The sequence below is a fragment of the Pecten maximus genome, chromosome 18, assembly GCF_902652985.1.
Source record: "Pecten maximus chromosome 18, xPecMax1.1, whole genome shotgun sequence".
In the NCBI taxonomy this organism is placed as follows: domain Eukaryota; kingdom Metazoa; phylum Mollusca; class Bivalvia; order Pectinida; family Pectinidae; genus Pecten; species Pecten maximus.
The window spans coordinates 31,683,267-31,755,339 of record NC_047032.1 but is presented as its reverse complement, the minus strand read 5'-3'; the positions used below and the strand labels follow the sequence as shown (position 1 = coordinate 31,755,339).

The following is a 72,073-nucleotide window of genomic DNA, read 5'->3' as shown; positions in this document are numbered from 1 at the left end:
GCTGTTTCAGAGAAGTTGTTCATATCCGTTTAGCCAAATTGACTCCTTTTGCCCCCCCCCCCCCCCCTTCAGCTCCCTGGTGGGGTCAACCCAAATCCCCTTTCCATGACCATGCTGCCATACAAATGTGAGTGATATCCATTTCTTAGTTTCAGAGAAGAAGTTGTTTATATCAATTTAACCAAAATGACCCCTTTTGGCCCCGCCTCTCAGCCCCAGGGGAAGTCGGCCCCACTATTTTTACAATTTTGAATCCCGACCCCAAAAGGATGCTCACAGTAAAATATGAGCAATATCTATTGCTTGGTTTCTGAGGAAAAGTTGTTCATATCAATTTAGCCAAATTGACCCCTCTTGGCCCCGCCACTCAGGCCCCCGTGGGAAAAGCCTCAGCATTTCTACAATTTTGAATCTCCACCCAATAGTGATGCTACCACGAAAATATGAGCAATACCCATTGCTCGGTTTCAGAGAAGTCGTTTATATCAATAAAGCCTAATTGACCCCTCTTGGCCCCGCCCCTCAGGCCCTTTGGGGGTCAGCCCCATTATTTGTACAATTTTGAATCCCCACCCAATAGTGATGCTACCAGGCAAATATGAGCAATATCCATTGTTAAGTTTTAGAGAAGAAGTCGTTTATATCAATATAACCCAACTGACCACATTTGGCCTCGCCCCTCAGGCCCCAGGGGGGTCAGCCCCTTTATTTGTACAATTTTGAATCCCCACCCTATAGTGATGCTACCAGGCAAATGTGAGCAATATCCATTGTTTTGTTTCAGAGAAGAAGTCGTTTAGATCAATATAGCCCAATCGACCACATGTGGCCCCGCCCCTGAGGCCCCTGGGGGGTCAGCCCCTTCATTTGTACAATTTTGAATCCCCATACCATATTGAAGCTACCAGGCAAATATAAGCAATATCCTTCGCTCAAGAAGGGGTGTGTTCTTTCAGTGGTTACCTCAGGTTATCCATGAATTAGTTTCCAACCTTTTTGGTGAAAGAAATACCAGCAAGTATACCATTAACATATGCTTGAAATGGAACGTTTGGATCTTAGAAGTATTTTGAAAGGAAGAACTGGATGGATACCAATGTTCCCTTAGAGAATTTGATAAAGCTTAGAGAATTTAACAACGCTTTCTATTTATGTATTTGCAAATTACTGAAAATGATTAAATAAACAAGAGATCCCAGAGGGATCTTGGCGCCCACCATGAATGATCTTTATACATGTAGGTTCCATGTCAGATTGATCTTTTCTCTATTTTTCTCTTTCTCTTACTAATCTGTGTAAATTGAGAAACATTCCTCCAGTACTTTTCAAACAAGGGGATCTTATATATGAAATTTGAGATTTAGCGATAATGGCTGTCTGTCGACAATGTTTTCAGATTGGTCCAAAAATGCAATACGACGGACCAAGGGGAACCTACATATGAAATTTCAGAAAGATCCCTTCAGTACCTTCTGTAAAATAGCGATAATAAACTTCAGTTGTCAAAATCTAAGATGGCTGTCTGTTGGCCATGTTGTTATCCGACTGGTCCCAAAATGAAATATGCACAACTAGGGACCAAGGGCAACCTACATATGAAATTTGAGAAAGATCCCTTAAGTACTTTCTCAGAAATAGTGATAACAAGAATTGTTTACGGACGGACGGACGGAGGAACGACGGACCACGGACGCAAGGCGATTTGAAAAGCCCACCATCTGATGATGGTGGGCTAAAAACAGCAAATACAGTACCCTACGCATGTGAAATTAAATGCATAGATAATTAAATTAAATTTGTGTTATAAACAAGTTCTTAATGAGTTAGTGTGACGTTTACAAATTGGTTCGTCACTACCTTTAATAGATCCTGGTTAGTGACTAGTCTACAGATGCAAATATATACAAATATTACTACTATTTGGTAGCTTTTAACATTTAACGAGATCATACAACACATAAAATATAAGTTATATATACAGTGGTCTGTCTGACCGCTGACACCTAATCTTAATACTATATTAACACTGTTTGCTTACATCTAAAACTAGTACCCGACTATGACTCGGCTCGTACCACTCACAACGGCTAGTTACTTGTCGCCGGTCTGTGTGACCGCTGACTATACGGGGAGTCAGTAACTAGCAATATGTATAATCGAACATGATATGACGCTCTGATTGTTCCTATTTATTATCATCGGCCACCTAACCCCTGGTGTTTGCTGCTGACCACCAACACTACTTATAGTATTGTCGCTGACATGCCCGCCGACTACCTTGTAATTCTAGTCGCTGACTTGACCGTCGACTACCTGCTTGTAGTCGCCAACTACTCTGTAGTCGCTAACCTATCAGCCTCTGCCAAACACTGTTAAAATGACTAGTTGATGGATCAAGGAGAGGACCGTGGTCACATCTATCTTTCCACAACTAACTGCCTTTCTTAGGGTCTCTCCGCTTCTGTCTGCACAGTTTGGATGCCGAAATCAGAGTGTTGTCGTCTGTCAGAGCCGGCTTTTATACCCTCCGATATAGACCATCTGAGTCATTCAAGTGTTTTACATGTAAGGGCAGAATTACATAATCAAGCGTGCGGGAGAATGCACGAGAATAACTAATGACCCGGACGAACACATGTAAACAATACACAACGATACCCGATCGGTATGTGTTATCCATTTTCATTACATTAGCTCCAATGTCGAGCTATGTAGGAGATATAAGCCCAGACAAGATAATGTGCGGACGGACACAACACAAAACTAAGCCTCATCCTAACCCTAACACAAAACTAAGCCTCATCCTAACCCTAACACAAAACTAAGCCTCATCCTAACCCTAACACAAAACTAAGCCTCCCTCCCTCGATGCAATGTTCACCTCGATGACAATAGGCGATATGTTCATACTAGATGCTGATAATAAAGTACGCGTAATATTTTTTTTATAGAATTAATACATCTCAACTAGATCTTGACAGGTGTTAGTTAACTCACCTGGGCTAAGTAAGTCACGGTGAAGATCATCTCTATCTGTGGAAAGTGAATAATTTTCGTGCTACTTGACAAGTTTCTCAACGTCCAGGAGCAGTCGTCCGCGTAAAACCACTGCACGACAAGACACGGCAGTTTGATTATTGCACATGCGCAACAGATTCAAGACAACTGCAGCGGCACTCACAGTAGACCAATCAGTGCTTAAACTACCACATGGCCCAAATAGGTTTGAGAATACATCTGTGTAGGTGTGTTGTGTTCACCAACGAATCTAGATTCTCGCGAACATTCCTCAAAAACTTTCGAACGACAAACAATGTCAAGTCTCTAGAATGGCATGCATTTAGCGCTGACATATCGTCCATTGAGCATCTTTGGGATGTAGTCGAATAGGCATATCACAAACGTCAGAACCCCTCAACAAATCACACCCAGTTGGTTGCATAAGAGAATATGTTCTGGACTTTTGTAAGAGGTACCCACACGACTGTCCAGGTTATGAATGTAGGTTACTTTTCGGGGGTTTCCCACTCTGAGTGACTACAGACGATATAAGTGACGTCACAACCACTTTCCTTTCAGTTTCATAAATAGTTTGGTTTAGTAATGTTTACTTACTATCAACAACAGCTAATTGAGATCATTTAAGGACGGCCTTCCATGTTTGCAAGATACATGGTTGTGGAACCTGAATGTGTGTGTATTTTGAAGACTACGGTACAAATAAGTATACAAGACCCAATCCGGTCGCATTACACCACAGGGGCATGTCTAGTCTTATATTAAACAACGGCCCAATGGGCCCGAATCGCTCACCATGGATCCTGCAGTTATTTGAAAGCATGCTACAGGGACAATATAATGTCTCTCGGCACTTTGGCTATTCAGAAGTCATTTAAAGATTTTAGCATACTTGACCGACATGACCTTGAATGCGAGTCAGGGTCATTCATTTGAACAAACTTGGTAGCCCTTCACCCAGCATGCTACAGACCCAATATCAACTCCCTGGGATTCTTGGTTATTGAGAAGAAGTCGTTTAAAGATTTTAGCCTTTTTGACTCCTGTGACCTTGAATGAAGATCAAGGTCATTCATTTGAACTAACTTGGTAGCCCTTCACCCCAGCATGCTAAAGACCCAATATCAACTCCCTGGGACTCTTGGTTATTGAGGAGAAGTCGTTTAAAGATTTTAGTCTTTTTGACCTCTTTGACCTTGAATGAAGGTCAAGGTCATTCATTTGAACAAACTTGGTAGAACTTCACCCCAGCATGCAACAGACCCAATATCAACTCCCTGAGACTCTTGGTTATTGGGAAGAAGTAATTTAAAGATTTCAGCCTATTTGGTCCCTGTGACCTTGAATGAAGATCACGGTCATTGATTTGAACGAACTTGGTAGTCCTTTGCCCCAGCATGCTACAGGCCCAATATTAGGTCTCTAGGTCTTTTGATTATTGAGAAGAAGTTGTTTAAATTGAAAAGTTGACGCCGGACGGACGGACGGACGCTGCGCCTTCGGGCAGGTGAGCTAAAAATAGCCAGAAATACACAGGGGCATGCCCCTGTGATTACACTGACAACAGGTGAACCAGTGGTCCTACTTCCAACATGGTGAGAGGTTATAGACTCTTGTATGTCTCAACCTGATACCTCATATAGAGAATGGATATCTCTTCATTACAAATGGTCATACATGTAAGTTATTAACTGTACATGTATTACGCGTTTCTTTTTTCTTGAGAATATGTTGGTTCTGTGGCCTTTCTCTTGTGATATTATCCCGATAGCCCTGACATAAGTTGTAATACCATATTTGTAACAACGGCAACAGACAAGACAATCCACACTCCTTCAACGCCTTTCTATTGAACATGTGTCTAAGCTCTTCGGACCAGTTTAGCTAAAAATGACTGCCTCCATCTACCTTTGCCCTTCACATTTCTAGTTAATAAACTGTCAAAATGTATGTTTTCTCGTCACAGAGTTTTAATATTTGCTCCCCAAGACTTGAAACATTAGGGCCCAATGGGCCCGAATCGCTCACCTGCAATGCAGTGATCTTTTCATATATGGATCCTGCAGTTATTTGAAAGCATGCTACGGGGCCAATATAATGTCTCTGGGCACTTTGGCTATTCAGAAGTCATTTACAAATTTAAGCATATTTAACCGACGTGACCTTGAATGTGAGTCAGGATAATTCATTTGAAGAAACTTGGTAGCCCTTCACCCAGCATGCTACAGACCCAATATCAACTCCCTGGGATTCTTGGTTATTGAGAAGAAGTCGTTTAAAGATTTTAGCCTTTTTGACTCCTGTGACCTTGAATGAAGATCAAGGTCATTCATTTGAACAAACTTGGTAGCCCTTCACCCCAGCATGCTAAAGACCCAATATCAACTCCCTAGACTCTATTCATTTGAACAAACTTGGTAGAACTTCACCCCAGCATGCTACAGACCCAATATCAACTCCCTGGGACTCTTGGTTATTGGGGAGAAGTAATTTAAAGATTTCAGCCTATTTGGTCCCTGTGACCTTGAATGAAGGTCAAGGTCATTGATTTGAACAAACTTGGTAGAACTTCACCCCAGCATGCAACAGACCTAATATCAACTCCCTGGGACTCTTGGTTATTGGGAAGAAGTAATTTAAAGATTTCAGCCTATTTGGTCCCTGTGACCTTGAATGAAGGTCAAGGTCATTGATTTGAACGAACTTGGTAGCACTTTGCCCCAGCATGCTACAGGCCCAATATTAGGTCTCTAGGCCTTTTGATTATTGAGAAGAAGTTGTTTAAATTGAAAAGTTGACGCCGGACGGACGGACGGACGCTGCGCCACGACACAAGCTCACTTGCCCTTCGGGCAGGTGAGCTAAAAATAGCCAGAAATACACAGGGGCATGCCCCTGTGATTACACTGACAACAGGTGAACCAGTGGTCCTACTTCCAACATGGTGAGAGGTTATAGACTCTTGTATGTCTCAACCTGATACCTCATATAGAGAATGGATATCTCTTCATTACAAATGGTCATACATGTAAGTTATTAACTGTACATGTATTACGCGTTTCTTTTTTCTTGAGAATATGTTGGTTCTGTGGCCTTTCTCTTGTGATATTATCCTGATAGCCCTGACATAAGTTGTAATACCATATTTGTAACAACGGCAACAGACAAGACAATCCACACTCCTTCAACGCCTTTCTATTGAACATGTGTCTAAGCTCTTCGGACCAGTTCAGCTAAAAATGACTGCCTCCATCTACCTTTGCCCTTCACATTTCTAGTTAATAAACTGTCAAAATGTATGTTTTCTCGTCACAGAGTTTTAATATTTGCTCCCCAAGACTTGAAACATTAGGGCCCAATGGGCCCGAATCGCTCACCTGCAATGCAGTGATCTTTTCATATATGGATCCTGCAGTTATTTGAAAGCATGCTACGGGGCCAATATAATGTCTCTGGGCACTTTGGCTATTCAGAAGTCATTTACAAATGTAAGCATACTTAACCGACGTGACCTTGAATGTGAGTCAGGATAATTCATTTGAACAAACTTGGTAGCCCTTCACCCAGCATGCTACAGACCCAATATCAACTCCCTGGGATTCTTGGTTATTGAGAAGAAGTTGTTTAAAGATTTTAGCCTTTTTGACTCCTGTGACCTTGAATGAAGATCAAGGTCATTCATTTGAACAAACTTGGTAGCCCTTCACCCCAGCATGCTAAAGACCCAATATCAACTCCCTCGGACTCTTGGTTATTGAGGAGAAGTCGTTTAAAGATTTTAGTCTTTTTGACCTTGAATGAAGGTCAAGGTCATTCATTTGAACAAACTTGGTAGAACTTCACCCCAGCATGCAACAGACCCAATATCAACTCCCTGGGACTCTTGGTTATTGGGAAGAAGTAATTTAAATATTTCAGCCTATTTGGTCCCTGTGACCTTGAATGAAGGTCAAGGTCATTGATTTGAACAAACTTGGTAGAACTTCACCCCAGCATGCAACAGACCCAATATCAACTCCCTGGAACTCTTGGTTATTGGGAAAAAGTAATTTAAAGATTTCAGCCTATTTGGTCCCTGTGACCTTGAATGAAGGTCAAGGTCATTGATTTGAACGAACTTGGTAGCCTTTGCCCCAGCATGCTACAGGCCCAATATTAGGTCTCTAGGCCTTTTGATTATTGAGAAGAAGTTGTTTAAATTGAAAAGTTGACGCCGGACGGACGGACGGACGGACGCTGCGCCACGACACAAGCTCACTTGCCCTTCGGGCAGGTGAGCTAAAAATAGCCAGAAATACACAGGGGCATGCCCCTGTGATTACACTGACAACAGGTGAACCAGTGGTCCTACTTCCAACATGGTGAGAGGTTATAGACTCTTGTATGTCTCAACCTGATACCTCATATAGAGAATGGATATCTCTTCATTACAAATGGTCATACATGCAAGTTATTAACTGTACATGTATTACGCGTTTCTTTTTTCTTGAGAATATGTTGGTTCTGTGGCCTTTCTCTTGTGATATTATCCTGATAGCCCTGACATAAGTTGTAATACCATATTTGTAACAACGGCAACAGACAAGACAATCCACACTCCTTCAACGCCTTTCTATTGAACATGTGTCTAAGCTCTTCGGACCAGTTTAGCTAAAAATGACTGCCTCCATTTACCTTTGCCCTTCACATTTCTAGTTAATAAACTGTCAAAATGTATGTTTTCTCGTCACAGAGTTTTAATATTTGCTCCCCAAGACTTGAAACATAGGGCCCAATGGGCCCGAATCGCTCACTTGCAATGCAGTGAGCTTTTCATATATGGATCCTGCAGTTATTTGAAAGCATGCTACGGGGCCAATATAATGTCTCTCGGCACTTTGGCTATTCAGAAGTCATTTACAGATTTAAGCATACTTAACCGACGTGACCTTGAATGTGAGTCAGGATAATTCATTTGAACAAACTTGGTAGCCCTTCACCCAGCATGCTACAGACCCAATATCAACTCCCTGGGATTCTTGGTTATTGAGAAGTCGTTTAAAGATTTTAGCCTTTTTGACTCCTGTGACCTTGAATGAAGATCAAGGTCATTCATTTGAACAAACTTGGTAGCCCTTCACCCCAGCATGCTAAAGACCCAATATCAACTCCCTGGGACTCTTGGTTATTGAGAAGTCGTTTAAAGATTTTAGTCTTTTTGACCTCTTTGACCTTGAATGAAGGTCAAGGTCATTCATTTGAACAAACTTGGTAGAACTTCACCCCAGCATGCTACAGACCCAATATCAACTCCCTGGGACTCTTGGTTATTGGGGAGAAGTAATTTAAAGATTTCAGCCTATTTGGTCCCTGTGACCTTGAATGAAGGTCAAGGTCATTGATTTGAACAAACTTGGTAGAACTTCACCCCAGCATGCAACAGACCCAATATCAACTCCCTGGGACTCTTGGTTATTGGGAAGAAGTAATTTAAAGATTTCAGCCTATTTGGTCCCTGTGACCTTGAATGAAGGTCAAGGTCATTGATTTGAACGAACTTGGTAGCACTTTGCCCCAGCATGCTACAGGCCCAATATTAGGTCTCTAGGCCTTTTGATTATTGAAAAGAAGTTGTTTAAATTGAAAAGTTGACGCCGGACGGACGGACGGACGCTGCGCCACGACACAAGCTCACTTGCCCTTCGGGCAGGTGAGCTAAAAATAGCCAGAAATACACAGGGGCATGCCCCTGTGATTACACTGACAACAGGTGAACCAGTGGTCCTACTTCCAACATGGTGAGAGGTTATAGACTCTTGTATGTCTCAACCTGATACCTCATATAGAGAATGGATATCTCTTCATTACAAATGGTCATACATGTAAGTTATTAACTGTACATGTATTACGCGTTTCTTTTTTCTTGAGAATATGTTGGTTCTGTGGCCTTTCTCTTGTGATATTATCCTGATAGCCCTGACATAAGTTGTAATACCATATTTGTAACAACGGCAACAGACAAGACAATCCACACTCCTTCAACGCCTTTCTATTGAACATGTGTCTAAGCTCTTCGGACCAGTTTAGCTAAAAATGACTGCCTCCATTTACCTTTGCCCTTCACATTTTTAGTTAATAAACTGTCAAAATGTATGTTTTCTCGTCTCAGAGTTTTAATATTTGCTCCCCAAGACTTGAAACAGGGGCCCAATGGGCCCGAATCGCTCACCTGCAATGCAGTGATCTTTTCATATATGGATCCTGCAGTTATTTGAAAGCATGCTACGGGGCCAATATAATGTCTCTCGGCACTTTGGCTATTCAGAAGTCATTTACAGATTTAAGCATACTTAACCGACGTGACCTTGAATGTGAGTCAGGATAATTCATTTGAACAAACTTGGTAGCCCTTCACCCAGCATGCTACAGACCCAATATCAACTCCCTGGGATTCTTGGTTATTGAGAAGTCGTTTAAAGATTTTAGCCTTTTTGACTCCTGTGACCTTGAATGAAGATCAAGGTCATTCATTTGAACAAACTTGGTAGCCCTTCACCCCAGCATGCTAAAGACCCAATATCAACTCCCTGGGACTCTTGGTTATTGAGAAGTCGTTTAAAGATTTTAGTCTTTTTGACCTCTTTGACCTTGAATGAAGGTCAAGGTCATTCATTTGAACAAACTTGGTAGAACTTCACCCCAGCATGCTAAAGACCCAATATCAACTCCCTGGGACTCTTGGTTATTGGGAAGAAGTAATTTAAAGATTTCAGCCTATTTGGTCCCTGTGACCTTGAATGAAGGTCAAGGTCATTGATTTGAACAAACTTGGTAGAACTTCACCCCAGCATGCAACAGACCCAATATCAACTCCCTGGGACTCTTGGTTATTGGGAAGAAGTAATTTAAAGATTTCAGCCTATTTGGTCCCTGTGACCTTGAATGAAGGTCAAGGTCATTGATTTGAACGAACTTGGTAGCCCTTTGCCCCAGCATGCTACAGGCCCAATATTAGGTCTCTAGGCCTTTTGATTATTGAGAAGAAGTTGTTTAAATTGAAAAGTTGACGCCGGACGGACGGACGGACGCTGCGCCACGACACAAGCTCACTTGCCCTTCGGGCAGGTGAGCTAAAAATAGCCTAGAAATACACAGGGGCATGCCCCTGTGATTACACTGACAACAGGTGAACCAGTGGTCCTACTTCCAACATGGTGAGAGGTTATAGACTCTTGTATGTCTCAACCTGATACCTCATATAGAGAATGGATATCTCTTCATTACAAATGGTCATACATGTAAGTTATTAACTGTACATGTATTACGCGTTTCTTTTTTCTTGAGAATATGTTGGTTCTGTGGCCTTTCTCTTGTGATATTATCCTGATAGCCCTGACATAAGTTGTAATACCATATTTGTAACAACGGCAACAGACAAGACAATCCACACTCCTTCAACGCCTTTCTATTGAACATGTGTCTAAGCTCTTCGGACCAGTTTAGCTAAAAATGACTGCCTCCATTTACCTTTGCCCTTCACATTTCTAGTTAATAAACTGTCAAAATGTATGTTTTCTCGTCACAGAGTTTTAATATTTGCTCCCCAAGACTTGAAACATTAGGGCCCAATGGGCCCGAATCGCTCACCTGCAATGCAGAGATCTTTTCATATATGGATCCTGCAGTTATTTGAAAGCATGCTACGGGGCCAATATAATGTCTCTGGGCACTTTGGCTATTCAGAAGTCATTTACAAATGTAAGCATACTTAACCGACGTGACCTTGAATGTGAGTCAGGATAATTCATTTGAACAAACTTGGTAGCCCTTCACCCAGCATGCTACAGACCCAATATCAACTCCCTGGGATTCTTGGTTATTGAGAAGTCGTTTAAAGATTTTAGCCTTTTTGACTCCTGTGACCTTGAATGAAGATCAAGGTCATTCATTTGAACAAACTTGGTAGCCCTTCACCCCAGCATGCTAAAGACCCAATATCAACTCCCTGGGACTCTTGGTTATTGAGAAGTCGTTTAAAGATTTTAGTCTTTTTGACCTCTTTGACCTTGAATGAAGATCAAGGTCATTCATTTGAACAAACTTGGTAGCCCTTCACCCCAGCATGCTAAAGACCCAATATCAACTCCGTGAGACTCTTGGTTATTGGGAAGAAGTAATTTAAAGATTTCAGCCTATTTGGTCCCTGTGACCTTGAATGAAGGTCAAGGTCATTGATTTGAACAAACTTGGTAGAACTTCACCCCAGCATGCAACAGACCCAATATCAACTCCCTGGAACTCTTGGTTATTGGGAAGAAGTAATTTAAAGATTTCAGCCTATTTGGTCCCTGTGACCTTGAATGAAGGTCAAGGTCATTGATTTGAACGAACTTGGTAGCCCTTTGCCCCAGCATGCTACAGGCCCAATATTAGGTATCTAGGCCTTTTGATTATTGAGAAGAAGTTGTTTAAATTGAAAAGTTGACGCCGGACGGACGGACGGACGCTGCGCCACGACACAAGCTCACTTGCTCTTCGGGCAGGTGAGCTAAAAATAGCTAGAAATACACAGGGGCATGCCCCTGTGATTACACTGACAACAGGTGAACCAGTGGTCCTACTTCCAACATGGTGAGAGGTTATAGACTCTTGTATGTCTCAACCTGATACCTCATATAGAGAATGGATATCTCTTCATTACAAATGGTCATACATGTAAGTTTTTAACTGTACATGTATTACGCGTTTCTTTTTTCTTGAGAATATGTTGGTTCTGTGGCCTTTCTCTTGTGATATTATCCTGATAGCCCTGACATAAGTTGTAATACCATATTTGTAACAACGGCAACAGACAAGACAATCCACACTCCTTCAACGCCTTTCTATTGAACATGTGTCTAAGCTCTTCGGACCAGTTTAGCTAAAAATGACTGCCTCCATTTACCTTTGCCCTTCACATTTTAGTTAATAAACTGTCAAAATGTATGTTTTCTCGTCTCAGAGTTTTAATATTTGCTCCCCAAGACTTGAAACAGGGGCCCAATGGGCCCGAATCGCTCACCTGCAATGCAGTGATCTTTTCATATATGGATCCTGCAGTTATTTGAAAGCATGCTACGGGGCCAATATAATGTCTCTCGGCACTTTGGCTATTCAGAAATCATTTAAAGATTTTAGCATACTTGACCGACGTGACCTTGAATGCGAGTCAGGGTCATTCATTTGAAAAAACTTGGTAGCCCTTCACCCAGCATGCTACAGACCCAATATCAACTCCCTGGGATTCTTGGTTATTGAGAAGTCGTTTAAAGATTTTAGCCTTTTTGACTCCTGTGACCTTGAATGAAGATCAAGGTCATTCATTTGAAAAACTTGGTAGCCCTTCACCCCAGCATGCTAAAGACCCAATATCAACTCCCTCGGACTCTTGGTTATTGAGGAGAAGTCGTTTAAAGATTTCAGCCTATTTGGTCCCTGTGACCTTGAATGAAGGTCAAGGTCATTCATTTGAAAAAACTTGGTAGCCCTTCACCCAGCATGCAACAGACCCAATATCAACTCCCTGGGACTCTTGGTTATTGGGGAGAAGTAATTTAAAGATTTCAGCCTATTTGGTCCCTGTGACCTTGAATGAAGGTCAAGGTCATTGATTTGAACAAACTTGGTAGAACTTCACCCCAGCATGCAACAGACCCAATATCAACTCCCTGGGACTCTTGGTTATTGGGAAGAAGTAATTTAAAGATTTCAGCCTATTTGGTCCCTGTGACCTTGAATGAAGGTCAAGGTCATTGATTTGAACAAACTTGGTAGAACTTCACCCCAGCATGCAACAGACCCAATATCAACTCCCTGGGACTCTTGGTTATTGGGAAGAAGTAATTTAAAGATTTCAGCCTATTTGGTCCCTGTGACCTTGAATGAAGGTCAAGGTCATTGATTTGAACGAACTTGGTAGCCCTTTGCCCCAGCATGCTACAGGCCCAATATTAGGTCTCTAGGCCTTTTGATTATTGAGAAGAAGTTGTTTAAATTGAAAAGTTGACGCCGGACGGACGGACGGACGCTGCGCCACGACACAAGCTCACTTGCCCTTCGGGCAGGTGAGCTAAAAATAGCCAGAAATACACAGGGGCATGCCCCTGTGATTACACTGACAACAGGTGAACCAGTGGTCCTACTTCCAACATGGTGAGAGGTTATAGACTCTTGTATGTCTCAACCTGATACCTCATATAGAGAATGGATATCTCTTCATTACAAATGGTCATACATGTAAGTTATTAACTGTACATGTATTACGCGTTTCTTTTTTCTTGAGAATATGTTGGTTCTGTGGCCTTTCTCTTGTGATATTATCCTGATAGCCCTGACATAAGTTGTAATACCATATTTGTAACAACGGCAACAGACAAGACAATCCACACTCCTTCAACGCCTTTCTATTGAACATGTGTCTAAGCTCTTCGGACCAGTTTAGCTAAAAATGACTGCCTCCATTTACCTTTGCCCTTCACATTTCTAGTTAATAAACTGTCAAAATGTATGTTTTCTCGTCACAGAGTTTTAATATTTGCTCCCCAAGACTTGAAACATTAGGGCCCAATGGGCCCGAATCGCTCACCTGCAATGCAGAGATCTTTTCATATATGGATCCTGCAGTTATTTGAAAGCATGCTACGGGGCCAATATAATGTCTCTGGGCACTTTGGCTATTCAGAAGTCATTTACAAATGTAAGCATACTTAACCGACGTGACCTTGAATGTGAGTCAGGATAATTCATTTGAACAAACTTGGTAGCCCTTCACCCAGCATGCTACAGACCCAATATCAACTCCCTGGGATTCTTGGTTATTGAGAAGTCGTTTAAAGATTTTAGCCTTTTTGACTCCTGTGACCTTGAATGAAGATCAAGGTCATTCATTTGAACAAACTTGGTAGCCCTTCACCCCAGCATGCTAAAGACCCAATATCAACTCCCTGGGACTCTTGGTTATTGAGAAGTCGTTTAAAGATTTTAGTCTTTTTGACCTCTTTGACCTTGAATGAAGATCAAGGTCATTCATTTGAACAAACTTGGTAGCCCTTCACCCCAGCATGCTAAAGACCCAATATCAACTCCGTGAGACTCTTGGTTATTGGGAAGAAGTAATTTAAAGATTTCAGCCTATTTGGTCCCTGTGACCTTGAATGAAGGTCAAGGTCATTGATTTGAACAAACTTGGTAGAACTTCACCCCAGCATGCAACAGACCCAATATCAACTCCCTGGAACTCTTGGTTATTGGGAAGAAGTAATTTAAAGATTTCAGCCTATTTGGTCCCTGTGACCTTGAATGAAGGTCAAGGTCATTGATTTGAACGAACTTGGTAGCCCTTTGCCCCAGCATGCTACAGGCCCAATATTAGGTATCTAGGCCTTTTGATTATTGAGAAGAAGTTGTTTAAATTGAAAAGTTGACGCCGGACGGACGGACGGACGCTGCGCCACGACACAAGCTCACTTGCTCTTCGGGCAGGTGAGCTAAAAATAGCTAGAAATACACAGGGGCATGCCCCTGTGATTACACTGACAACAGGTGAACCAGTGGTCCTACTTCCAACATGGTGAGAGGTTATAGACTCTTGTATGTCTCAACCTGATACCTCATATAGAGAATGGATATCTCTTCATTACAAATGGTCATACATGTAAGTTTTTAACTGTACATGTATTACGCGTTTCTTTTTTCTTGAGAATATGTTGGTTCTGTGGCCTTTCTCTTGTGATATTATCCTGATAGCCCTGACATAAGTTGTAATACCATATTTGTAACAACGGCAACAGACAAGACAATCCACACTCCTTCAACGCCTTTCTATTGAACATGTGTCTAAGCTCTTCGGACCAGTTTAGCTAAAAATGACTGCCTCCATTTACCTTTGCCCTTCACATTTTTAGTTAATAAACTGTCAAAATGTATGTTTTCTCGTCTCAGAGTTTTAATATTTGCTCCCCAAGACTTGAAACAGGGGCCCAATGGGCCCGAATCGCTCACCTGCAATGCAGTGATCTTTTCATATATGGATCCTGCAGTTATTTGAAAGCATGCTACGGGGCCAATATAATGTCTCTCGGCACTTTGGCTATTCAGAAATCATTTAAAGATTTTAGCATACTTGACCGACGTGACCTTGAATGCGAGTCAGGGTCATTCATTTGAAAAAACTTGGTAGCCCTTCACCCAGCATGCTACAGACCCAATATCAACTCCCTGGGATTCTTGGTTATTGAGAAGTCGTTTAAAGATTTTAGCCTTTTTGACTCCTGTGACCTTGAATGAAGATCAAGGTCATTCATTTGAAAAACTTGGTAGCCCTTCACCCCAGCATGCTAAAGACCCAATATCAACTCCCTCGGACTCTTGGTTATTGAGGAGAAGTCGTTTAAAGATTTCAGCCTATTTGGTCCCTGTGACCTTGAATGAAGGTCAAGGTCATTCATTTGAAAAAACTTGGTAGCCCTTCACCCAGCATGCAACAGACCCAATATCAACTCCCTGGGACTCTTGGTTATTGGGGAGAAGTAATTTAAAGATTTCAGCCTATTTGGTCCCTGTGACCTTGAATGAAGGTCAAGGTCATTGATTTGAACAAACTTGGTAGAACTTCACCCCAGCATGCAACAGACCCAATATCAACTCCCTGGGACTCTTGGTTATTGGGAAGAAGTAATTTAAAGATTTCAGCCTATTTGGTCCCTGTGACCTTGAATGAAGGTCAAGGTCATTGATTTGAACAAACTTGGTAGAACTTCATCCCAGCATGCAACAGACCCAATATCAACTCCCTGGGACTCTTGGTTATTGGGAAGAAGTAATTTAAAGATTTCAGCCTATTTGGTCCCTGTGACCTTGAATGAAGGTCAAGGTCATTGATTTGAACGAACTTGGTAGCCCTTTGCCCCAGCATGCTACAGGCCCAATATTAGGTCTCTAGGCCTTTTGATTATTGAGAAGAAGTTGTTTAAATTGAAAAGTTGACGCCGGACGGACGGACGGACGCTGCGCCACGACACAAGCTCACTTGCCCTTCGGGCAGGTGAGCTAAAAATAGCCAGAAATACACAGGGGCATGCCCCTGTGATTACACTGACAACAGGTGAACCAGTGGTCCTACTTCCAACATGGTGAGAGGTTATAGACTCTTGTATGTCTCAACCTGATACCTCATATAGAGAATGGATATCTCTTCATTACAAATGGTCATACATGTAAGTTATTAACTGTACATGTATTACGCGTTTCTTTTTTCTTGAGAATATGTTTGTTCTGTGGCCTTTCTCTTGTGATATTATCCTGATAGCCCTGACATAAGTTGTAATACCATATTTGTAACAACGGCAACAGACAAGACAATCCACACTCCTTCAACGCCTTTCTATTGAACATGTGTCTAAGCTCTTCGGACCAGTTTAGCTAATCAAAGTACTGGAAGTACTGTAAACGAACATTATTGTTTAATGCAAAATCAGTAATCTTCTAAGTTTAAAGTCGATAAATTTACTGATATTGGTTTAGGAATTAATTGCAAATTATTTGAAATGTTTGCAGCTGTTCTGATATGATTGAACACATGCATATTTCTGTAAGGTCCTGATTGAAATTGGAAGTTTATTGATCTATCTTGGATGGATGAAAATAAAATATGTCTTCTTTCTTTCGGGAAGCCATCATCAGTTATAATACAGCCAGGACTCTGTGACCTTATTGATGCCAACATCTAATATGCACTAAATTTAGGCTAGTTCCATCGTTAGTTTAGCATATTTCAACTTAATATGATGAAACACACATAAAGAATTACTGAAAACCAAAACCAGAGCTGCTAATCAAGGCCCGAATTAAGAATGTATCCTATTGAAACTGTACTCAAGCATGTATGGTACTTCAAAACAAAAACACCTGACTCCTTTTGTTCAGGAATCATTTGATGTTAATAAATCTGTATATGAGAAGATAAACTTCTGGTATAATTACAGTATTGTACACAATGTGATAAAGAATAACAACCATATAAAGACTATCTTCATCAAATAATTCAGCAAACAGGAAAAGAAAACTTCAAGCTTCATTTTCAACTTCAAACTGATAAAGGTTACAGTCCATTCGATGGGATGACACATTCCCTATTTATTGTCCCTTTCCAATGTTGACCATCCAATCATAGTGAACCACACACAGTTCAGCAATGTAATTGCACAAATCACATCCTTTATGTGGAGAGAACAGTTTTCGGGGTGTTATAAGATTCCATAACTGTATGCAAATTTGTGAATCATTCCATATCTATATCTATATATATACCGTTCGTGTATATATTTACACATATCAAAATTGGAATGACACAGGAGATTTGCAAGTTTAAGTTCACCATCAGTCATGGGAGGTTTACGTAAAATGTTATATTTACCGGGGTAATTAGTAATTTTGATTATATATTTATCAAGCTCTATTCTGTACTTTCTACCAGTGCTTATATTAGAGAATGGACACAATTATATGTTCTCCAATGTCAAAATTAATCATATGTAAAATATTAGGGGTTTATTTGACCAAGACGTAATTAAAATGTTTGTAATCATTCGCCATTCGAGGCCTGATTGCCGTCATATTTGAATTACCAAAATGGACCTGAAATCAGTATTTAAAAAAAAAGAATGATCCATAACTTGAATATTTCATAAAAATAATTTAATACATCGTTTATTCACTTCATTCAGATCTTCAGACACCGCATAATTTGTAAAGTCATATATAGAAATATATGAACCATTTTTGTTATTGATTTATAGTTCACACAAGTAAGCACTAGATGTAAGCAGTATGTATATGTACCGCTATCTACCGGCATGACTGAGTACAGTATACTACACTCGCTTTGTGGATATTGACAGTATAACATATATTTACATACTAATTCAATTTTAGAATTGTAACTGAAATCTTGTAACAGCATGGCACAAATAGTCATCTGAACATTTGTTGTATATTGAAAAAATATTGAAGGTAAATATTAACTCCTTTGCTTGACTTAAATTTTCAGTTTATCAATTCATCGATTACTCTGTGTTTGAAGTATGGTGTAGTGAGAATTTCAAGTCTTGATTATGACTTGATGAAAATTCTAAATTAACAAATTATTAACATGAATTTGTTTGAAAAATAACACAAGTTCCACAGCAATATTATATAGAGTATCAATCACAATATATCAGAAGTTATCAAACTACAGATAACATATATATCAAATTAAGTGAATATCACAAGTATTTTTGAATTTGTTTTTAGATAATCCGGATTTCCGTCTTTAAAAAAAATACCTAGTAGACGTAGTGCATAGTAAACGTAGCCATGTAACAGCTGATTTTAATCAGATATAACTTAACACCGTCACAGAAGTTCGTCGCAATCGAAAATTTGGTCGTGAATTCGGTATTTTGCAAATTATTTCAAAATACTTTCAGGCAAAAGAAAACAAATATTCTCGTAAAAATATCGATTTTGGGTCGACTATCGGCCATTTCGGTAATTCAACTCCAACGACAATCGGGCCGCGATTCGCAAATGAATAATTAATTTAAAATTCGGTCAAATAAACCTCTAATATTTTTTATATATGATACAATCAGGCATTGCAGAACATATATTTTGGTCAATCCTCTGAAAATAATGCCAATTTATATTATAATTAAGCCCGATTTTTCTTCGTTTCGGTATTTCCAAGTCTGCTTCACGTGAGGTCCGTTTCAGTAAATATTCTCGTCTTTGCCGAAATAAAAACAAGCTATATAATTGTTCATTTTAAACATGACAACAACTGCCAACCACACGTATCTAAAAATGTTATTGTTGATATCATCTGAATATTGCCGTAGTTATCTGTCACTTCGATTGTAAACCCCATGCCAAAGTCATGGAAGAATCGACCAATCAAATTGGTTTAACGTTTGATTTCCGTAATCTTGCAGTTACCTCCCTTACAACAGTAAATACGTTCCAAGTATCGCCTACAACAAGCAATCCCGTGCACATAGCAAGATATTATCATTTGCATTTGATTTATTGGGTCATTTTCGTCAAAGGAAAATGGTTTATGGAAATCGATGACAATTTTAACGCTATGACCAGTCACCCTGACCACAAATGCCACCTAATTGTAAGCCTATACATATGTACAGTTCTTTCTCGCAAACACGTACAGTAACTACAGTATAGTATGATACAATGTATCGTCTCGTATGTCGTCATTGATATATTTCTTTCTCTAAATTATAGAAATACACACCTAGTTGATAATGATGTAACATTCTAGAATATATATATTACACATTTAAGTAAATCGCGGACAAATTTGCAGACCTATGCTATAATGTCAGCCGTTTTGGAAAGAACACAGAAGAGCAAAACTTTCTAAACATCCGGAGACGAATGCGCCTGCGCAATAGTTGTTTACATAAATATATTGACCTGGACCGGGGTTATTCGCAAAGTTCAGGTTCATTTAGTCTTCTCATTTCGCTAGCGTTATGCATTTCTCAAATCGTATGCATCTTGAAAACACCTACTGAATACATTTCAACCTTTTCGGTAAAACTACTATATAAAACATAGATGTTTTTGCAAGTAAATTATTTGAAGCGTAAGGCAATGGGGGCAGCCATATTTCATTGAAACAGACAGTAGATGGCGTATTGGTGAATGTGGCTACCATATATGGTTATATTTCTCAGTCCAGTTCTTGATCACAATAACCGAACATTAATGTTCGTTTAAAAATGACTGCCTCCATTTACCTTTGCCCTTCACATTTTTAGTTAATAAACAGTCAAAATGTATGTTTTCTCGTCTCAGAGTTTTAATATTTGCTCCCCAAGACTTGAAACAGGGGCCCAATGGGCCCGAATCGCTCACCTGCAATGCAGTGATCTTTTCATATATGGATCCTGCAGTTATTTGAAAGCATGCTACGGGGCCAATATAATGTCTCTCGGCACTTTGGCTATTCAGAAGTCATTTACAGATTTAAGCATACTTAACCGACGTGACCTTGAATGTGAGTCAGGATAATTCATTTAACAAACTTGGTAGCACCCAAGCATGCTACAGACCCAATATCAACTCCCTGGGATTCTTGGTTATTGAGAAGAAGTCGTTTAAAGATTTTAGCCTTTTTGACTCCTGTGACCTTGAATGAAGATCAATGTCATTCATTTGAACAAACTTGGTAGCCCTTCACCCCAGCATGCTAAAGACCCAATATCAACTCCCTGGGACTCTTGGTTATTGAGGAGAAGTCGTTTAAAGATTTTAGTCTTTTTGACCTCTTTGACCTTGAATGAAGGTCAAGGTCATTCATTTGAACAAACTTGGTAGAACTTCACCCCAGCATGCAACAGACCCAATATCAACTCCCTGGGATTCTTGGTTATTGAGAAGAAGTCGTTTAAAGATTTTAGCCTTTTTGACTCCTGTGACCTTGAATGAAGATCAAGGTCATTCATTTGAACAAACTTGGTAGCCCTTCACCCCAGCATGCTAAAGACCCAATATCAACTCCCTGGGACTCTTGGTTATTGAGGAGAAGTCGTTTAAAGATTTTAGTCTTTTTGACCTCTTTGACCTTGAATGAAGGTCAAGGTCATTCATTTGAACAAACTTGGTAGAACTTCACCCCAGCATGCAACAGACCCAATATCAACTCCCTGGGACTCTTGGTTATTGGGAAGAAGTAATTTAAAGATTTCAGCCTATTTGGTCCCTGTGACCTTGAATGAAGGTCAAGGTCATTGATTTGAACGAACTTGGTAGCCCTTTGCCCCAGCATGATACAGGCCCAATATTAGGTCTCTAGGCCTTTTGAGTATTGAGAAGAAGTTGTTTAAATTGAAAAGTTGACGCCAGACGGACGGACGGACGCTGCGCCACGGCACAAGCTCACTTGCCCTTCGGGCAGGTGAGCTAAAAATAGCCAGAAATACACAGGGGCATGCCCCTGTGATTACACTGACAACAGGTGAACCAGTGGTCCTACTTCCAACATGGTGAGAGGTTATAGACTCTTGTATGTCTCAACCTGATACCTCATATAGAGAATGGATATCTCTTCATTACAAATGATCATACATGTAAGTTATTAAGTGTACATGTATTACGCGTTTCTTTTTTCTTGAGAATATGTTGGTTCTGTGGCCTTTCTCTTGTGATATTATCCTGATAGCCCTGACATAAGTTGTAATACCATATTTGTAACAACGGCAACAGACAAGACAATCCACACTCCTTCAACGCCTTTCTATTGAACATGTGTCTAAGCTCTTCGGACCAGTTTAGCTAAAAATGACTGCCTCCATTTACCTTTGCCCTTCACATTTCTAGTTAATAAACTGTCAAAATGTATGTTTTCTCGTCACAGAGTTTTAATATTTGCTCCCCAAGACTTGAAACAAGGGCCCAATGGGCCCGAATCGCTCACCTGCAATGCAGTGATCTTTGCATATATGGATCCTGCAGTTATTTGAAAGCATGCTACGGGGCCAATATTATGTCTCTGGGCACATTGGCTATTCAGAAGTCATTTACAAATTCAAGCATACTTAACCGACGTGACCTTGAATGTGAGTCAGGATAATTCATTTGAACAAACTTGGTAGCCCTTCACCCAAGCATGCTACAGACCCAATATCAACTGCCTGCAGGGACTCTTGGTTATAGAGAAGAAGTCGTTTAAAGATTTTAGCATTTTTTAACTATGTGACCTTGAATGAAGGTCAAAGTAATTCATTTGAACAAACTTGGTAGCCCTTCACATCAGCATGCTACAGACCCAATATCAACTCCCTGGGACTCTTGGTTATTAAGAAGAAGTCGTTTAAAGATTTCAGCCTATTTGATCCCTGTGACCTTGAATGAAGGTCAAGGTCGTTCATTTGAAGAAACTTTGTAGCCCTTCACCCCAGCATGTTACAGACTTAATATCAGTCCCTGGGTCTTTTGGTTATTGAGAAGACGTTTAAAAATTTGGTTTAGCATATTTGACCCCGTGACCTTGAATGAAGGTCAAGGTCATTCATTTGAACAAACTTGGTAGCACTTCACTCCAGCATGCTACAGGCCCAATATCAACTGCCTGTGACTCTTGGTTATTGAGAAGAAGTCGTTTAAAGATTTTAGCCTTTTTGACCCCTGTTACCTTGAATGATGGTCAAATTTATTCATTTGAACAAACATGGTAGCCCTTCAACTCAGCATGCTACAGGCCCAATATTAGGTCTCTGGGCCTTTTTGTTATTGAGAAGAAGTTGTTTAAATGGAAAAGTTGACGCCGGACGGCCAGACGACGGGCGACGGACGCCGCGCCACGGCATAAGCTCTTTGGGCAGGTGAGCTAAAAAGTCCAAGAGTTGTTTCATGAAATCTGATGTGAAATGAAAAATCACCCAAGGGTGATTTATATACTATATAGATATATAGCAGAATAATGTTGAATTTCAAACACGAATAAATATCTAAAGATTTGCAAAAAAATAGTCATGTAATATACCAAAATGTTTGTCTGGACATGTAATTTCTTACAATCACAAAATTTTTTGATAATTTAGACACTTATGAGTAAAACGACAAGGCTAGTCAGTGCAATATATGCAATACAAATGAGCTAATTATGTCCACTTAAAACATGCATTTTTCATATGTTTTGTTGATTTACAAACAGCTTAACAAATATCATGTCAACAGCAAGTCCCACATTTGCAAGCTTAATGACTTCAAATGTATGAATGTAAAAAAATATTGTTTGGAAATACACAAGATTGTACGTGTATATATCACAGGATAAAATAATGTACAAAATTAAATTAACACTTAAATAAAACACAACACACATACCTAATTACCATTTGAAAACAATAAAGCTAGTTCTGAATCAAAATATGAAAAATGTTTATAAATGAAGTATTGTTTTGAAATAAGACACATCCAAATGTATCTGAATTTTGTTTAGCAATTTATAGTCAAACCTCAATTAACTTACATCCTATAAATCTATAGGAAACTCACAATTATCAAACTTTCATTCTCCATATTGTAAAGTAAGTATTTAAAATTTGTCAATTTGAATTTTACAGCTGTTCACAGCATTTCTGGTAACAATAAATTTGTGCACAAAATAAAAATGGACGGCATAGTACCCAAGCCAGAGGCGAGGTCTGATAGTGTTGTCGAGGGATGGCATAGTACCCAAGCCAGAGGCGAGGTCTGATAGTGTTGTCGAGGGATGGCATAGTACCCAAGCCAGAGGCGAGGTCTGATAGTGTTGTCGCGGGATGGCATAGTACCCGAGCTAGAGGTGAGGTCTGATATTGTTGTCGAGGGATGGCATAGTACCCGAGCCAGAGGCGAGGTCTGATAGTGTTGTTAGGAGATGGCATAGTACCCGAGTTCCAGGCGAGGTCTGATAGTGTTGTCCAGGGATGGCATAGTACCCAAGCCAGAGGCGAGGTCTGATAGTGTTGTCCAGGGATGGCATAGTACCCAAGCCAGAGGCGAGGTCTGATAGTGTTGTCCAGGGATGGCATAGTACCAAAGCCAGAGGCGAGGTCTGATAGTGTTGTCGAGGGATGGCATAGTACCCGAGCCAGAGGTGAGGTCTGATAGTGTTGTCGAGGGATGGCATAGTACCCAAGCCAGAGGCGAGGTCTGATAGTGTTGTCGAGGGATGGCATAGTACCCGAGCCAGAGGCGAGGTCTGATAGTGTTGTCGAGGGATGGCATAGTACCCGAGCCAGAGGCGAGGTCTGATAGTGTTGTTAGGAGATGGCATAATACCCGAGTTGCAGGCGAGGTCTGATAGTGTTGTCGCGGGATGGCATAGTACCCAAGCCAGAGGGGAGGTCTGATAGTGATGTCGAGGGATGGCATAGTATCAGAGGTGGAGGCGCGGTCTGATAGTGTTGTCGCGGGATGGCATTGCACTCGAGTCAGACGCAAGGTTTGTAATTTGGATTGACTCTCTTGCTTAGTAACGCGAAAATGAATATCACATGGAATACATGTGATTTACAGATACAATAGAATCTTATCATTGTGCTATGTAAGCTCACTAGTATGTTCATGTTTTGAAGAATGGAACTCAAAAGAGACTTGGTTTTTTTCAGGAAGTGTGACTTCAATCTATACAGTTAACCATAATTAATCTGAAAAGGATAACCCGTTATAAGTTACCCAGCACAAAAAACGGGGAAAACATTACATATGTACATGTACATGTACAGTGTATATGAAAGAAATGGGGAGAAAAAACTGCTTATAGCCTATTGTTATATGACATGTTATATGCAATTGACTAATTTTACATCAGTATGGATGTAAGGTTTAAGGATACAGAATGGAAATGTAACAAATTGGATTAGAAATGAAGGTTATTCTTCATGTGTCGACATGTTACCGCAAGATAATAACAATTAATTAAAAAATATAATCATAATCTATTTTGTCTCATTAACTAAAGTGTCCCAACACAAATTCTCATCTGATACTAGAGGAACATACTTACGAAATTCAATAAAACTTTCTGAGAAATAAAGTGATAAAAATTCATCCATCAAAATTCAAAATGCCCATTAGTCAGCATTATTGTTTTCCAAATTCTAATCAGTCTCAAAATTAAACATGCACAACAAGGCACAACAGGGAAACCTACATCGATATAAGAAATATGAAAAAGATCCATTAAGAACTTCCTGAGAAATAGCAATAAATCTTCAACTGTAGAAATTCAAAATGGCCACCTGTTGGCCATCTACCTTGTTTTCTTATCAGTCTTGAAATAAAGCATGCATAATAAGGGACAAAAGGAGGCTACATATCAAATTTGAGAAAGATACAATAAATTAAATGTCCCAGAAATTTTCAAATATATAGTGACAACAAACTTCAAATTTCAAATTTCAAAAAAGAAAAAAAGCAGACTCTTGGCCAGCTTGATTATCAATCAGAATGGAAATGAAATATGCCCAACTAGAGACCAAGTGGAGCCTGAAATATACAAATGAAACTGGAGAAAGGTCCATCAACAAGAACTTTCTGAGAAGTAATGTTAAGAAGGATTCATTACAGATGGATGAATTAAGCGATGACGAACGAAGGCCGTCTGAAGATTTGTACCACCATCTGATGATGGTAGTCTAAAAACTCATGAATACGGTAATTATGGTTGGGTACAATATTGGAAGCACTCTTTCATAACATCACTTTATTTATATATATGGCACATATCGCATATCAAATGTTGTTGAAATGCATGGAATTCAGAGATTCACAAAAAATAATACAGGCAACTAATTTCAGACATGCTTTCAAAAACATTCAATATATTACAAGTACATTAATTGTAGTAATAGGACAAAGGTTACAGTTAGTCGATCTTGAAATACATGTAGAATGACTGTTTTAACTTCTATAAAATGATAATTCTCAATTGCTCCCATATTCATTTTGCTTTGTGAATTTAACTGTAAAATATTGTCCAACTTACCTAGAATTTGTGTATTTATATAAATGAATTTTGTCAACAACTGACATCTTCATTATGTTTAATATGTAGACTTCAAACAATTTTTATCTAAAAAAGAAAAATGATAATATATCGATAATGAAATATTACTGTATTAATTGATGATCAGATCAGTTGACATTAAACCATTAGTTGATTATCTGATCACTGTCCTATCACTATTAGATCAGTAGTTATAGCTAGCTACCTATGTATTTACTGGCAGTAAGTTCTTCATCTAACACGAAGCAATTGCGTATCACCACGAACTAACCTACGATCCCCAAGTCCGCCATGTAGAAGAATTTTATTCCCACACACACACATCACATGGCCTGCCCTTCCTTCACGGCTCCTACCAAGCAGGTAAAAATTTATACCAGAAAGTTTACTGTCTGTCATAACGTACATTTCTCCAGCAGGATGTCGATTCGGAGGTCCGTCAAATTTTTCTCCTCCATGGATAAATACTCCTTTGGAGCCTTCAAGGGCTACATGATGTCGCCTTCCAGGAGGTATTTTTGTCACAGGTTTAAGAGTCTTTGCGACTCTGACTAGAGTATCAATGGCTTCTTTATCCGTATCACATTGGCCACTTTTATAGCCGCTGTGAATTTCTAAAAAGTTGTCATTGCGGCCGCCCATTATGTACAGTTTTGGTCCAATAAAACTGGTTGTATGACCAGATCGAGATTCTGTGTTATGGCTATACTCAGTAAAAGTGTATTCCCCGTTAGCTAGACTCCCTGACAACATATACACATTACCACTAAGACGATCCTTCTGTTGGCTTCGAAGAGTTCCTTCCCTTCCAAGTACCAAAATTTTTCCATCACTCAGAAGAGAAGCAGTATGTGAGCTGAGCCCAGCATCTTCTGGAAATCCGGATACTTTTGGATACAACCAAACTTTTTGTTCGGTGTCATACGCAATTACAGACGAAGTCCTACCTTTACCATTCCATCCGCCAATGAGAAGTAGGAACCTGTTGTCCAATGAGATGCAGGCGTGATGACTGAGAGCAGGACTGCCTTCTACTCGGACCTCATTCCATATCATGGAGTTGATATCGAGGCTGTAGAGTTTGTTAGAAGGGGTCAGAGCACCCCAGGTACTAACTCCTCCATGCAAGTAAAGTGTGTCCCCTATAATATATCAAAATATATTGGTATAATATCATCAAAATAAAATATATAACATTCCTATAATATCATCAAATATGTTGGTATAACATCATAAATATAAAATATATAACATTCCTATATCATAAAATATGTTGGTATAATATCATCAAATATAAAATATATAACATTCCTATATCATAAAATATGTTGGTATAACATCATAAATATAAAATATATAATTACATTCCTATATCATAAAATATGTTGGTATAAAGTCATAAATATAGAATATATAACATTTCTAAAATATCACAAAATAAAAGCCTGGATGGGAAAAGTGATCAGTATACACTAAGCATTATGGGCAGTAGTTTATATAATGTATACATTTATGTTTATTATATGATTGGTACAGTATGTTACACTATCACTCATTGGTCCTAATGAGATCACATGACATCAATTATATTTCCTTAGAAACACCTCATTACATTACCGAGGATTCAATATAATGTTTTGTCAGGTCCGGGGAATCTTATATTGACCCTGTTAAAAATAGAAATTATGCCATCTGTGCTGAAATGTGTTTTTAGCGGAGGTCAATATAACATTCCAAGGACCTGGCAAATCATTATATTGACCAACTCCCAATGATGTGATGAGGTATTTCAAAGGAAACTCTGTTTTTTTTGTTTTTTGTTTTGTTTTTAGATTATTACAAGAGATCCCAGAGGAACTTGGCGCCCACCATTGAATGATCTTTATAGGTTCTATGTCAGATTGATCTTCTCTCTATTTTTCACTTCCTTTTGCTAATCTGTGCAAATTGAGAAACATCCCTCCAGTACTTTTCAAACAAGGGAATCCTAGCTATATATGAAATTTGAGATTTAGCGATAATGGGTATTTGTTGGCCAGGTTGTTTTCAGGACAGATTGGTCCCAAAATGCAATACGAGGGACCAAGGGGAACCAGTGTCCTATAAAATTCCGATCCCCATGAAATACCGACCCGAGTCAGTATTGTATGCATAAAATACTGACCCGGGTCATTATTTCATGCATAAAATATTGATCCACCTGTGCTGAAACAGTTTACATCAATACAAGATTTAAAGTATTATTAAATCATCTAATCTGTAATTCATTGTTTCCACATGTTAGCCCAGGTAATACACAGGGGTCATATATGTGTACCTGTGTTGTGGGACCCCTTCAGTACTTTTTGAGATTGTCAAAATCCAAGATGGCTGCCTGTCGGCCATGTTGTTTTCCGACTGCTCCCAAAATGCAATATGCATAACTAGGCACCAAGGGAAACCTACATATGAAATTTGAGAAAGATCCCTTCTGTACTTTTTGGGAAATAGCGATAATTGTTTACGGATGGACGGACCACGGACGCAGGGCGATTTGAATGGCGCAGATGGTGGGCTAATAAATCATATAATAAAGTAAATGCAGACTTTAGTTTTGGGCAATCTGTGGTTTTATGAACCGCCCTGAACTATATCCGAAAGAACATGGACTCGGGGGGGGGGGGGGGGGATATTGTCCAGGGCAGGTTCGTAAAACCATTGATTGACCTCAACCAAAGTCTGTACTTGTATAATACATGTATATATATATTATTGTATTTTTATTCGGTAATGTAAGCATGGGTAGATATTTATTTATTTATGACTTATATATAGCTACTATGTCTGGATGTGTACATTTGTTATCTACTAAATACACTAAATCCCAGTAGGTCCTGTCCCCACACGGCCTATAAAATTACACATCATTAGACTCTAAAACATTTTAATTTTATGATATCATATCTTGAGCCTTTTACTTATAATGTTTATGCAGACATAGTTGATTCAATTGCCTATAATTTTATTCTATGCACTGAAGAGAAATACAGCAACACATGCACATTATGGCATCACAGCAGAAATACAGAGATGTACATGTCATAATGAAGCTGCCAAACACTTGACATGTTTATCAGTTTCTTAAAAAGCCTGCTCCCCTTGGGTTGAGATTCCGATGTCTCACCTTTAAGGGGTGCCAATAAGAAATCTCTTGGAACAAGATTACATTGTAATTAAACTGGTGTCATATCAAAATTGTTTATAGACAGAAAACCAAAAAGGGACAATATTCGGGCAATTTAACATGGAAATATATAATACTGTTCTTCCTATGCAATTTTGATATGATTATGTGTGAGAACAAATTAACTGATCTGCATGTATGCAGAAGTCAAATAATTAATTCTAATAAATCTGAAGGGTCAAAACATGTTTTTATTAGACACATCTTAGTATCAATCCCAAGATTCAAATCTTATTTTAGGGAGTCAATATATACTACCAAGGTTTTAACTGTTCCTGTCCTGCATAGAGGTAGAGATTTTATTAATGTACCCTACATTTAAATTCCTTACCTATAGCACAGCCAACATGAAATGCCAGTTCAGGGCCAATAGGACAGAAAATCTCCCAATCTACACAATACGACGGCTTTGGATGTGTTTCTGTTTTAGGCCTACAGGTGGCACCACCTCTGTTAGGTTTGTCCACTGTCCAGTAACCAGCGTCTTGTAGCGATGCGGCCGATTTCACAGTTGGTCTGCGGTAAGTTCTAGGGTCGTAAAGAGGATGAGTCATGTTAAATTATTTATGTACACATGGCTGTGTTTTCTATATGATATGTGGGAACTCTAAACGCACGGATCGTCTCATTTTGGCAGCATCATATGGATAAAGACCTCCTTTTGTACATCTTGTATGTCAATTTCTCTTCCAAGACAGAGACTGTGAACCGCTGCAAAATGAAAAGAAAATAAATGAAACCAGAATATGATGAACCACTTTAGTACTAAGTTCTAAAAAATACTACACATGTTTCCGCTTACATGCTGCGACAAAATACGTAGGGTAGGTTATGGTGGCAGGGAAATCTTTTTATTTTTTAAAATAGTTTTTACTATGGTAATAGATCAGCAATATTGTTTTCAATAATCCTACTCCTTCCTTGAAAGTGGCAAAAATATAGAACCAGCAGGGTTACTGGAAACATACATGTAGGTAGGGTTAGTGGAAACACTGTTAGGGTTGATATTGGTTAGTGAACCTTAATAAGGCCTTTCCCTACTGTTGGTCAACAACACTCACAATGTAAATCATTTGATCTGGTATCTCTGATCATTGTATCTAGTGTCATATATTTACCTCACCAATATTTTGTTTAGCTTTTGATTCAGATTAAATAATTGTATGATTTCATTATACGAAATACCTTATCCTTTATTCATCAATAATATAAAACGTCTCTGATTCTAGATTTTGATGAGTAGAGCATTGTAGGCTATTTTAGTTTTTGCGAAAATTATCTCCCCTTACCAAAACTTCATAGCTGGCTACTTCTACAAGAGATGCCAGTACCGATAAAGAGAGACGTAAACTTTGATCTACGTTTTAATTAACTGTGCTACTGCAATATATTTATGGCATGGGAAACACACATTTATAATATGGGAATTTGTTCTAACTCGATCAACGCCTTAATTATTTTTGTCACCTCACGAAGTTTCCCCAAATCCGTCGTCTGCCTGTTGTTGAGATTTGACAGCTCGCGCACGGGCCGGGTGACCCCCTGATTTCTTGTAATTTAGCAAAAAAGAAGTGATATTTATATGGTTTTGGGACTTACTATGATTTGTACTTATTCCTTGTATTAATAAAACCGATTTAAAATAATTTGATTTTAAAACCTGGCGAAATCGCAACACATGAGAATCTGTTTACCTTCTTCGTTGAGATCGCCACGGTTTCTCGCCGGATGTGAAACTTCCCACAATCCTTTGTAATCCGTCACAGGATCAAGTTCTCACTGATTGGGAGAGCACGCCTTGGAAAAACAACAAAAAGTCAAATATTGAGTATTTGATGCTTCAACACACACATTTTTTAATGGTAATTCTTGCTTTATGCATTTGTACGCCCATTTATTATCATATACACAGTGCTATATTTGTTAAAATGTGTTAAATGCTAATATTGCCTCGCCTGAATTGTGCTGGCACATCCACCACTGCTCGCCGAATAAACGGTGGCAATATTTAGATTACCGGCCGTGTATCGGTACATAACAGCTGCAGTACTGACGTTTATTGAACTCCTCTTCATTACTTCAGTACAAGTCTTGGATCTGACTGGGATAAACAAGCGAGATTGAAGTCGGCGATTGGAATTCATAAAATCGATGCCCTTCGGGTGTGTTTATTTGTGTCGAAGTTCTGCACGCGCAGATATAATTATGAACGTGCACCTGTCTGCACGAGGAACATATTGGCACCATCTTGTGGCAAATCATTGATTTGTTAAAAAATTAAAGTAGACAATTATTATCACGATTTTCTTTCTAAATATTTTTCCTTGTCCACCAATTTAATGCCATTCAGTTTGTTTTGCCTACTTCCTTGTAATATTAAACCCAGAAATAAAAACAAGACCAAGCTCTATCATATGATATACTGTCTGAAACTCCAGAGTCCTTACAGAAAATAAATCCTGATATTCATCACACTCCATCACAGAAACGACTCATCCGGGTATATTCTCGCTCCCCATCACCTAAACTACATTGTACTTATAAATCCTGATATTTCTCACTCCCCATCACCCAAACTACTATAAATCCTGATATTTCTCACACCCCATCACACAAACTACTAATCCTGATATTTCTCGCACCCATCACACAAAATACTCATCCTGATATTTCTAAATCCCCATCAATGATCACACAAACTACTAATCCTCATATTTCTCACACCCCATCACACAAACTACTTAAAAATCCTGATATTTCTCACACCCCATCACACAAACTACTTATCCAAATATTTCTCACACCCCATCACACAAACTACTTATCCTGATATTTCTCACACCCCATCACACAAACTACTAATCCTAATATTTCTCACACCCCATCACACAAACTACTTATCCTGATATTTCTCACACCCCATCACACAAACTACTTATCCTGATATTTCTCACACCCCATCACACAAACTACTAATCCTGATATTTCTCACACCCCACCACACAAACTACTTACCTGGTATTTCTCACACCCCACCACACAAACTACTTATATATAATTACCTGGTATCCTGATATTTCTCACATCCCATCACACAAACTACTTATCCTGATATTTCTTGCACACTGTGATACAATTAAAACTCATTTTTATTTTCCTGCCATTTTGTCAAGAGGCTTTTGATCTTTTGATAGAAATTTGATGTAATACCTGATGACGTTACTGACAATGATCTAACTTTGGTAGATGATAAGTAGAAAAGACTTTGTGTCATGTACACACAAGATAAAAAATCATATTGATCATGTGATATCCCCAGGGAGCTAACATCACCCAGACCTTGACACATAGGAGTAAGCTTATTGGAAGGCAATGAATTAACATTTGATAATAGTCAGGTTTCAATAGACATGGGAAAGCTTAATACTAGGCTTAGATGATATATTATGGTACCATATTTGACTTTAAAGTTCAGTACACATGCACTAGCAGGGTCAGTGATTTAATTTTCATTTATTATGTGCTCTGTTACATTGGCACCCATGTAGGGACTCGGGCATTAAACTTCGCGTTAGGGACTCTGGCATTAAACTTCGCGTTAGGGTCTCGGGCATGAAACTTCGCGATAGGGACTCGGGCATTAAACTTCGCGTTAGGGACTCTGGCATTATACTTCACGTTAGGGACTCGGGCATTAAACTTAGTGATAGTGACTCGGGCATTAAACTTCGCGTTAGGGACTCGGGCATTAAACTTCGCGTTAGGGTCTCGGGCATTAAACTTCGCGTTAGGGACTCGGGCATTATACCTAGTGATAGGGACTCGGGCATTAAACTTCGCGTTAGGGACTCGGGCATTAAACTTCGCGTTAGGGACTCGGGCATTATACTTAGTGATAGGGACTCGGGCATTAAACTTAGTGATAGGGACTCAGGCATTAAACTTCGCGTTAGGGACTCGGGCATTAAACTTCGCGTTAGGGACTCGGGCATTATACTTAGTGATAGGGACTCTGGCATTAAACTTCGCGTTAGGGACTCGGGCATTAAACTTCGCGTTAGGGACTCGGGCATTAAACTTAGTGATAGGGACTCAGGCATTAAACTTTGCGTTAGGGACTCGGGCATTAAACTTCGCGTTAGGGACTCGGGCATTAAACTTCGCGTTAGGGACTCGGGCATTAAACTTCGCGCTAGGGACTTCGACATTAACTCTTTACGTACTCATTCAAATTTCGCGGTCGCTACCGGAAGTGAATGCTGGGTAGGTCCTTTGTGTATTGGAGCATATGGCTATCACATCAGACGTCGATAAAACGATCTTTTACTGATCTTTTACTGTTGTATAATGCTTAATATTAAATGAAGTTTATCATATGGAACAAGTACTGAGTACAGAAACTCTTTTACCCATTTTTTCCTTTAAAATACGGCGAAATCACCAGGCAGAATCGCGGGAAATGACATGTTGATCAGCACATGTGTCACACGTGTGCAAAAAATCACGCAGCCAAAACATCGTTTTTTCGGTGTGTAAAAATATTTTACGTATTTCTTACTTATTTTGATGATAAACGTTACTCAATTATATATATATTATCGTTTTTAATTGTTTTATTGTGTTTAAAACCTCAACAATCTCGCAGAAAACGAAAGTAAATTTGAGGCCGCCATTTTGTAGCTATGTAAACAACTCGGCATGAACCGGCGGAATTCTTTGAAATAGACAATCTTAACGAATGAATTATGCTTCTGGTACGTAAAATATACCATCAATACAATATTTACATTGCTTTTTATTTCTTAAAAACATCATTTCCGTGTCAATTCCTTCGTATGACTATGCTAAACCAGCAAGTAATATCAACATCTTTCGCGATGTTTTACGACGATTTGAGTCGTCACAAAGGATGGAAGGCATGTTAATTGTGACGTGTGTAGTCGTCATGAAGGATACAGGAGCACGTTTTTGTGACGTCTGTAGTCGTCGTGAGTACGGAAAGAGTTAAACTTCGCGTTAGGGACTCGGGCATTAAACTTAGTGATAGTGACTCGGGCATTAAACTTCGCGTTAGGGACTCTGGCATTAAACTTCGCGCTAGGGACTTCGACATTAAACTTCGCGTTAGGGACTCGGGCATTAAACTTCGCGCTAGGGACTTCGACATTAAACTTCGCGTTAGGGACTCGGGCATTAAACTTAGTGATAGTGACTCGGGCATTAAACTTCGCGTTAGGGACTCGGGCATTATACTTAGTGATAGGGACTCGGGCATTAAACTTCGCATTAGAGACTCGGGCATTAAACTTCGCGTTAGGGACTCGGGCATTAAACTTCGCGTTAGGGAAACTATTGCTTTCTGAACTCATAATAATAAGACAAATGAATAATTTCAACTCAAGTGTTACACCTGTGTCTTGTGATATTGATGACATGGTCGTATGATCTGTTAGAACAGGCCAATTATGTGATTAAGCAGCATTTAAATTTTTCACTCGGAACAAAGAATTCTCATAAAATAATGAAAACATCTTTTATATTTTTCAGGTGTGAAAAAAGAACAGCTACAAAATGTCTGACTCAAGTGATGAAGAAGATAGCATTTCAAAAATAGACTTCTCAGTCATCTCCATGGCGATAGAGGCAGGCCATAAAATGGTACAACAAATACTGAACTGTGTCCACTATGGAACACCAGAGGTCCGAAATCTTATGTATAACGAGTGTGATTTCATCGTAGAATGTCGTGTGTGTCATAATCTCTTCCGAAGTATTCCCTAACTTTGTTGCTCACAAACGTATATATTGCACTGCTGAGTTTGAACAGTCCGAGATTCCCTCAAGTAGTCAAGAGGAATCTGTAGTTGTTGTCCAGCCTATGGACACCTCCTCTGGACAGACGTCTGGATCTGTGTCTCCAGTTACAAAGACATCAACATCGTCATCCATAACAAAACCATCAACAGCTAAATCAACTCCAACAGGCTCTGTAAATCACGCAAAATCTGTTTTGTCAAGTGTTTTCTCATCATCTCATTTGTCACAGTCAAGGATAACCTCTGAGTCCACATCTGGAGTAAATGTCTCGGGGTCAGAGGTTGCAGGGAGGTCTACACGAGAACAGTGTCGTCATAGAGGTCAAGGAAATCGGGGTCAAGGTCAGGAAAATCAGGTTCAAGGACAAGATGGAAAGAAAGATGATGAGGACAGTAGTGATGGAGACACTTCTACACTTAAACAACTTCTGACTGGAAAGTTCAAGGGAAAGTCATCTGAATATAACTTCTATTCAAAGACAGCAGAGAAAATGGAAAGGGAAAGAAGAGCTAAAGAGGTTTCTCATGTTGTTATGACTCCAATTCCAACCAATAAAAATGCAGCTTATTTGACTGTTACACAGGGTGGCACAGCAAGTGATGTCCAGAATGCCATTGTTTCTTCACAAATTGACAGAGAAAGGGCCGTTGGTCTGCAGAACTCATCCGAGAGTCTTTCAGAATCTGTGATAAATCAGAACAGGGAAAATACTGGAGACAAGAATAATGATACTCAACAAAAAGGCTCTGTAAGAAGCAGTAAGAGGAAGAATCCTGACGCTCCAAAGATCGTCAATGAAGGACCTATTAGCAAAAGTCCTGAAAACACACTGCTAAGTAAACAGAAGCAAATGGAACAGAAGAACAAGAAATTTGTTCAGTTAAGACCGGTGAAGAGTCAGCTAGGATCTCATCAATATTCTGAGTTGTCAGAGCTTGGGTTGCTCGGCCATTGTGATCTAGCAATGTGTAGGTGTCTACTATGCTCCATCAGCTATTCTAGTCGTAAAGGATTGCTACAACACATGCATTCCATCCACTCCGGGAGGAAGATACTCTTCCCATGTTCTATGTGTGATAAAAGATTCAGCTACTTCTGGGGATTGACGAGACATTTACAGAATAACCACAATCTTAGTAAGGAGAAGATTGACAAAATAAGAGACAAACTCAAGTCTATGGCATATGATATTGCAGATTTAGAAGAATCAGGACATAAAGAACAGGTAGATCCTCGAGTATCACCAGGAACCAGTTCAGAGGGGTTGAAACAAGGAAAAGCATCTATAAAGCATACACCTGATATTGTACAGACAGGTTTCGTACCTAGAACTGTTGGCAGTAGTGAAACTTCAGGATTAAAATTAAACAAATGTGATGGATGTAAGAGAGCATTCTGGAAAAAGTCAAACTACGATGAACACATAAGTCAGTGTAAATGGCTTATAACTTCCACTGTCGACAAACCATCAACAAATTCAAGGTCAACTGGAAGGTCAAGGTTAGAATTGAGTAGAGATGTACCAGCACTACGAGGGGCAGAAAGTGTTCAAAATAGACCATCTACAAGGTCAAAGGTTATGGAAAAGGACATTGATTTTGTGTCTTCAAATGTAATGGATAACTTAGAAAGTATTGAAAGAAGAGCAAGGTTAAGAACAAGATCAAAGGTCAATTTGGATGAACAAACGAAACAGTGTGTACCACTAACAGAAACAAGTGCAACTGATGGAAGGATTGGTGAGAAACAAACAACTGCTGACGACCATCATACTACAGAAAATGATCACGACAGCTCTAGAGATGGCTCAGAATTTTCAAGGTCCTCTAGACACAAAGAGAAGTATCAGGATGAGAAATCCCCAGTGTCTTCTCCGAGCAAGAGGTCAGACAGCAGTTCACCTAATGCATCCCCGAAACAGCAGATAGTCACGAGGCATTCAGCCAAATCTCTAGAGAAAGAAACATTGTACATGAGAACCCGCTTTTTTGATAAAAGACGTGAATCTCAGATTCGACCTGATAGGTCCCCTCAAAGTAAATCTGGGTCAGAAGCCAACAGCCCAACCCTTCAGAAAAAAGACAGCGTAAAAACAGCTTTGGAATTTGATGGTGTACAGGATGGAAAGATGAACAAACCTCGGGATCGCTCTGGGAGTGGATCAAGAGGGAGTGGAAAAACCACTCCATCCACTTCACCTGGCAAGGAAAGACAAGTATCTCCTTCGGTCGCCCATGGTAACGATCCTGGACAGAAAAGGTCAGTCCTGAAAGGCAAAACAGACATTTCTGATTCAAGCACTGATGATACATGGACAAAGAATGGAGAGTGTAGTATGGAGAGAGCTGATGGAAAAAGTGTAGAAGGAGGAAGAGAGAGGAGACAGAGCGGTGGAGATGGTTTAATGGAAACTGGTAGGTCTCGACCAAGTACCAGATCTATTCAGAGGACAGGGGAATCGGTACAGGACAAAACACAAACAACATCTTCAAGGAGACAAAAATCTCCAACAGACAGCAGAGACAGTAGTACAGAAAGTCATAGTTTGTCAAGGGTCAGTACGAGGTCATCATCATCGTCATCATCTCAAGCTCCACCTGATAGGAGTAGATCAAGGGATATAGGAGAGTCAAATCCAGCGGGAAAGGACAGACAAAATTCTCCTGTGAGGAAAGATGGTCAGATTGTTAGAGACAGCAGCAAAGAAAATATAAGGAGTTCTTCAAGAACAAGAAATAGGAACGCTTCCAATGACGATGCAAGTGGAGATAACTCAAAGGATAGGATTTCTACTCGTGAACTTTCAAAGGATAGGATTTCTACTCGTGAACTCTCCAAGGATAGGACTTCTACTCGTGAACTCTCAAAGGATAGGACTTCTACTCGTGAACTCTCAAAGGAATTGATTTCTACTCCTGAACCGTCAAAGGAGAGGATCTCTACTCGTGAACTCTCAAAGGATAGGATTTCTACTCGTGAACTTTCAAAGGATAGGATTTCTACTCGTGAACTTTCAAAGGATAGGATTTCTACTCGTGAACTCTCAAAGGAATTGATTTCTACTCCTGAACCGTCAAAGGAGAGGATCTCTTCGAGAATAAGTACTAGAAATATATCTGCACCGATGAGTGATGAAACTGAAACAGATCACAATACTAGCGCGACGGAACCCGAAAAAGTGCCATCAGAAAATTTGGCAAAAGACAGCGGAGGAATGAAATCAGAACAACATCATCAAGGCGAAGTGAACCACCCATCAGTCCGGAAAAGTAGTCGGGCAAGTGCGCGAATGACAACTGATCAGGATCGTGAGGCGATCGGTAGTGAACCATTGAAACCTGTATCTAAAGATACTACAGACACTATAGAAAAGGCTAATGCTGGAGATTCTTGTCAGAAGTATAGCGGAAATAAACCTGGAATACGACATAGAAAAACTTCAGGAAGTGAGGATAGGAAAAGTTCAGGAAAACATGATCAGAAAACTGTAGGAAGTGAGGATGGAAATGTTCCTAGAGTTACTACAAGAAGGTCTGATAAACTGGACTGCAAAAATGACAATTCAATAGAGAAACATGATCTATCCTAACCATCCAACAGCATCAAAAGTTACAACTGAACAATCCAGTGTTTCACAAAGTAGTGTAACTAGGAGATCATTGTCAAATACTTCGGGAGAAAAAGATATATCAGCAGGTTCAAGTACGAGAAGTTCTGGGATCAAAGGGACAAACAATGTAAGCTTAAAAGAAACAAGATCATCTCTGACAAAGAAAACAGAACCAAACAAATTAGGTGGAAAAACACAGGAAGGAGATCGGACGAAGGGAGATAACTCCGATCTAGACAAAAATGAAGGATCAGAGTTTCAAATACGGAGTGCAAGAATTCGTGATAAAATTACAACTGGGAAAGAAGATGAATCTAGAAATTCTTCTCCAAAGAAAGTTGACGAGGTGGATGGCGAATCTTCATTTCGTTCTACACGATTATCAAATGCCAGTCGCATGAAAGCACAGAAGATGAAAGATGATGGCACTAGAAATAAAGAGGAAGTCTCACAACGGACAGAAATCCAAGTAGGAAATATGATAATCTCATCTGTGCCCCCAGAAAATCAGAGTTTTCTGGGACTCCGGGTCAGCCCCCACACACGCAGAAACACAACCAGAGCTTCTACACAATTTACACCAAGAATTCCAAAAGGAATAGTATCCATGTCTGATAGACAACCTTCAAATACAGCAGAAACAATTTCTGATTCACAACCTGAAGAATCCACAGGATTAGGAAAGAGTTTTATTTCCGACAGAGATGAGAAAGATTCTGAGTCGGATAGAAGTTCTGTCTCGAGTACAGACGAAACAAATTCTGATTTTATATCGGCAAGTCCAGAGCCAGAGGTAAAGCTGGTGGAGGAGATCTGGGTACAGAAAGAACCAGGTCTACCTTCTGAGGAAGTCCGCAGTAATGCATATGCCATGATGACGTACAAGAGTAATTCAACTCAGTCATCTTCCAAAGGTCCTTCAGCCTCCACATCAGGTCATGCCACAAGGGCATCTGAAAGGATGAGGACGTCAAGAACTCAGATGTATGTCACAGATCCAAAAAACGTAGGAACATCACAGGAGTCTGTTCAGACAAGATGTCTCGACTTGAGTCGGATAGCATACCTCAGCGATGAGAAGGAAATGAAATGTTTGCAGTGTGGTTTAGGATTTAGTGGTCTATCAAATCTACGTCGACATGTGGTTCGCCACCTTGGATGGCGACGTTATAAATGCAAACTCTGCAAGTTTTCCAGTTACAACAAGTCAGAATGCAACACCCATCTGATACGTTCACATGGTACGAAGGCAAGAAATTGCACAGCAAATGCACTTATTATTGACTTGAATAAAGAGGCCTCAAAAGTTCGAAGTCAGAAAAAGATTAACACTATCAGATCTAAGACGACAGGTCCATCACTGAGATCTAGAAGTCAAAGAAAGACATCAGTTTCTGGAAGTAAGGGAACAGAGGCACTGACGACAGACACGGAGCACTCAAAGGTGTTTAATCCGCAAGGAAAAACAAGGAGAGGAGATGCCACAAAGGAGTCATCTACTGCCGTCACAACTCGTACTTCTGACCAGTCGTTATCAACGGCAATTGCTACAAGATCTAGAAAAGCACGGAAAGATGATATTGAGGATAGTTCGTTAACAAATAAGGCAGAGGCTGCAGACTGCCAGTTGGACATAGAAGCTGCTGCCAACTTACAGATGAAGACAGAAGAGTTGAGAAGAACAAGAAAGCGGAAAAGGAGTAACAGTCTGGATACAAACCCTTCAGAGATAGATACCAGCAAAGGGCAGACAACTGATACCAAAAAGTCACGTAAACGGAACAGGAGTAATAGTTTTGAAGGATGTAGCAATGAGGAGGATGCATCAAATAAATCGGAGTCTTTAGTTGTTCCAATTAAAAAAAAATATGAAATGAAGCGTTCAACAAGTTTGGATGGAACATGCTCCAATCTCCCGGAGGAGGTCGGAGAAACTCTTTCTGACTTATGGGATATTCCAAGTGTGTCAGATTTTGAGAATTCAGACACCGAGATGGTTTGTTCTCCTCCAAATGCAAAAGTTGTTCCAAATTTAGAGACAATGATGGCTGCACTTGAAGAAGCAAGGGCTTTCAAATTTGTGCGACAAAGAGGAAAAGGTAGGCGGTCCTTGCCATTGGTCAAAAAGACTCAGCGATCAGGGAGTTTAGGATCTCAAACTGACGGCCAGGTGGAAGTCTCTGCCCATGTTACTAGCACTTCATCCTTAGAGGGAACAAAGACACAAACACGAGTACTAGAAATATCTGGTAATTCATCAGCATCATTAGGCAGTGAAGGAGACAAAAAACGTGAATCAGAAACTGTTGCTGGTACTACAGCAAAAGAACAAACTGATGAGGAGGCTTGTTTGGTAAAGGAAAATGATGAGATTTCATCAGGTATAAAAGATAATGACAGGAATTTGTCAGGTGAACAGGATATTTCATCAGTTGCTGAGGACACCTCATCCAACATAAAGCACACTTCATCTTGTGCTAGCAAAACTTCATCTGGTGTTAAAGAAACTTCATCAGATGTTGAGAAATCTTCATCTGTTGTTATGGAAACTTCATCTGTTGTTATGGAGACTTTATCCATTGTTAAAGAAACTTCATCAGGTGTTAAGGACACTTCATCTGTTGTTAAAGAATCTTCATCAGGTGTTAAGGACACTTCATCTGTTGTTATGGAAACGTCATCTCTTGTTATGGAGACTTCATCGCATGTAAAGGACACTCCATCTATTGTTAGAGAAACTTCATCGATTGTAGAAGTCAGTTCATCTTATCTAAAGGATGGATCATCTAGTGTAAAAGAAAATTCTGAAAATGTAGATGGTAGTCCATCTGCTGTAAAGGAGAGTTCTTCAAATGTAGAAGATACTTCGACATCGGATTTACCCGACAATTCCTTGTGTTCAAAGGATGGTTCAGCAGAAATTAACATCAGTGTTTCTAATACAGTTGAAATTTCCTCATATCCAAAAAATGAGGAACATTCCACATTTGGAGCAAAAACAAGTGATATGGACAAAGGAAAATCTTCAGTTATAAAGGAAGACAGTAATACAGAAACAATTGAAGAGAATTCTACAGTCTCACAGGAGCCACTGAAGGTGAGGCAGGAATGTAACAGTGTTTGTAAGGCCAAGGGAGACAACCCAACAGGACCAGATGTTTCTAAAGGTGAAGCAGACCATGAAGATGCTGGTGTAGAAAAGTAAACATTATCTGACAGAGTTAGAGAAGTTATAATGTAGTTATACAACTGAAAGCTTACATTTTTTGCTATCATCACTGTTTCCCATTATTTAAAGCTGCTTTCATTGATATATAATCCATGATATATTGGATCATTAAATAATTTGAATATTCTTTTTTTCAAATATTAATGTACGTGCGCTGAGCACATCATTGTAGAATATTAAATATATATAAATCTTATAACAACTTTAAGTTCATAGATCTGCTATTAATTTCATTTCTGGAGATGCTTTTATTTATTTTTACCCAAAAAATGGTTTCTTTGGATGTATATTTTTGTAAAAACAGCGAAGTTGTTAAAAAAAAATTCAATGGTAGTGCAGTGCATATACACATCAGGTTAGACAGGATGTTTTACTTATGGAACCTGTCTTAACCGACACCTATACACATCAGGTTAGACAGGATGTCTTACTTATAGAACCTGTCTTAACCGACACCTATACACATCAGGTTAGACAGGATGTCTTACTTATAGAACCTGTCTTAACCGACACATATACACATCAGGTTAGACAGGATGTCAGACTTACTCAGATATCATATGAAGCACGATTCAGTGTTATGTATGAAGAACGTCAATACTTTGATTACTTTTTAATTTTTGTGTCAGTGTTACAAGGTCCAGCTTGGCTAACCCTTAACTTATATATATAATTAACCCACAGTGTTTTAACTCTACACTATAAATATACTATATCTCAAACATAAAGTATTAATGACAGATTGACAACAGACTATTGTACACATCATACAATACCAATGCTTTTCCCAACCTCCAAAAGTTCAAGCTTCTCACTTTAAATTTATTAGAGTTTATTTATTGACATCCCAAAGAAATCTGTTGTGCCTAGCTCTATATTTTGTTTGTAACTTCCTGTTTGATAAACAGTCATTTTAAAGATTCTGTTATCAATTTGGTAAATCTGTTGGTGATTAGATATATTTCTATACTATGGGTTCCATTTTACGTATATTCAATCTGTGTGAAGCAGTATGACAAGGACTTGGTACAAAGCCCTAACTCGTGATCTATATAGACAATTAGTCATAAAGTAATAACGACCGTATACAGACAAGTAAATTGTTAAATTTTCAAGGGAATTCACCCCTTTATCAAGACACAGTGTCAAGTGAATTACAAACGATCCCATAGAACAGTGACTGTAAATATAAATGTAGAACTTGTAGATAAACTTTACGGACATGGTACAGTACCGTTAGACTATTGTTTGTGTTGATGATCCCTTTGTCTCTAACTAGGCCTACAGTTATTATTAGAAATCATCTTGATAGGTAATAAGTCTGTCTCCTAACAATAGCCTGTGGTTAGGGGATTTGTACTATGAGCAGTAGATATCTTTAATTATTGGTCTTGATGAATTTCCATAAAAATCCATGTCTGCTCTGACATATTCACTTCAGTTCAATACAATGTTAACAAATCCTATTTAATTGTGCTGTGTTAGTCTCACCCCTTCGAGTCGGAGATTATATCCCTATGGAGTATTCATGTTATGTGTTGGTGTCTATTCATTCTGATCTTACAGAGTTACTTCCCTTTTCCCTGTCGGATGGTATTTTATACAGTGTATATGGATGCCAGGGCCAAGAATAATGTCTGTACAACAATAAGCTTGTCCTTATTAATAAGTCTGTCCATATTTGTTTGCAGTAATTAGGAATATGATTAATTAGAAATGTATCCTCATTTTACAAAATGTAATTATTTTTTCTATGGAAAAGTGAAAGTTAATTTCATTGAATGAAATTAATACATGTATTTATTTGTATTTATCCAACAAGAAGCCTTCATTTAGCTCTGTCTGTCCATATTTGTTGCTGTTTGGTATAAATTTTCCAAGAAATTTCCATATACTATCTGACCTTGAACCTAAGATATTATAAATTATGTCCTCTTGGCTTAATTGGAATAAATACAGAAAGGTTTTCTCACTGACAATACACTAAAGGAAGCCGCTGTCTCAGATTAGATGGAAACATGTTTATTTAAGCCTTAAACTGACATCTTTGGAAAGTTATTTTCCTATAATTCTCAGTGGATCACAGACAAATTGAAAAACGGCCGTAAGCACATCATGGCTAGTTTGTCTGTAAACTTGTGAGATTTATAGAACAATAACTGTTCAAAGATGGCAGTTCAATTCTTATGTCCCTGTTTTTCTTCTGACTTTTTCTTATATTCAACCTATAAACAATGCTATCGCATTCCAAAGTCCAATTTTGCGCTGTCAATGGAATCCATTCTAAATGTGACATCTCTAGTACAAGCGACCTTGCCCGGCAAAAAACATAATTTGTTGTAATAATTACAAAATTATCAATTTAATTTCATCATTGTAATCAATATATTACACCATGAGGATATTCACCTTTTATACAACAGAGTCCTATTTTGAAATATTTCTGGATTAAATGACTGGAATTCGGGAATACTGGACTAATATCCAACTTCAAGTACATTTTTTAAAATAAGCCTGCATGTCCGGTTCCTCTAGGTACAATTGCTAACAAAATTATTTCATATTTTTCCTAACCCGACCACCACCTTATCAAAGTTGATAGGTTTTCAAGCACCTGTGCTTATTGAAGGGTTAACTTAAATATATTTTTATTTGATGGACTGAAAACATCAATTTCTAAGCCAATAAAATGCTTGTTACAAACAAGATTAAATTATTATTGGATAGATAACTAGGGCCTGATGGGTAATTTTATACTTATTTAAAGCACCAAATGTGTCATTTGTCACCTGTGTAACAGATTTTCTAGTCATGTTTACATCATGCCATATATTAATTTATTTTCTAGTTTAGAAGAATATACCCAGTAATCGATTAGTCTAGACAGATATACTAAAAATACATGCACTTCTTTGTCTTCATCTGATGAAAAAATAGTTTATTATTTGACATATATGTTAAAAGGCATTCATATTTTACACAGAACTTTGTTTTTTTATTGGATACATATTCATCAATTTCTTGTTCAGTTTTCACAATAGTAAGGAAGGAAAAAAATAATTGCTCATGATAATGGAAGGGAAAGGAGATTGACAAATATTTTTTTTTATTATTTCATTCTCAGAATAGGATTAATGATACTAAAACATCATATTTTGATAGAATTTGAATAAAACTTGTTTCACTAAAATTTCACATCATTCATAGATTTTTGAAATTATGTTCACATTAATCTTTAAAAATCTTTATTTTTCCAGAAATATTTTTTTCCCAATATAGGAGACTATAATACATGTACAGAGTCGCCATCGAACTGAGAGTCTCGACCGCTGTACCTCTACATTAGAAGGAGGCTCTAAGCTTCCTGTCTTTAGCATTGTCAGTGGTTGTATATATTACTAGATATATGATGTTACAGAGGATTTGCCAGCTGTTTTTGTGTTACTCAATTTTGTTTATCTGACATGAATATGCCATAATATGTATGATGATTATCGTGTTGATTTGGCAGTAGGCCCATGTCTGGTAATATGTCCATGTCTGGTAATATGTCCATGTCTGGTAATATGTCCATGTCTGGTAATATGCCCATGTCTGGTAATATGTCCATGTCTGGTAATATGTCCATGTCTGGTAATATGCCCACTGTTGTAATTAATATCAATGGTCAGGTGACACAGTCATAATATACTTGCCTTTCACCTAGGCGGCCTGGTCGGATTCCCCGATCGGACGTGAAAAGTTATGGGGTCACCTGTCTGACTACATAGATTTTCTTAAGCGTACTCTGGTTTCCTCCCACACTAAGACCTCTCGCGCCCTATCTTCCGGCCAGGAGGGTGATTGATATATTAGTTGATTTAAGTTGTTTCTTAATTGGTGTAGAATAAATAAAGTTCAAATTTTAAAATGTCCTTTACATGCTATAACCTGAATAATTTGGGTGAAGTATCTTGCCTGGTAACAACCAAAACAGTACAGGATGATTCTCGTTAGATCTCAGCAAGGGTATGGAAATATTAGACCACATATCTCAGTCCTACTAGCATAGTATTCTAAATTTACTTGGGTTCATAATTCTACAAGCTGATTTGGTAGCAAAATGAATGTTAAGTTTTTTCGTGTTTTTTTTCCCCCTTTTTGACACACCTCAATTTGATTTACCTGCAATGTTGAATATCCAATGCTGTCTGTCCGTCCATCCAGGCAAGTTTCTTCGAAGGTCCACCTGTTTATAGTCACAAATAGTGCTCCAGTATTGATACGTAGTGTATTACAATGTGTACCTATACTGTTGTTTTGATGTTCTTTAACTAATGGGATCTATGCTATAAACACTGTGCTATTTATACTGAAAAACAGATTAATTTGTCCCGAATATAGTGCTGAAACATCACAGGTAGTGTTGTACATGACTGTGAAGTTCCAATAGACGGAGGCTAATACATAGGCTATACTATACCACTTGATGACCAATTAATTCCCTTTGTGCTTAGACCTTTACAGTGAAATTTTCTGAAATGAAATGAAGCTCAAATATCAGGTTATTGGTCACACATCAAGGTCATTGTTACTAAAGACAGATTGATTAAAAGTGATCAAGGTCATTATTGTTTAAAGTCAAGGTCATTGTTACTGAAGACAGATTGGTTAAAAGTCAAGGTCATTATTGTTTAAAGTGAAGGTCATTGTTACTGAAGACAGATTGGTTAAAAGTCAAGGTCATTATTGTTTAAAATCAAGGTCATTGTTACTGAAGACAGATTGGTTAAAGTCAAGGTCATTATTGTTTAAAATCAAGGTCATTGTTACTGAAGACAGATTGGTTAAAAGTCAAGGTCACTGTTACTAAAGATAGAATTGAGCTATATCACCACTTACCAACACAAAGAAGCATATTGGCAAACATTTTTTTTATTTTTTTTTATCATTCCATCATTCTTACTGATGTAGATGAATAATCAGGTTATTTCTCCACATTTCCTACAAATTTCACCATAGTGTCACTGCAGATATAAATTCCTTATGGTGGAAGAAATATACAGACAGTTGAGGGCTATTGCATGGCCATATTGGACCGGTGATAGATAGCTGTGATCATGTCAGCAGTTACATGGCCAACCAATAGTATCCATCACTAATCTTCTAGGTATGGATTAGAAAGGTATACATGGAAAGCATCATTTAGAGTGAAAGAGAAATAGATTAATTCAAGTCTGTGTAATAGCCCTATGAGTACTTAAGACAGTCATCGTGTTGTATAGAGAGGGTTTATTACCAAGCATGTATGGCTTAGTGCCAGTATTTTTATGTTACTTGTTAACTTTTTTTTCTCGACAAGATGTACGTGTGATGAATTGTTTTCAATTTAAAACTAAGAGATAAGCTTTTCTTTGTGGAATTATTTTCGTATTTTGTTATTATTGCAGAAATAATAAAAAAAAATCTTAAGATTCATCAGCTTTTGTTTTATTTATTGATTAGTTTTGGCAGCTCTAGATCTCATTGAATTCTGGGAAACAACTCTATTTTTTTAGCCCACTATCATCAGTTGGTGGGATAAACAAATTGGTCTTTGTCTGGCATTCTTTCTCAAATTCCATTTGTTGGTTCCTCTTGGTCCTTAGTTCCATTCTGAGACTTAGGATCAGAAAACCAGATATGACCCACAGGTGGCCATTTTGAATTTTTGTCGGTTGAAGTTTATTTCCACTATTTCAAAGACAATTCTTCATGGATCTTTCTCAAATTTCATATGTAGGTTTCCCTTGATCTCTAGTTGTTTATGTTCTGTTTTGATACTGATAAGGCATGTATATAAAGGTGAAGAGAAAAGATCAACCTTATACAGATATTAAAGTCATTTGATGGTGGGCACCAAGATTCAAGATCTCGTTATCAAATTTATGAAGCTTGTCCACCTGAAATTGTTGCCATGACACGGGGACCTGAAAATTACAATACAACAATATACATTTTGTTTATCACCATACACACACACACAATGTATATACATGGTGTATAATTCTGGAACTGGGCTGGGTCCCGGATCAAACCCCGGTCAAGCTGCTACATTTTCTCATTACCGTACTATGATGGGACAATGATTGGTCAGCCCGTTTAAAATCTGTAACGGCTATACAAGTTACATCACTACAGAAACTACACTTGATAGCTATATTTAGGGTATACGTAACACAAGGGCTCCTAACAAAAATAAATATATAGTAATTTCAAAAACATATGCCAGAAGTGGTTCAAAAGTGGACTTTGTAGGGCAGCCTGTTTTGTCTGTTGTCTTTGGCTGTGTGTAAAAAAATTCACATTGTAAACTTCTGAAGTTCTATAAGCAAGATTCAGCTCTAACTTTCCATGAATGACACAGATATATTTCAAACTTCTATTATAGTTCCACAACACTGTGTCAGTTATGGTGTTTCTTGTCAGAGGACCATTAATTAAATAGGCACATGGCACTCTTAATCTTGTTTAAGGATGCATACAGTACTAAATCATTATTGGTAGTCTGTATGTACCAACTAAATCATTATTGGTAGTGTGTATGTACCAACTAAATCATTATTGGTAGTCTGTATGTACCAACTAAATCATTATTGGTAGTGTGTATGTACCAACTAAATCATTATTGGTAGTCTGTATGTACCAACTAAATCATTATTGGTAGTGTGTATGTACCAACTAAATCATTATTGGTAGTCTGTATGTACCAACTAAATCATTATTGGTAGTCTGTATGTACCAACTAAATCATTATTGGTAGTCTGTATGTGCCAACTAAATCATTATTGGTAGTCTGTATGTACCAACTAAATCATTATAGGTAGTCTGTATGTACCAACTAAATCGTTATTGGTAGTCTGTATGTACCAACTAAATCATTATTGGTAGTCTGTATGTACCAACTAAATCGTTATTGGTAGTCTGTATGTACCAACTAAATCATTATTGGTAGTCTGTATGTACCAACTAAATCATTATTGGTAGTCTGTATGTACCAACTAAATAATTATTGGTAGTGTGTATGTACCAACTAAATCATTATTGGTAGTCTGTATATGTATGTACCAACTAAATCATTATTGGTAGTCTGTATGTATCAACTAAATCATTATTGGTAGTCTGTATGTACCAGCTAAATCATTATTGGTAGTCTGTATGTACCAACTAAATCATTATTGGTAGTCTGTATATACCAACTAAATCATTATTGGTAGTCTGTATGTACCAACTAAATCATTATTGGTAGTGTGTATGTACCAACTAAATCATTATTGGTAGTCTGTATGTACCAACTAAATCATTATTGGTAGTCTGTATGTACCAACTAAATCATAATTGGTAGTGTGTATGTACCAACTAAATCATTATTGGTAGTCTGTATGTACCAACTAAATCATTATTGGTAGTTTGTATGTACCAACTAAATCATTATTGGTAGTTTGTATGTACCAACTAAATCATTATTGGTATGTATGAATTAATTAGAATACGAAAACCGAAGTGTTTTTTTTTAAATTTATTAATCACCATAGTGCACATTTCAAATATTGAATAGATTGAATTACATGAACAGCCAATGAAAACATAGTATACATACAGTAACAGGTCCTATTTATAGTAACATCACCAGTATATATCAGTTACATCACAAGAACAAATAATTATATATATATCATTTTTCAAACATAAGCTTCAGCCAAACCAAAAATATCACGGCAGTTACACATTGCATATTAGGAGTAAAATTTTGCTGTGGACTAGAATTTTTTTGTTGTTGTTGCTAATTCTAAAATACTATCTGAATAATACTTTGGGAGTTTGATATACTGTTCCATCACAGCAACAGAGCCGTCCCAAAGCTGTTCACAAATTATCATTATTAGATCAGAAGCTCAATGCTTTTACAAAGATATCCTATCCCGAGCATGGATATTTCTATAAATACACATCGATTTAAAAGTGTATTAGGGCCCTGGGCTATTCCAGTAAAATATCTACCCATCCCGTGGACTCCAGGTTTTGTTTTGGGGTACCACCTATAGAATTTTTTTGGATAATTTCCTTTCTATGTAATAGAATTAGTAAGATGTAGGAAACCCCACCATGGACAGAAGTGATTCATTCTGGAGTCCCAGGGTCAGGTGGATGTTTTAATTATATATTGGTGATATTTGTGGCCTAGTTAGCTTTACACATGACCAGCATGGTTACTAAATCAGTACATGGATATTAATACATTACTATTGCACAAGCCCACTTGTTACTATGTACACATGGAAATCTCCCAGGATTATATACTGTAAAACTTGAAATCTCTAATTTCAGAAAAATAGTCTGAGTTCAGGCTAACAGTGTTTCAAAATAATACAGTGTCAATTAAGTTGGGGGTCATAGGAATTCAATTACATTACGAAAACAAGGGAGGGTAATAATGAGGAAAATGCATATCCTCTTGAAGTCACAAGTCTCTCTTTCAGTCTGGGACCTTCAACCCAAATGTAGTGAAGAACAAGCATTGGGAGATCTCCATTCTATTTCAATATTGTATCTTATGAACACAACCTTTACAGTATAAACACCCCCGTCCCATCATCCTCAATTTCCATGCGACTGAAGCAGATAAATAGAAGTTTTTGCTGATCACACAGGCTTTAGACAAACTGTATTAGCCAGCTACACAGACATACACAGACACCTGAACTTTATCACAGTACAACGAAGCAATAATCTGTCACAATTCAAGTAACGACAACTTGTCACAGTTTCAGTAACGACAACTTGTCACAATTCAAGTAACGACAACTTGTCACAATTCAAGTAACGACAACTTGTCACAATTCAAGTAACGACAACTTGTCACAATTCAAGTAATGACAACTTGTCACAATTCAAATAATGACAATCTGTCACAATTCAAGTAACGACAACTTGTCACAATTCAAGTAACGACAACTTGTCACAATTCAAGTAACGACAACTTGTCACAATTCAAGTAACGACAACTTGTCACAATTCAAATAATGACAATCTGTCACAATTCAAGTAACGACAACTTGTCACAATTCAAGTAACGACAACTTGTCACAATTCAAGTAACGACAACTTGTCACAATTCAAGTAACGACAACTTGTCACAATTCAAGTAACGACAGCTTGTCACAATTCAAGTAACGACAACTTGTCACAATTCATGTAACGACAACTTGTCACAATTCAAGTAACGACAACTTGTCACAATTCAAGTAACGACAACTTGTCACAATTCATGTAACGACAACTTGTCACAATTCAAGTGACGACAACTTGTCACAATTCAAGTAATGACAGCTTGTCACAATTTAAGTAATGACAACTTGTCACAATTCAAGTTACGACAACTTGTCACAATTCAAGTAATGACAGCTTGTCACAATTCAAATAATGACAACTTGTCACAATTCATGTAACGACAACTTGTCACAATTCAAGTAACGACAACTTGTCACAATTCAAGTAACGACAACTTGTCACAATTCATGTAACGACAACTTGTCACAATTCAAGTGACGACAACTTGTCACAATTCAAGTAATGACAGCTTGTCACAATTCAAGTAATGACAACTTGTCACAATTCAAGTTACGACAACTTGTCACAATTCAAGTAATGACAGCTTGTCACAATTCAAATAATGACAACTTGTCACAATTCATGTAATGACAACTTGTCACAATTCAAGTAATGACAGCTTGTCACAATTCAAGTAATGACAGCTTGTCACAATTCATGTAACGACAACTTGTGACAATTCAAGTGACGACAACTTGTCACAATTCAAGTAACGACAACTTGTCACAATTCAAGTAACGACAACTTGTCACATTTCATATAACGACAACTTGTCACAATTCAGGTAGGTTTTTAAAACAATGGTTCCTAAGTAAGAAGTACTGTACATATAAATAGCAGTCTCTTACATCTATACTAACTAACTAGCTAAAGAGTGCTCACAATACTTGTAACAGTAATAATTGGTTTGGTTATAAAGGGATGTATTGTAGTATACAATGAGAAGTAACTTCTGTAGTATATTTTTACAGTTTATCCGCTGTTTTACATAACAGTAAAGATTTACATGATCATTTATACTCTTATTATCTACTTTCAGTGTTTGTCACTTTTTTACTTTTTAAATCTAACTCTCTGATTTTTCCAAAACACATTCAATATTAGTCATTGGATATTCAATCACCTCGACCACTGAAATCATTGAAGTAACTGATAAAGTTTAGGATAGTACATGTACGCCTCACGAATGAAATTCTTAATCTGTTGTTAGTTTAAACTACACTGGTAACCCTAAGCTCTTTTCTAGTACAAGGTTTATACATATTGACATCACGCATGTGTTAGTTCTGACTTTCATTCATGTACGATACACAAAGTGCTTTATCTTTTTACACCTTTTTGCTTTTTTTAATCACATCTATAGCTACACATACAGACATGTTTATACACCTCCACAATATCTATCTAAGCTTATTTGACATTTGACATGGCTGTTAAATCTTCTGTTTCCTAAGATTAAACTTTTTTTTCATCAGAAACTGCTCAGTTAGTAACAACAGAAATACAGATACAATGCTAAAGAATAAATACAATTTTTGGATATTTTAAAACGGTGGTCAAATCAATATTTTTCTTATCTAATACAACACTTTAACTGGATACAAGTTTTTAAGTAAAAGAGATTATTTTCCAAACGTTGTAAATATTTCTTTACTCCAGTCCATAGGTGGGGATAATTTGCCATTAACTGTCGAGTATGTCCATGAAATTACAACCAGTTTGATATATGCTAACGAAACAGGTGCTTGAAATTCTTGGTTGATCACTTTTGTTTTAAGCCCTTGGTCCATCTATTTATGTCGTGGGGTATATTAATCAATGGTACAGTCCACATCCAGTCCCGCGGGCATGATTACCCCCGCCCCCAGGGCTTCCCGCTCCAGTGATGCCAGTTGCCTGAAAATACACATCATACTTTATATAATTGTTACCATTAACTTTATACAGTGTAACTTTGACCTTCAATTGGTCCATACTTTATCTTGTATTGTTACAGATATCTTTATACAGCGTAACTTTGACCTTCAACGGGTTCAAACTTTATCTTACAATGTTACGGATATCTTTATACAGCATAACTTTGACCTTCAATTGGTCCATACTTTATCTTACAATGTTACGGATATCTTTATATAGCGTAACTTTGACCTTCAATTGGTTCATACTTTATCTTACAATGTTACGGATATCTTTATACAGCGTAACTTTGACCTTCAATTGGTTCATACTTTATCTTACAATGTTACGGATATCTTTATACAGCGTAACTTTGACCTTCAATTGGTCCATACTTTATCTTACATTGTTACGGATATCTTTATACAGTGTAACTTTGACCTTCAACAGGTCTTCACAAACCATAAATAAAGCTTTGACACACATGACATACAGTACATGTAGTTTCATTTTATTACCAATAAAGTTTGACAAACCGTCGGCATGAAATAGGCTTTGGATGGCAGTTGATATTGAACTCTGTATGATAACGGTGCCAATTGTTAAAAATCCATACAAAATATCCAAAGTTACCTTGAAATCTTTGGATAAATCAATTTTCTATGGCCCAACTGACTTTGCGATAACGAGGTTTGACTGTAGTATTTTGTAGCATCAGAAACTTAAAAGAATCTCTCTAAGTGTCTGTACATGTATTATCACTATGTGCACTACTCCATTTTAAAATGTGTTCACACCCAAAAACACATCAACCCAGGTTCTGTCTCCAACAACGCCTCTCATTCTCCTATAGCTTGTACTTGGAGAGGTCAATGACACCAAATGTAACAGAAAGTCATACCCATAACCAGCTTACTGGTCTGCCACTCTACCAACTGAGCTAAAAGGAAATCCCCCTTAGCACAAAGCTAGAAGACACCATTTACAAACACCTGCCACAGAATCAATGAAAGGCCTTTAGGACTAAACTTCTTGTAGATACAACTCCTTGTGAATGTGATATCAGTTATATTTGTCATAAATCTGGGCGGAGTTTACTGTCATTTTGTCTGAATTACCTTCGGAGTTTTGTAACCTTTGACCTCAGCTCTTTGTCATACTCTCTAATCTTTGTGATTTCTTGCCACGCCTCCTTTTGTTTTGATTGGTTGATTATTGATCGCTGGTACAGTCCTGCCCATAAACTCTAAAAGTACAGAAAATTATGTTCAAATATATATACTGCTTGTACTGGACTAATCGCTGGTACAATCCCATCAATAAGCTCTAAGTAACGAAAAACCAATATCGGGAATTATCACAGGGTACAGATCTAATAAACTCGCTGATCATAAACTCTAAAGTAACGAAAATATCATCTGATAAAAGGGAACAGCATTAAATTATCTTTGTTCTATCTTATACAATAGCACACTGTCAGGTAAATTAATGAAAAGTCTTGAAATACCACAAGGCATAAAAATATACATGTACGTCTGTCAAATAACATACAGTGTTATATACAATGTACTTTGAAATAAGATTTGCGTCACCCATTATGAGTGGTTAGGCAGCATACTTCAACCCTCACCATTCACTAAAGAATTAATGTTTACTTTTATAACAGTATGAGGAATACAAGTAATAAGGAGTTTGTCTCCAACTCATTAAACATAACTTGGTATCATGATAATGAGGCCTACAAAAACTGCCGGAGATATCCCGAAGAAAATATTCTAAAAATAAACAAATGGCCAAAATTTAGCAAAAATAGTCAAAGCATAAAACCTAAGTCTAAGGAAAACACAACTTGATATCACGAAGTGAAATCTATCAAGTTTTAAATAAATAATTCGAAAAAATGCTATCTCTGGACAAGAAATGCTGAAATAAACCAAGGGAAATAATCTTTTGCAAAAATGGTTGAATCAAAATTCCTTTCAGGAGTATACAACTCCATAGACACATCTCTAGATTAGTTTCAAAGAGACGTAGGAGACATCCGGACAGACGAAGCTATACCATATAATTACTCACGTCAAATTTGATAGGCATACAAAAACTTAATACTTTAATCCAAATTCACTACATAAAATTGATAAAACTAAAACTACTGAAAGGACTTTCAATTATCAAATGTATTTCAATAAAATCTGGAACATACAAGGAAAAAGTATTAAATATTAACTTAAGTTAAACAATTTTGTTTTTAAAAAGTTTATCTTTTGCTAGTGCTTCCATATCCTTTAATTCAGTTATTAAAAATCATCTCAGATATTACTTCGTTATATATGGCTAAATGATTGACAATACAATCACGCAACTCACCAAACTTTGTGGAGCGACAGACGGCCAAATGACTCTTGGATTAGGATCATACATTGGATTGAGGAAATTACCCAAAACTTCAGGTCGAGCTAAATAGGTCCTGTAAAACAATCATCAGCAGTCATGTCACTATTAAATATCAGAACAGATCACAGAGTTTCTATATATACCAAATATTTGTAACCACTGTGCATAGTTTCAAAATCTGATGGCTATTGAATATGAGCAGTTATGAGTACTTTTATCTTGTGATTGAATTCTATCATGATGTTAGCGAATGCAATAAGATACAAATATATGTGAGCAAATTTTCTGTGCCTTCAAAAATTCATATAATTATCATCTATCCAGATTTTTAAAGAAATTCCAACGGATTTCAAACTAATTGGATCTTACTAATCACTAAGATCCCCATTGTATTTTTCTGCTCACATTTATTATAATAATCAAGTTTTTTATTATATATAGCTTGAAATACTTTCAATGAACCAGAAATACCATGTTAAGAATTAACTGTCCTATGACTATTGAATTCACACTCACCATAGAGAAACGGTTTTCTTTGATAAACGGTAATGTCTTCTCTCCCTTTCGTTATTACACAGGAATGTACCTAAAAGGGAAATAATCACAGTTAGTAAGACTTACACAGGAATGTACCTAAACGGAAAATAACCACAGTTAGTTAGACTTACACAGGAATGTACCTAAAAGGGAAATAACTCCTGTTAGTAAGACTTACACAGGAATGTACCTAAAAGGGAAATAACTCCTGTCAGTTAGACTTACACAGGAATGTACCTAAACGGGAAATAACCACAGTTAGTTAGACTATTTATAATTCAGTTCTTGTTTCCATTTTAGATTTTACAGGACTTTAGAACGTTGTGTATCTTAAGTTCTTGTTTCCGTTTTAAACTGTTATTAGATTTTACAGGACTTTATAACGTTGTGTATCTCCGGTCTTGTGACTAATTCCTAATATCAGGCATTAGTCTTGTGACATATTTAATTATTAAGTAAATGAGCAATTCAAAGAAAACATTTTTTCACAAGACATGCTTAATCAAAACAGCAAACTTTCTTATAACTTTGGCTCCAATCTGTTTCTATTGAAAACGCGTTAATTCTTCAGTTAACACATTTGTTAGAAAATATGGGCTGTACATTAAACTCACCAAACTGTGAGGAATATGCATGCTGTAGTATAATGACGAGGAAATCTTCAGTAAACTCAAATGAACACGGAAACTGTTGCCAGATCTGAAACAACAATATGAAAACAATCAAAACAAGACAACAAAAGGTTTTTTATACTCCCACAAGCTACATTAAATGGGTATGACAAAGCATTGTGGTTCTTAAGATGGCCATAAATGTACTACAATGTATTATCAATATTAATCCTCAAACACACTTCCTCCTCCTCTAAACGTTTAGTACCGTATTTATCCTCAAATAAGCCTCTTTCTCTTGTGTAAAAGTTGAGTACCATATTTATCCTCAAACAAGCCTCCTCCTCCAGTGTTAAAGTTTAGTACCGTATTTATCTTCAAATAATCCCCCTCCCCTAGTGTAAAAGTTTAGAACCATATCTTTTCTCAAACAAGCCTCCTCCCCTAGTATTAAAGTTGAGTACCATATTTACCATCAAACAAGCCTCCTCCTCTATAATTGTAAACGTTTAGTACCATATTTATCCTCAAATAATCCCCCTCCCCTAGTGTAAATGTTTAGTATGGAAATTTGGGGAAGTTTTATTTGTAAACCACTTAATAAACATATCTAAACATAAATGATTCTGGAAAATTGATTAAAGGAGTTTATCTGTGGGTATCCAACTGTACTAGACTAAGTGCTCTCAGCTGTTTGCTTCAGGAAGGTGTAGTTATGACTGGTATAGTACGGACCAGACACCCTTACTCTATAACGAAGATGATCATATCAGTGTTTTGTGGTGATATTACCTGCCAGACACAGTCGAGAAACATTAGGAATGTCGGAGACTCCTGTCGTGTTTTGGTTGTGGCATATGCTGACTTGGCACATCGGTCACTGAAGGGATGCCCTGCCTGAAGCCATTCTCTCTCCACCAATGCTTCAAACCTACAAAACACATGAAAATGTATGAAAATCATTCACAGTGTTCTAGTTCTGTGGCCCTTATACGCAGCATGAATTACAAAAGAGTAAATGAACTCAAATTGTAGTAAAAACACAATGCCATGTAATTTGATGTACATGTACCACCTTTATCAAGGCATATATACACAACAAGAGGCCCAGAGGGCCTTAACAGTCATCTGACTCTAAATTAAAACCCTTATATTATTGTAGTATGTAATCTCTGTAGCAAGTATATAGTGGCACTGTCGGCCATGGTGGCCATCTTGGGTTTCTGACCGACCCAATAAATAACAACACTAGATCTGGACCATCTAAGAATAATTTCTGGTAAGTTAGAGCTGAATCCCACTGGTGGAATTTAAGGAGAGGTTTGAAATAGGCATTGTTAAAAAAAAACATGATTGCACAATCATGTTACAAAATGGCTGCTATAGCTGCCAAGTCAATGATTATACAAGGCCGAAAAATAACAACACTTTATTGGCCCTCCTTCCTTAACATCCTCACCAATTTCCAGCTCTATGGCACCAGTGGAAATGGAGAAGAAGTTTAAAATTTGTTTTTCAAGATGGCGGATATGGTGGCCATCTTGGATTTCAGACCAATCCAAAAAATAACAACACTTGGTCGGGATCATATCAGGATCATTTCAGGCAAGTTTCAGCCCAACAGCACTGGTAGAACTTGAGAAGAAGTTTAAAATGTGTTTTTCAAGATGGCGGCTAAGGGGGCCATCTTGGATTTCGGACCGACCCGAAAATTAACAACACTTGATGGGGATCATATCAGGATCATCTCTGGCAAGTTTCAGTCCAACAGCACTGGTGGAACTTAAGAAGAAATTTAAAATGTGTTTTTCAAGATGGCGGCCATCTTGAATTTCGGACTGACCTGAAAATTAACAACACATGTTCGAGATCATATCAGGATCATTTCAGACAAGTTTTAGCTCAATAGCACTGGTGGAACTTGAGAAGAAGTTTAAAGTAAGTTTTTCAAGATGGTGGCCACGACGGCCATCTTGGATTTCGGACCAACCCAAAAAATAACAACACTTGGTCGGGATCATATCAGGATCATTTCAGGCAAGTTTCAGCTCAATAGCACTGGATGAACTTGAGAAGAAGTTTAAAATAAGTTTTTCAAGATAGCGGCCACGGCGGCCATTTTGGATTTCAGACCGACCCAAAAAATTATAACACTTGGTTGGGGTCATATCAGGATCATTTTAGGCAAGTTTCAGCTCAATAGCACTGGTGGAACGTGAGAAGAAGTTTAAAATGTGTTTTTCAAAATGGCGACCATCTTGGATTTCAGACCAACCCGAAAAATAACAACACTTGGTCAGGACCATCTCAAGATCATTTCTGGCAAGTTTCAGCTTAATCCCACTGGTGGAACTTGAGAAGAAGATTGAAATGTGAACAGTTTACGGACGGTGCACGGCGCACGACGACGGACGAAGCATGATGGCTTCGGGTCAGATGACCTAAAAATGGCACCTGTAGTGTTCTCAAGTATGCAAAATCAGACTTCACAGATCTTACTGAGATATCAGACTTCACAGATCTTACTGAGATATCGGACATGTTCCCTGCAAGCTATATATTTCCCTGTTACGAGATGCACAATGTCCTTTGCAGAAACAGTTTGAGTCAGAACCCATTTGAAGAGTTCTAACAACAGGAACAATTAATTTTACCCATTAATGGTTCGGCAGTCATGATCAAGGATCAGTTGTACAAGGGAGGTAACTTGAAGTGTTGTATCAAGTCCCTCTGATCCATGGACCAACACTGAAGCTCCTGTAAATGAAATCACTGGCATTAAAAAGAACTCATTTCAATAATGATTAAGTTAAAGCTATATAATCCCTAGGTGAGAGAGTTGATCGCTCTAACTACGCAGTGAGATAGTTGACCACTTTTAACTACACAGGTGAGAGAGTTGATCGCTCTAACTACACAGGTGAGATAGTTGACCACTCTAACTACGCAGTGAGATAGTTGACCACTCTAACTACACAGTGAGATAGTTGACCACTTTTAACTACACAGGTGAGAGAGTTGATCGCTCTAACTACACAGGTGAGATAGTTGACCACTCTAACTACACAGTGAGATAGTTGACCACTCTAACTACACAGGTGAGATAGATTACCTGTCTATCTATACAGGTGAGATGGTTTATCTGTCTATTGACACAGGTGAGATAGTTTATCTGTCTATCTACACAGGTGAGATAGTTTATCTGTCTATCTACACAGGTGAGATAGTTTATCTGTCTATTGACACAGGTGAGATAGTTTATCTGTCTATCTACACAGGTGAGATAGTTTACCTGTCCACTTGTACCTACCCTCAGAGTCCATACACTGTGCTACAGTACAAGCACAGGTGAGAATGTCTTTGATGTTGGACAGCCAGTTACTGGATTCCAGTTTGGACAGCCACTTGTCCATACTCGCGCCATTATCACTACAAGCTGGAACAAACATGATACACAATTATCATCGAGGACATTTTATAAAAAATAATTAGTTCAATGTTTCATCAACTGAAAGTTAACTATTTTAATATCTTTTCAATCTGTTATCAAGTGCCCTAATACCTAAACAATAGGTTTGGATTGGTTTGGTTTATTTTGTTTAACGTCACATAATAGCCAGGATCATTTAAGGACGTGCCAGGTTATTGAGGTGGCGTACCTCGAGATAAACCACCGGCCTACAGTACCACACAATCAAAATCAACATAAACAGTTTAAACTTGTAGTTTTGATGTGCATAAATATAAAAATCAGTTTCATATTTCTTATTTTTTAAAGTTTATTTTCTGCTATTTATTTATTTTTTCTCTCTATTTTATCATATCTGATTGGTTGGTTGAGGCAGGACTTGCCTTCCATTAACTTGATCAGGGACTCGTGGAAGTGTTGTCGGCGTTCTATAGGCTGGTTAATCCTCCTCCACTGTGAGTAGTGAGCCTCAGGTTCATAGCCCCCACCTGTATCATCACATCAAAGTCAACATTTATACTTATAGTGAGCCTCCGGTTCATAGCCCCCACCTGTACCATCACATCACATCAAAGTCAAAATGTATACTTATAGTGAGTCTCCGGTTCATAGCCCCCACCTGTACCATCACATAGCATCAAAGTCAAAATGTATACTTATAGTGAGTCTCCGGTTCATAGCCCCCACCTGTATCATCACATAACATCACAGTCAACATTTATATTAATAACGAGACTCAGGTTCATAGCCCCCACCTGTACCATCACATCAAAGTCAACATTTATATTATAGTGAGTCTCTGGTTCACAGCCCCCACCTGTACCATCACATCACATCAAAGTCAACATTTATATTATAGTGAGTCTCTGGTTCACAGCCCCCACCTGTACCATCACATAACATCACAGTCAACATTTATATTATAGTGAGCCTCTGGTTCACAGCCCCCACCTGTACCATCACATAACATCACAGTCAACATTTATACTTATAGTGAGCCTCCGGTTCACAGCCCCCACCTGTACCATCACATAACATCACAGTCAACATTTATATTATAGTGAGCCTCAGGTTCATAGCCCCCATCTGTACCATCACATAGCATCAAAGTCAACATTTATATTATAGTGAGTCTCTGGTTCACAGCCCCCACCTGTACCATCACAGTCAACATTTATACTTATAGTGAGCCTCCGGTTCACAGCCCCCACCTGTACTGTCACATCAAAGTCAATATCTATACTTATAGTGAGTCTCTGGTTCACAGCTCCCACCTGTACCATCAAAGTCAACATTTATACTTATAGTGAGTCTCCGGTTCACAGCTCCCACCTGTACCATCAAAGTCAACATTTATACTGATAGTGAGTCTCTGGTTCATAGCCCCACCTGTACCATCACATCACAGTCAACATTTATACTTATAGTGAGCCTCTGGTTCACAGCTCCCACCTGTACCATCAAAGTCAACATTTATACTTATAGTGAGTCTCCGGTTCACAGCTCCCACCTGTACCATCAAAGTCAACATTTATACTGATAGTGAGTCTCTGGTTCATAGCCCCACCTGTACCATCACATCACAGTCAACATTTATACTTATAGTGAGTCTCCGGTTCATAGCCCCCACCTGTACCATCACAGTCAACATTTATATTATAGTGAGTCTCTGGTTCATAGCCCCCACCTGTACCATCACATAACATCACAGTCAACATTTATACTTATAGTGAGTCTCTGGTTCACAGCCCCCACCTGTACCATCACATCAAAGTCAACATTTATACTTATAGCGAGTCTCCGGTTCATAGCCCCCACCTGTACCATCACATAACATCACAGTCAACATTTATATTATAGTGAGTCTCTGGTTCATAGCCCCCACCTGTACCATCACATAACATCACAGTCAACATTTATACTTATAGTGAGTCTCTGGTTCACAGCCCCCACCTGTACCATCACATCAAAGTCAACATTTATACTTATAGCGAGTCTCCGGTTCATAGCCCCCACCTGTACCATCAGACATCACCAAAGTCAACATTTATACTTATAGTGAGCCTCTGGTTCACAGCCCCCACCTGTACCATCACATAACATCAAAGTGCCAATTAACAACTTGAAAAGCCTAGCCAATATTTTATAATTTTGCAGCATTCCTTCAAGTCATCCTCACTCACCGTGAGAGGATAACAATAAACTTTATCATACACCTGTACACACCTTTACTTTGGGCGGACTTTGCAGCACTTGATGATCTTGTGTCCACTATGTAACCACGCTTGCCTATGCCAAGCACAGAATTGACCAGCTTTTCATCTTCCCGACATCGCTTATTGTTCTGACCCGTCAGGGGCTGACTACTCCGCATCATCACTGCCTGTAGATGATAAATTTCAGTATTTTCCCTCAAATCAGCCCCCTCACCTTGTGTTAAAGATTTCCCTCAAATAAGCCCTGTCTCCTTGTGTTAAAGATATCCCTCAAATAAGCTCAGTCTCCTAGTGTTTAAGATTTCCCTCAAATAAGCCCCCTCTTCATGTGTTAAATAATTCCCTCACACAAGCCCTCTCTCCTAGTGTTAAAGATTTCCCTCAAATAAGCCCCCTCTCCTAGTGTTAAAGATTTCCCTCACATAGCCCCCTCTCCTAGTGTTAAAGATTTCCCTCAAATAAGCCCCCTCTCCTAGTGTTAAAGATTTCCCTCACATAGCCCCCATCTCCTAGTGTTAAAGATTTCCCTCACATAGCCCCCTCTCCTAGTGTTAAAGATTTCCCTCAAATAAGCCCCCTCTCCTAGTGTTAAAGATACCCCTCACATAGCCCCCTCTCCTAGTGTTAAAGATTTCCCTCAAAAAGCCCCGTCTCCTAGTGTTAAAGATTTCCCTCACATAGCCCCCTCTCCTAATGTTAAAGATTTCCCTCACATAAGCCCCCTCTCCTAGTGTTAAAGATTTCCCTCAAATAAGCCCCCTCTCCTAGTGTTAAAGATTTCCCTCACATAGCCCCCTCTCCTAATATTAAAGATTTCCCTCACATAGCCCCCTCTCCTAGTGTTAAACATTTCCCTCACATAAGCCCCCTCTCCTAGTGTTAAAGATTTCCCTCAAATAAGCCCCTTCTCCTAGTGTTAAAGATTTCCCTCACATAATCCCCCTCTCCTAGTGTTAAAGATTTCCCTCACATAGCCCCGTCTCCTAGTGTTAAAGATTTCCCTCACATAGCCCCCATCTCCTAGTGTTAAAGATTTCCCTCACATAGCCCCCTCTCCTAGTGTTAAAGATTTCCCTCACATAAGCCCCCTCTCCTAGTGTTAAAGATTTCCCTCACATAGCCCCCTCTCCTAGTGTTAAACATTTCCCTCACATAAGCCCCCTCTCCTAGTGTTAAAGATTTCCCTCAAATAAGCCCCTCTCCTAGTGTTAAAGATTTCCCTCAAATAAGCCCCCTCTCTTGTGTTAAAGATTACCATTAAAGTTTGGACAGGGCTTATTATTTTGTGAACCTTATAGATCACTATTGAAAGGAGAGCCATATTTGAACCCTTTCCTTCATGTAGTTAAAATATGGAAGAAGCCACATTTTCGGATTCATGGTAATTCTCAAATATTGCTAGAGAAATCAAAATAACTAAAAACAAGAGGCCCATGGGGCCTGTATCGCTCACCTGGTTGGATTTGACCAAATGTCAAAATAATGTTCATGTTCAATTCCTTTTGTTTGTTAACCTCAAACAATGCTATTTATGGTTATAGCGTGGGGATCCCAACTGCTTTAAAGAAATAATGAAGTCCAGACTCTCTGAGTTTACAACATGCATTTATAACTTTATGACTAGTAGTGATTTAAAGGAATTACCTCTATTTCCCATATGGGGCCCCGCCCCTTTTGCCCCTCGGGGGGTCAGAGTCACCATTTATGCAAAATCTGTTCCCCTTCCCCCAAGAATGTTTCTTACCAAATTGGGTTCAAATCCATTCATAACTTTATGACTAGTAGTGATTTTAAGGAATTACCTCTATTTCCCCATTAGGCCCCGCCCCTTTGGCCCCTTGGGGGTCAGAGTCACCATTTATGCAAAATCTGTTCCCCTTCCCCAAAGAATGTTTCTTACTAAATTGGGTTCAAATCCATTGATAAATTTATGACTAGTAGCGATTTAAAGGAATTACCTCTATTTCCCATATGGGGCCCTGCCCCTTTGGCCCCTCGGGGGTCAGAGTCACCATTTATGCAAAATCTGTTCCCCTTCCCCAAAGGATGTTTCTTATTAAATTGGGTTCAAATCCATTCATAACTTTATGACTAGTAGCGATTTGAAGGAATTACCTCTATTTCCCCATTAGGCCCCGCCCCTTTGGCCCCTTGGGGGTCAGAGTCACCATTTATGCAAAATCTGTTCCCTTTTCCCAAAGGATGTTTCTTACTAAATTGTGTTAAAAACCATTCATAACTTTATGACTAGTAGCGATTTGAAGGAATTACCTCTATTTCCCCATTAGGCCCCGCCCCTTTGGCCCCTCAGGGATCAGTGTCACCATTTATGCAAAATCTGTTCCCCTTTCCCCTATGATGTTTTTGACCAAATTCGGTTCAAATCCTTTCTTAACTTTATGACTAGTAGCGATTTAAAGATATTACCTCTGTTTCCCCATTAGGCCCCGCCCCTTTGGTCCTTTGGGGGTCAGAGTAACCATTTATGCAAAATCTGTTCCCCTTCACATACAAATATTTCTGACCAAAATGGGTTCAAATCCATTCATACCTTTATGACTAGTAGCGATTTGAAGAAATTACCTCTATTTCCCCATTAGGCCCCGCCCCTTTGGCCCCTTAGGGGTCAGAGTCACCATTTATGCAAAATCTGTTCCCCTTCCCCAAAGGATGTTTCTTACTAAATTGGGTTCAAATCCATTCATAACTTTATGACTAGTAGCGATTTAAAGGAATTACCTCTATTTCCCATATGGGGCCCCGCCCCCTTTGGCCCCTTGGGGGTCAAAGTCACCATTTATGCAAAATCTGTTCCCCTTCCCCCAAGAATGTTTCTGACTAAATTGGGTTCAAATCCATTGATAAATTTATGACTAGTAGCGATTTGAAGGAATTACCTCTATTTCCCCATTAGGCCCCGCCCCTTTGGCCCCTTGGGGGTCAGAGTCACCATTTATGCAAAATCTATTCCCCATCCCCAAAGGATGTTTCTGACCAAATTGGGTTCAAATCCATTCATAACTTTATGACTTGTAGCGATTTAAAGGAATTGCCTCAATTTCGCCTATTGGGCCCCGCCCCTCAGGCCCCTTGGGGGTCAGAGTCACCATTTATGCAAAATCTGTTCCCCTTCCCCCAAGAATGTTTCTTACCAAATTGGGATCAAATCCATTCATAACTTTATGACTAGTAGCGATTTGAAGGAACTACCTCTATTTCCCCTAATGGGCCCGCCCCTTTGGCCCCTTGGGGGTCAGAGTAACCATTTATGCAAAATCTGTTCCCCTTCCCCAAAGGATGTTTCTGACCAAATTGGGTTCAAATCCAATTATAACTTTATGACTTGTAGCAATTTAAAGGAATTGCCTCAATTTCCCCATTAGGCCCCGCCCCTTTGGCCCCTTGGGAGTCAGAGTAACCATTTATGCAAAATCTGTTCCCCTTCCCCAAAGGATGTTTCTTACTAAATTGCGTTCAAATCCATTCATAACTTTATGACTAGTAGCGATTTGAAGGAATTACCTCTATTTCCCCTAATGGGCCCGCTTCTTTGGCCCCTTGGGGGTCAGAGTAACCATTTATGCAAAATCTGTTCCCCTTCCCCAAAGGATGTTTCTGACCAAATTGGGTTCAAATCCATTCATAACTTTATGACTAGTAGCGATTTGAAGGAATTACCTCTATTTCCCCATTAGGCCCCGCCCCTTTGGCCCCTTGGGGGTCAGAGTAACCATTTATGCAAAATCTGTTCCCCTTCCCCAAAGGATGTTTCTTACTAAATTGGGTTCAAATCCATTCATAACTTTATGACTAGTAGCGATTTGAAGGAATTACCTCTATTTCCCCTAATGGGCCCGCCCCTTTGGCCCCTTGGGGGTCAGAGTAACCATTTATGCAAAATCTGTTCCCCTTCCCCAAAGGATGTTTCTGACCAAATTGGGTTCAAATCCATTCATAACTTTATGACTAGTAGCGATTTGAAGAAATTACCTCTATTTCCCATATGGGGCCCCGCCCCTTTGGCCCCTTGGGGGTCAGAGTCACTATTTATGCAAAATCTGTTCCCCTTCCCCAAAGGATGTTTCTGACCAAATTGGGTTCAAATCCATTCATAACTTTATGACTAGTAGCGATTTGAAGGAATAACCTCTATTTCCCCATTAGGCCCCGCCCCTTTGGCCCCTTGGGGGTCAGAGTCACCATTTATGCAAAATCTGTTCCCCTTCTCCAAAGGATGTTTCTGACCAAATTGGGTTCAAATCCATTCATAACTTTATGACTAGTAGCGACTTAAAGGAATTGCCTCAATTTCCCCTATTGGGCCCCGCCCCTCAGGCCCCTTGGGGGTCAGAGTCACCATTTATGCAAAATCTGATCTCCTTCTGCCAAGGATGTTTCTGACCAAATTTGGTCAAAATCCAATAAGAACTTTTTGACTAGTAGCGATTTGAAGCAAATGTTGACGGACGGACGACGGACGACGGACGCTGCACCATGGCATAAGCTCACCGGACCTTTGGTCCAGGTGAGCTAAAAAAAGGATTCCCAAACAAACCTGATACTGATTATGAAGATGAAAGAGATAAGACCGATGTAAGATTTAGCATGAACACAGCAGGACTGAATAGAATCAACAGTTTACCTTAGTCTGTTTACTGTAATAGCTCAGAACTGGAAACCGGCCATGCTGACGAAACTGGGCCGCTTTTACAAGGGTATCATCATCAACTGTCTTCGGTACAACGACAGCATGTGGATAGGATGGACACACCTACAATACAGATTTATATAGTCTAATATGGTTCTGTTCTGTGGACAGGGATATCTCAACCGGAGTGTAAGAGATTGGCCAACAGCACAAGGCTTGCCGAGTGCTGGCCAGCCAAACTCTTACACGAGGGTTGATATATCCCTGTCCATTGAACAGACACATTGGATTATTTTTCTCACATACATGCAAGCAAATGGTTTTTATGAAAGTTTTTCACTGTGCCATCTGCAATGCTCCTTGGAATGTGCCTCAAAATAAATGACATTGTCATTTACTGCATGGTTACTCAACATAAAATGATGACTAAACGTTTTTGTGAGCAGCGCAATATAGCGCATGCCAGCTGTCTTTACACACATACCACACAATCAACCAATCAACTAACTATGTAAGAAAGATTCAAATATAATTTGATCTACCTTTTGTTTCTTTTTTTTCTATAATATTTCAAATGTGGTCTTACTAGAAAGTAGTTGTAAGATCTAGCAGAAACAAGATTAAGGTATTCAATGTTTGTATCTGGAGGGCGCTGAAAACTTGTAAACATTAGGTGTCACTCAGAATGCAAACTTCTGAAATATAACCACTAATACCAGTTTCCATAATGATATATATGCAGGGTATATATATATATACAGTAGAGTTGTGATAAACAAGCACCTGTTGTTCCCCGGTTATCTGTATAGCTGACAGCCATACCAAGTGAGCACGTGGATTTTACTTTGTGATATAACAAGACACATTTTCAGTGAAAAATCTTCCAAAAATTAGAGTGAAAATCTAATTCTGATTATTTAGCCCTGCCTACCGAATAGTCCTTGTTGACATAGCTGAGTCTCCAATCTTCCGAGCATTCTTTACACTGTGTGTACTCGTTCTCAGGGAGAAACGCCTGCCATCCATCCTCCAGGGGCTCAAACATGGCCCGGTAAAAAAATGGGTAGCTCAATGTCAAGTTGTCTGTAAATTTTAATACAATCATTTTAATGAAATTTACTATAGCCAGCTTTTATCTACAAATATCACATAACTAGCCTATTCTACCACATAATACAGCCTTGTAATAAATATCGTAACAAATATCGTAACAAATTTATTACAATATAGTGACATCATAAATAACTTATGACGTCCATTTACTATTATTTAAAGGACATTGCACTGTTGTCTGTTAAAAAAAAAACATTCATCAGAATCAAAATTCAGTTATCTTATAATTACATACCATCCAGGGGTGAAATTTTCTTGAATTGAAGTCAACTTGTCATAACAAATTATAATACATATTACGGTGGGTATAAATGGGTATTTCACACTTCATTTATCTTTGAATTTCAATTTTTGATTTTGTTCTACCATCATACAAAATAAAAAATCAGTATATTTGAAATTCATTTGAAAATCGCTTCATTCTGACTTCAATGCAATTTCTCAATATGAAAATATAAAGCGAAAATATCACAAAATTGCGCCCTAGAGTGAACCCTGCCATATTTATGCCTTCATTTTGGGAACCCTTCCATATTTATGCCTTCATTTTGTTTAACACCCAAATTAAACATGTCCACCTTTCTTAGTACAAATCTCTAACTTAGCATAAACAAGATTTTTTAATACAATTTGTATTAAGATATTTTTAGAATACATTTACAATGTGGCAAGCTGAACTAAGAAAGACAAGTTTTCTTTAAGATATTTCAATTTTTCATTTTTACAGTCAAAATTTGAGTGAATAAAATGATGTAGGAAATCGTAGTTGTCTGCCAGACATTACCTATATTGGAGAGCTGTTCTACCGAAGCTCCGACATTAAGACAGTCTTCTGCTGACTGAAACTCGAGGGCAACAAGTGTGAAGTCTTTACACTTCAGGGAGAGAATTCCACCAGGCTGAGAGAGTTTTTTTTCTATACTGTCAACATTGTTGTGTAGCAACTACAAAGTATAGAAAATGAAAGTACATTAGATATATATAAGTTGTACAAGGCTTTTTCTCACTGGTTTGGGAAGGGGCCCTTTTTGTCATTTTGGGCAGAAAATTGATGAATTGGAAAAAAAAATTCAGGAGTAAAGGGCAGATTTTGGGAATTTGGCCTAAATATGAAATAATTTATATCGGGAATATTAACGGCCCCAAAAAGCCTCCAGAAAAAGCCCTGTTGTAGTAAATTAGAAGAATTGTATATTAACTAGTCAATAGAAAATGAAAGTAATCCAATGTAGAAAGGTATAGTAACTACATGAAGTACATGTACATAGAAAATGAAAGTCATCAGAATGGTATATATAGCAACTAGCTTGTAGAAAATGAACACATTACAATGTAGCAGATTTATGCAGACTAATTATATAACTGTAACTACAAAGTATAAAGAAAATAAACATATTTTAAAACTTATGCTACAATTTAAAGGAAACATGAGAAATTATGAAAGCTTGTGTACTAAATACTATATATACATATTGATACAACAACAAATTGTATGGAAAAGGAAAGTAATGTACATGTATCTTCACTGTCTATTGTACATGTAATGATATTCACCCACGATTCCTAATTATATTTACTAACAGTTCCTCTGTGTTGTGATATTTACCAATAATTCCTCTTTGTTGTGATATTTACCCATAGTTCCTCTGTACATGTGTTGTGATATATTTAGCCATAGTTCCTGTGTTGTGATATTTACCCATAATTCCTCTGTGTTGTGATATTTACCCATAATTCCTCTGTGTTGTGATATTTACCCATAATCCCTCTGTGTTGTGATATTTACCCATAATTCCTCTGTATTGTGATATTTACCCATAATTCCTCCTTGTTATCCTTCCTTGACGACAGAATGAGGTGGTGACCTGTTATACACAGTGTCCCTTCAACAGATTTACGGAATGGCTTCCATAAAACCACATTGTTGACCATGGGTTTCTTAATGAATTCAGCAAACTCCATGTTTTGTTACCTAGAAAATATACATACATTGTATGGATACATTTGTTGTGGGCCAACTCCTACCCAGGATTATAGGAGAAGAAATTGCTGATCATCTTGGCACAAACAAGCTAATAAATCGGCATGCCATGATGGTAATATAGAAGAGGAGTGTTGCATACAACCATTGCTAGCTATTCGAAATGTAGGAGGATTGGACAGATCATAACAACCACATACTATAGACACAATCTATCTGGACTTCAGCCTTAGCCCTGTCATAAAGAGTGAATTCCCAACATCAAAAACAATACAAAGTAATTAATACAAACATAGGTCTAATATACAGTGATGCTCCAAGTTGTGTACAAGTCTTTAGTGTATATCTATAGAAACGAAAACAAATGTCTCCACAGGGTCACCCATGCTGTAAAAATAAAATTATTCCATCAATAAAATTGCTACCCACTTTTTATTACAGAGTCTGAAAAGGTCGAAATGTACAGGATAAACAATATAGTTCAGTTCTATCTTGTTTCAACAAGCAAAATGCCAGAGGAAACACAAAATCAATGTAATGTTACAAACACAGGTACATGACTAATACATTAAACGTCAATCTTACAAAAAATAGATGGCTTCCCAGAGAGAAGACGTGCACGTGGTTGTGTCCCTATCATTAAACACTTTCAAACATGTCTAGATTTAATGGACATTGTGTTAATCATCCCAACAAGTTGTTTACCTATTATAATATGTGTTAATGAGAATTACAGACGTTTCGCCCCAATGTCACAATGTCCCATGCCATAATGTCCCAATTTTTTTTCCTAATGTCACAAATTTCTGTCACAATGTCCCAAGGAGGGTGTCACAATGTCCCAAATTATTTGGGACATTGTGCCTGTCATTACCACAATGTCCCAAAATACCTTGCCACAATGTCCCAAATGTTACCACAATGTCCCAAAAATATTTCTCATGTATATTGCACATAACTACATCTATTACTACGATAATATTGGTAACACCATGGACATATGACTTTGAAAACTTGTTTTCTAAGGCATGTAATTTTTTTTATCAGATGGATTTAAGATGTCATATTTCGTTTTGATGTTATCTGTTTATGGTTCTGTAACTTCTGTTCTTAAGAATATATAAAAAAAGAAACATGATATATATACGTTCCGATATATATGCCCCGTTGAACTTAAGAATATATAAAAAGAAACATGATATATATACGTTCCGTTATATATAAATCCAGACGTACTTAATAAAATATAAAAAGAAACATGATATATACGTTCCGATGTACTTAATAAAATATAAAAGAAACATGACATATATGTTCCGATATTCACTCTCACAACTTTCCATCTATTTAAAACATGAGAAATATTTTTGGGACATTGTGGTAACATTTGGGACGTTGTGGCAAGGTATTTTGGGACATTGTGGTAATGACTGACACAATGTCCCAAATAATTTGGGACATTGTGACACATTGTGACAGAAATTTGTGACATTAGGAAAAAAAATTGGGACATTGTGACATGGGACATTGTGACATTGGGGCGAAACGTCTGGCACCCGTTAATGATGTCAAAGTGTGATGAAGATGTGAAGTACACCAGAATGTCACATTACAATTGCAATGAACCACATACATAGCAGTGTAGCCGTAGGCAAGTGCTTGGTGAACACGTACATTTACACTGCTCTGTAACTCAGCTAAATATCTAAAGCCACTTTTTCTGCGCTATTGCGCATTTTATCATGAGCCACTTTTGGGATTCAGAGGCTGAGTGGGAGGCGGTGCAAGGCATGTTTCTGTTTCTCATTCCACCCTTAAAAGTGGATCTGTCGCTAAGACTGAAAGCTATTTCATATTATATTCATATTGAGTACTATCGTGTTAGGAAAACACCCCAAAATCGATCCTCCGATATCATATCGACAGATTCTAGCCGCAGGTGCATAATCAGACTATTTCAAGTAATTGCAAAATCGAAAACTGAGTACAAAATTCTGAACTTTCATTAATTACCTGTTAGAGACTAATCTCTGGTAGTTTCAGAGACAGGAATCTCTGGTAATTTAGCAGAGACAGGAAGTCATGTGTGTTGAACCATCTTATAATATTTCCTCCTATCCGACATCGATTTTGGTCGCGATAAACCACGTAATCATTTTATATTCCTTGTTTACTTTTTTAAAGTAGAAACTATCATCCTCATCGTTTTTATGTCAGAACAAAATTATTTATTACTAGTATTATTATAACAATTTTAACAGATCAAACCAGCGGGGAAATAAAAATAAGATATCGTAGCCATATGGTTATATTTCGAGACTATCACGTCAGGTTACACTAATTGCAGTCGGGAACCATTTATAAAACCACCTAACTGCAAGGAACGGTAACTCTTGGTAGAGTCGAGATTCGACATCTTCCTGTTCCTGAACATTTTTGACTTTTCAGACAAAATTTGATGTCTAAGATAAATATGTTATATCCAGAAAACTAATATCATGTCGGTTATATGAAGCAGACAACATTAATTAGCTCTCTGAGCTATTCTCCGACGAAACATGGTACATGTACATTTACATGTCAGTGGTCAAGAAGCATACTATTACACG

The 72,073-nt window shown here is 38.2% G+C and overlaps 3 protein-coding genes across 4 annotated transcripts; 1 reads left to right on the top strand and 2 right to left on the bottom strand.

Annotated features, from left to right (window-relative positions):
* Positions 1–25,273: 25,273 nt before the first annotated feature.
* On the bottom strand, positions 25,274–30,603 carry LOC117316393 (kelch domain-containing protein 9-like). 2 transcript variants are annotated; one of them, XM_033870935.1, is made up of 3 exons: positions 30,509–30,603; positions 29,146–29,525; positions 25,274–26,733 (listed from the first exon to the last, which is right to left on the bottom strand). In XM_033870935.1, the coding sequence occupies exons 2-3, from the start codon at positions 29,366–29,368 to the stop codon at positions 25,823–25,825; spliced, it is 1,134 nt and encodes a 377-aa protein (XP_033726826.1). In that variant the 5' UTR covers positions 29,369–29,525; positions 30,509–30,603; the 3' UTR covers positions 25,274–25,822. The 2 variants fall into 2 exon arrangements, with proteins under 2 accessions (XP_033726826.1, XP_033726827.1); XM_033870936.1 differs by lacking the exon at positions 30,509–30,603 and adding an exon at positions 30,282–30,484.
* LOC117316394 (mucin-4-like) lies at positions 30,574–46,927 on the top strand. Its single transcript, XM_033870937.1, is given in 4 exon segments — positions 30,574–30,676; positions 34,362–34,589; positions 34,591–38,213; positions 38,215–46,927. Coding segments are annotated over 3 exon segments (7,059 nt in total). The 5' UTR covers positions 30,574–30,676; positions 34,362–34,385; the 3' UTR covers positions 41,447–46,927.
* A 2,065-nt stretch (positions 46,928–48,992) lies between these two features.
* On the bottom strand, positions 48,993–71,597 carry LOC117316531 (myotubularin-related protein 9-like). The gene is made up of 15 exons (XM_033871165.1): positions 71,478–71,597; positions 69,299–69,455; positions 68,268–68,427; positions 67,302–67,453; positions 66,365–66,493; positions 61,733–61,889; positions 59,890–59,994; positions 59,348–59,473; positions 58,692–58,794; positions 56,830–56,968; positions 56,041–56,125; positions 55,406–55,475; positions 54,863–54,962; positions 53,614–53,741; positions 48,993–52,495 (listed from the first exon to the last, which is right to left on the bottom strand). Exons 2-15 carry the CDS (start codon positions 69,443–69,445, stop codon positions 52,411–52,413), a joined length of 1,686 nt encoding a protein of 561 aa, XP_033727056.1. The 5' UTR covers positions 69,446–69,455; positions 71,478–71,597; the 3' UTR covers positions 48,993–52,410.
* Positions 71,598–72,073: the final 476 nt, after the last annotated feature.

Coding starts and splice junctions, on each gene's coding strand:
- LOC117316393 (XM_033870935.1), bottom strand. CDS start 29,368: ATGACTCATCCTCTTTACGACCCTAGAACTTACCGCAGACCAACTGTG. Junction 26,734..29,145: donor TCATGTTGGCTGTGCTATAG/GTAAGGAATTTA, acceptor GATATATTATAG/GGGACACACTTTACTTGCAT.
- LOC117316531 (XM_033871165.1), bottom strand. CDS start 69,445: ATGGAGTTTGCTGAATTCATTAAGAAACCCATGGTCAACAATGTGGTT. Junction 58,795..59,347: donor ACAGTGTATGGACTCTGAGG/GTAGGTACAAGT, acceptor TTTCATTTACAG/GAGCTTCAGTGTTGGTCCAT. Junction 56,969..58,691: donor GACTGCCGAACCATTAATGG/GTAAAATTAATT, acceptor TGTGTTTTGTAG/GTTTGAAGCATTGGTGGAGA.